This window comes from Scyliorhinus torazame, chromosome 9 (genome assembly GCF_047496885.1).
Source record: "Scyliorhinus torazame isolate Kashiwa2021f chromosome 9, sScyTor2.1, whole genome shotgun sequence".
NCBI classification, from domain to species: domain Eukaryota; kingdom Metazoa; phylum Chordata; class Chondrichthyes; order Carcharhiniformes; family Scyliorhinidae; genus Scyliorhinus; species Scyliorhinus torazame.
The window spans coordinates 185,518,596-185,590,275 of record NC_092715.1 but is presented as its reverse complement, the minus strand read 5'-3'; the positions used below and the strand labels follow the sequence as shown (position 1 = coordinate 185,590,275).

General features: G+C 47.9%; 2 protein-coding genes across 3 annotated transcripts in view; both read right to left on the bottom strand.

The window, feature by feature from the left end:
• Positions 1-2,077, bottom strand: part of kcnv2a (potassium channel, subfamily V, member 2a) — a 13,185-nt gene extending 11,108 nt beyond the window's left edge. Inside the window, exon 1 of the mRNA XM_072517595.1 lies at positions 746-2,077. Coding sequence (XP_072373696.1) covers positions 746-2,050 — 1,305 coding nt within the window. The 5' untranslated portion in view covers positions 2,051-2,077. The remainder of the gene's footprint in view (positions 1-745) is intronic.
• A 36,210-nt stretch (positions 2,078-38,287) lies between these two features.
• vldlr (very low density lipoprotein receptor) lies at positions 38,288-60,404 on the bottom strand. Of its 2 annotated transcripts, XM_072516888.1 has the most exons (19): positions 60,022-60,404; positions 56,153-56,272; positions 54,082-54,204; positions 53,491-53,613; positions 51,126-51,497; positions 45,703-45,825; positions 45,507-45,629; positions 44,812-44,931; positions 44,458-44,583; positions 44,056-44,227; positions 43,095-43,316; positions 42,877-42,995; positions 42,663-42,802; positions 42,438-42,579; positions 42,172-42,321; positions 40,247-40,315; positions 39,633-39,710; positions 39,119-39,288; positions 38,288-38,724 (listed from the first exon to the last, which is right to left on the bottom strand). In XM_072516888.1, the coding sequence occupies exons 1-19, from the start codon at positions 60,089-60,091 to the stop codon at positions 38,689-38,691; spliced, it is 2,598 nt and encodes an 865-aa protein (XP_072372989.1). In that variant the 5' UTR covers positions 60,092-60,404; the 3' UTR covers positions 38,288-38,688. The 2 variants fall into 2 exon arrangements, with proteins under 2 accessions (XP_072372989.1, XP_072372990.1); XM_072516889.1 differs by lacking the exon at positions 44,812-44,931 and having other exon boundaries at positions 60,022-60,212.
• Between the last annotated feature and the right edge of the window lie 11,276 nt (positions 60,405-71,680).

Below are 71,680 nucleotides of genomic sequence, written 5' to 3'. Positions count from 1 at the left end.
GAGGCTTAATTAGCTGAGTCTATTTATTTAAAGATTCACAGAATCTGGGGCAACTGATTAAAGTGTTTAAAATAGTGAAGGAAGTACACGGAGTTCATTTTGGCAGATTATTTAAATTAGATAGACCATCGGGTCATGTATATTTCATAAGGGCAGATTAGGTTAAAATCTAGGTGGTCTTATTTTCCTGGAGGAAAGGAATTCTACTGGTCTTCTCCTGTCCACCAGTTTTGTACATTCATAAAACCTTCACCTTAATTTTTCTTCTTAGCTGGTCACCCCCCACCGTCCCATTGTTTGCCCTCATGTCTCACGGACTGATGTCAGTTCAAACTCCCTATTATTCGTAAAGATATATTAAAATAACAATTTCAACAGCTCATACTTTTGCACACGTTGGCACTAAATTACCAATCAAAAGAGCTATAAGGATGTGCTGGGGAAAACTGTGGAAGTTTGCATTTGTATCAGCATGAGGTTCATATCAGAATATGCCTCAGATGCACAGCACTGTTTTTTGGAGCCCAATAAACAATTTATATCTTAATTTGACCCACACACCTAACAGAGAGGACGGATAATGCAAATTAATGACCCTGTTCCCTAGATTGACAGCCCTTAACATCAGCATAAAAATATATTTTGCGTACAGTTCCTCACACTCCACTTTAAGCCCGGAAGATAGTTAATTATCAAGCAAAGTAACACTTCCTCATTCATTCTGGAATGTTTAGGTGGTACTCACCGCAGCCCACCACCAGGCATGGGGTATGGAGGTAAAATTAGTACGTGGGACATCATGTTCAACGGAGAAGACCAGAGCAGAAAAGGAAAATATGCCCATCGCTATAAAAAGGAAAAGGCAGCCAACCTGCTGGTAACATTGCTTCAATGTGAAACCAAATGCCCTCAGTCCAGTGGAATGTCGGGCGAGCTTTAAAATCCGGAAAATTCTCATCAGTCTCATGATCCTCAGTACTTGGCCAACCTTGCCCACTCTGCCCACTTTCTCAATATCCTGATCATGCCTCCCATAATCGTCATCCTCAAAACATTCAAGGATGACCTGGAGATAAAAAGGGAAGATTGCGATAAGATCTACTGCATTTAGAACGCTTCGCACAAACTTCTTAATGTCTGGTGTGGACACTACTCTCAGCAGGTACTCTGCAGTGAAGAAAATGATGCAAATGGTTTCTACGAGCTCCATATAGGTATGTCCACTCAGTTGGCCAGCTGCACTTGTGTACTGCATTTCCTGAACTGTGTTCAGAGCCATGGCTACAATCGAGACTACCACAAACATACTGGAAGCCACTGCCATCATCTTCGCTATAACCGAAGAGAAAGGCTTTTCCACTAAGTTCCAGATTACTCTTCTTGGGCGACCACACATCAAGTCTTTGAAATGCTCCTCATCTTCTTCAACTTCAAGTTCAGCTTGTAGCTCTCGCTGGATCTTGAGTTGCTCATTCAATTCATCTTGTCTTTCTTCAAATGCGATTCTGCAGCACCTATTACTGTTTTTGATCCGTATACCCCAGTAGTGGATCTCTTCGAGAAAGTTTCTGGGACAGAGCTCAGTTTTGATCCACAAAACCCCTGTCCTGTAGAAGTTAAAGATATGGTGGAAGATTGCAGGATCTCGATCAAAAAAATATTCATTGTTTGCTACACTGTAGTCATCACAAAGATCCAATTTCCGTGTGGAATCAGTGTAAGTAGCCAATTTTCCAATTCTGCTCTTAGGAAACTGGGCAGCAGCATGGTAAGCGATCTGGAACAATCTGCCTCCAACATTAATATTCAACTTATAATTTTTTGAGGGAGAACTTGGGCTGTACAGGGGGACAGTTGGAAATTCGTCATCAGAATCTATTTCATCATAATTAATTTCATAGATATCAGAGGTGAGTTCTTGCATGGAGCTCCATTGTTTCAAGGAACATTCTTTTACAAATGCTAAGTCACTCCCTTGTTGCTGAGGTGCATTTAAAATTTCTCTTAGTTTGTAGTTCGGAAACAGACTCAGGCGTCTTAGCTTAAACATTTCTGTCTTTAAGAAACCTTACCCGTTCAGAAGCAAGTGGGTTGAACAGCATTGCGTTCACTGAAGAGTGTTAAAAACATGTTCGAGAATTGCTGCTGACCCCATTAATGTGCTGACAGAGAGGATCTAAGAGCTTAGGCGATGATTTAGCTATTATCCCATTTCAGCCGTATCCTCACAATTCCACTGACGTCTTTCATTTGTGCTTACTGATCAACCTATTAATTTTGTAGTATAGATTAGACAATGTATTTCCTGTGTTATCAGTCTTGGAAACTAGATAATTAATCCATAAATGATCAGTTATGCCAATAATTTATTCCAGGGCACCTCTTGCTACTAGGTTGATAGAAGCACTTTTACATTGTTATTTAATCACTGGGGACTTTACAGTGTAAAATAATGAAAACATTGTCTTGAATTATTAATGATTACAATCCATATTAAGACTGTGTATATAAAATAATGCCTTGCAACTATTTTCTATTTCCAAATAGGGTTATAGAGCAAGTGCGACTTCTTGTAAGAGTAATAATTCTATCTTCCCCCCCCCCTGCCCCCTCGAGCCCCTTTGCCTGTGCGGTTCACCCTTCACTCTCTCCTCTTGCCCCCTATGTCACCCCCCCCCCACCCCTTGTCTACCACCCCTGTTCCCTTGCCTCTTGCCCCCTATCCCCCTGGCTTGCTGCTCTACTCCCCTTGCTGCCTTTCAGGAGGTGCGCCGCGGCCTCACTCCCTATTTCTTCCCATGCACTAGTCCACTTGTAGTGTGGAGTCCCCCCCTGGAAAACTGTTCCTTCTGTTTACCACCCATCTGATTCTCCCACCCTCCCCATCCACCAGTGTAGTTACTGCCCTTCCTGTCGGTTTGTGTGGGTCCACATTCTCCTTGAACAAAGAACAAAGAACAAAGAAATGTACAGCACAGGAACAGGCCCTTCGGCCCTCCAAGCCCGTGCCGACCATACTGCCCGTCTAAACTACAATCTTCTACACTTCCTGGGTCCGTATCCTTCTATTCCCATCCTATTCATATATTTGTCAAGATGCCCCTTAAATGTCCCTATCGTCCCTGCTTCCACCACCTCCTCCGGTAGCGAGTTCCAGGTACCCACTACCCTCTGCGTAAAAAACTTGCCTCGTACATCTACTCTAAACCTTGCCCCTCTCACCTTAAACCTATGCCCCCTAGTAATTGACTCCTCTACCCTGGGGAAAAGCCTCTGACTATCCACTCTGTCTATGCCCCTCATAATTTTGTATACCTCTATCAGGTCGCCCCTCAACCTCCTTCGTTCCAGTGAGAACAAACCGAGTTTATTCAACCGCTCCTCATAGCTTATGCCCTCCATACCAGGCAACATTCTGGTAAATCTCTTCTGCACCCTCTTTAAAGCCTCCACATCCTTCTGGTAGTGTTGCGACAAGAATTGAACACTATACTCCAAGTGTGGCCTAACTAAGGTTCTATACAGCTGCAACATGACTTGCCAATTCTTATACTCAATGCCCCGGCCAATGAAGGCCAGCATGCCGTATGCCTTCTTGACTACCTTCTCCACCTGTGTTGCCCCTTTCAATGACCTGTGGACCTGTACTCCTAGATCTCTTTGACTTTCAATACTCTTGAGGGTTCTACCATTCACTGTATATTCCCTACCTGCATTAGACCTTCCAAAATGCATTGGTCTTCCTCACTGCTTCTTCCGGAGTCCATTCTGTTGAACAAGCTTGTTCGCTGCCTCTAGTATGTTGAAATAAGTGTCTTTGTTGTTAAATGTAACCCATAGTCTTGGCAGATACAACATTCCGAATTGCAGATTATAAAATATGGTCTGGTCTTGTCCCCATTAACTTCTGTACAACGCTTGATCAGGTTGGCTCCAATGTCCTGATATATGCAGGTTGTGTGTCCTTCCCGGAGAATCGGGGAACTGGCGCAGGTCCCGATTCCATGTGTGGAAATGGATTGTCCACCCCGACGCCGGCCGTGGTTTCGGCGTTGGGGTGTGGAGAATCCAGCCCGCGAAGTTTCTCAATTGTGGCCCTTGGTGGTTCTCCCGCATTGGACTTTTGTCAGAGCGACCTGTGGGCCCGGAGCGACCTGTGGGCCCGGAGCAACCTGTGGGCCCGGAGGGACCTGTGGGCCCGGTCTACTTCTGGGGGCTTGGCGAAGCCCTCCTACCCGACAAGTTGAGACAATTTCCATCTCTGTGCCCTCCAGTTGTCCAACGATCCGCAGCTTCTGCCGGTGGGACATGTTTTCTTGATCGTCCACCCTCCCCTTTAGTGCCTTCTTTGTCAACTCCAGCCTTGACTCCTCGACTTTGAGCAAGGTGATCCGCTCGTCCTGGTTGGTGACTGCCTCCTCCAGGTCCTGCACCGTCGTTTCTTGGGCCTCCAGTCTCCGCTCCAATCTGTTGGTTGCTCCCTTTTTGGGGCTAGCGTGGTCTCTATTGCCGACTTCATTGCTGACACAAGGTCTTTCATTGCTTGTCTTTTAGTAATTCAGCGGAGATGAACTGCATCAGCTTCTCTGTTGCTGACTGGGTCAGAGTGGTGATCCTGTTGAGTCAGTCATGCTTATTTCTGGATCGCAAGGTAGATCCTCCCGTTCTGGGATCAGGGTTTTTCTTTCTCTTTTGCTAGCTTTTCGGTTTGGCTGTGTGGTAGTCACCACTGATGTATTATACTGTATATATATATATATATATATATATATATATACACATGGGTTTTATGGTAAGGCCCCTGTACTACAGGTACGGGGGTAGATCCCTGCCTTCTGGCTCCGCCCAGTAGGTGGAGTATAAATATGTGTGTTCTCCGAACAGCAGCCATTTCGTCAGCTGCGGTAGGAGGCCACACATCTCTGTGTAATAAAGCCTCGATTACATTCTACTCGTCGTAATTGAAAGTGCATCAATTTATTACACAGAGATTTTCGGAGATGGACCTCCACAACAAGCCGGATCGCCTGCAGCAGCATCCTCAAGCAGACAACGCCAAAAAGGACTTTGGCTAGCCTGTTTTGAAGCGTACATCGGGTCTGCGCCAGACTCAATCCCAGAAGCACAGAAGCTCCAGATTCTGTACACGCGGCTGAGCTCCAACGTTTTTCCCCTCGCCCAGGACGCGCCGACCTACGCAGAAGCCATGGCGCTACTGAAGGAAAATTACGCTCAGCGGACCAACAAAATCTACGCCAGGCATCTCCTTTCCACGCACCAACTTCCCAGTGAGTCTGTGGAAGATTTCTGGTGTGCCCTGCTCGCCCTAGCGAGACTGTGACTGCCAGGCCGTTTCAGTCACTGAACACGCGAACCTGCTGATGAGAGACGCGTTCGTTACGGGGATAGGGTCTGATTACATTCACCAGCGCCTCTTAGAAGGGGCCACGCTGGACCTCGCAGCGACCAAAAAACTAGCGCTCTCACTCACGGTCGCATCACGCCATGTTCAGGCCTATGCCCCCCCGACAAAGCGGCCTACCCCCCCTTGTGCATTGTTGACTCCGTCGATGGCCACTCCATCATGGACCCCATCAGCGACAGCCCCCAGCCAACCCACGCCTGCGGCGCGCGGCAGCCAACCAAACACGGGGGACCCAAATGCTACTTCTGTGGACATTCAAAACACCCCCGGCAGCGCTGCCAGCGCGGAGCGCCCTCTGCAAGGCCTGTGGCGAGAAGGGACATTTTGCTGCAGTGTGCCAGGCCCGCTCAATCGCCGCTATTGTCCTGGCACCTCCCACGTGCAGCCAGTGGGCGCCGCCATCTTTCCCTCCTTGGACCACGTGCAGCCCGTGGGTGCCGCTCTACTCACAACACGTGCGGCCTGTGGGCGCCGCCATCTTGCCTGCCTCAGAACCAATGGGCGCCGCCATCTTGCCTCCCCCAGGCCAGGTGCGGCCCGTGGGCGCCGCCATCTTACCCGCCTCAGGACCCCTGGCCATCGGGCACCGCATCAGGCCACTCATCGCCTGCAACCGCCGACGACCAGCCGCGTCTCGCCTCGGTCACGATTGACCAGTCTTGACTGCACAACCTCACGACCGCTTCGACAAAGGTGAAGGTCGGCAGGCACGAGATCTCCTGCCTGCTAGACTCCGGGAGCACCAAGAGCTTCATCCACCCCGATACGGTAAGGCGCTGCTCCCTCCCGGTACACCCCGCTAACCAGAGAACCTCCCTGGCCTCCGGATCCCACTGCATGGCGATCCGGGGGGACTGCATCACCACCCTCACCGTCCAGGGCGTGGAGTTCAGCGGCTTCCGCCTCTACGTCCTCCCCAACCTCTGCGCTGCCTTGCTACTCAGCCTGAACTTCCAGTGCAACCTCCAGAGCCTAACCCTTAAATTTGGCGGGCCCCTACCACCCCTTACCGTTTGCGGCCTCGCGACCCTTAAGGTAGAACCCGCCTTCCCTTTTTGCAAACCTAACCCCGGATTGCAAACCCGTCGCCACCAGGAGCAGACGGTACAGCACCCAGGACAGGACCTTCATCAGGTCTGAGGGCCAGCTGCTGCTGCGGGAAGGTATCATAGAGGCCAGCAAAAGCCCCTGGAGAGCCCAAGTGGTAGTGGTGAAAACCGGGGAGAAAAACAGGATGGTCGTTGACTACAGTCAGACCATCAACCGGTACATGCAGCTCGACGCGTACCCCCTCCCACGCATATCTGATATGGTCAATCAGATTGCACAATACCGGGTCTTCTCGACAGTGTACCTCAAATCTACCTACAACCAGCTCCCCATCCGTAAGGCAGACCACCCATACACTGCGTTCGAAGCAGACGGCCGCCTTTACCATTTCCTTAGTGTTCCCTTCGGCGTCACCAACGGGGTTTCGGTTTTCCAACGGGAGATGGACCAAATGGTTGACCGGTACGGACTGCGGGCCTCCTTCCTGTACATGGACAACGTCACCATCTGTGGCCATGACCAGCAGGACCACGACGCTAACCTTTCCAAATTTCTGCACACCGTCACTCTCCTCAACCTCACGTATAACAAGGAGAAGTGCATGTTCAGCACAAACCGATTAGCCATCCTCGGCTATGTGTCCAGAACGGAGTTCTGGGGCCCGGCCCCGATCACATGCGCCCTCTCATGGAACTCCCCCTCCCCCACTGCCTCAAGGCTCTCAAACGACGCCTGGGTTTCTTTTCGTATTACGCCCAGTGGGTCCCAATCCACCGTTTTCCCACTGACGGCCGAGGCTCACCAGGCCTTCGACCGTATCAAGGCTGATATCGCCAAGGCTGCGATGCACGCGGTCGACGAGACGCTCCCCTTCCAAGTCAAGAGCAATGCATCAGACGTCGCTCTTTCCGCCACCCTCAACCAGGCAGGCAGGCCCGTGGCATTCTTTTCCCGCACCCTCCATGCCTCCGAAATTCGGCACTCCTCCGTCGAAAAGGAGGCCCAAGCCATAGTTGAAGCTGTGCGGCATTGGAGGCATTACCTGGCCGGCAGGCGATTCACTCTCCTCACTGACCAACGGTCGGTAGCCTTCATGTTTAATAACACACAGCGGGTAAAGATCAAAAACGTTAAAAACTTGAGGTGGAGGATCGAGCTCTCCACCTACAACTGCAAGATTTTGTATCGCCCCGGCAAACTCAACGAGCCCCCCGATGCCCTATCCCGAGGTACATGTGCCAGCGCACAAGTGGACAGACTCCGGACCCTGCACGACAATCTCTGTCACCCAGGAGTCACCCATTTTTACCACTTCATTAAGGCGCAATCTGCCCTACTCCATCGAGGAAGTCAGGGCTATCACCAGAGACAACCGTACTTCTACCGGCCAAACCGTGCTCGTCTGGTGAAGGCCTCCCGCCCCTTTGAATGCCTCAGCGTGAACTTCAAAGGGCCCCTCCCCTCCACCGACCGCAAGACGTACTTCCTCAGTGTGGTTGACAAATATTCCAGATTCCCCTTCACCATCCCATGCCCCGATATGACGTCTGCCACCGTCATCAAAGCCTTCAACACCATCTTCGCTCTGTTCGGTTTCCCCGCCTACGTCCACAGCGACCGGGGTTCCTCATTTATGAGCGATGAGCTGCGCAAGTTCCTGCTCAACAGGGGCATTGCCTCGAGCAGGACGACCAGCTACAACCCCAGGGGAAACGGGCAGGTGGAGTGGGAGAATGGGACGGCCTGGAGGGTCGTCCAGCTGGCCCTACGGTCCAGAGATCTCCCGGCCTCCCACTGGCAGGAGGTCCTCCCCGACGCACTTCACTCCATTCGGTCGCTCCTGTGCACCGCGACTACCGAAACCCCCCATGAACGTCTCTTTGCCTTCCCCAGGAAGTCCACCTCTGGGATTTCGCTCCCAACGTGGCTGGCAGCTCCAGGACCCGTCCTCCTCCGCAGACACGTGCGACTCCACAAGGCGGATCCGTTGGTTGAGAGGGTACAGCTACTCCACGTCAACCTGCAGTACGCTTACGTAGCGTACCCTGACAGCCACCAAGACACAGTCTCCCTCAGGGACCTGGCACCAGCTGGTTCCACCCCCCCGGCACCACCCTCCCTTCCCCCAGCGCACCCCACCGCAGCCTCCGCTCCAGGACAATCCGTCCTCCCATTGCTCCCACCCGGGGATGAAGAGGAGTTCGACACGCTCCCGGAGTCACCGAAAACCAAGCCGACGCCCGAGTCGCCACCAGCACTGCGGCGCTCTCGACGACAGATCAAGGCGCCGGACCGCCTAAATTTGTAATATTCTCTGCGCTCTTTAAAAGTAAATTGTCTGGACATAGTTCTCCACCATCCCCGCTGGACTCATTTTTAACAGGGGGGTGAATGTGGTAGTCACCACTGTTGTATTATATTGTATATATGGGTTTTACGGTAAGACCCCTGTACTACAGGTACGGGGGTAGATTCCTGCCTGCTGGCTCCGCCCAGTAGGCGCAGTATAAATATGTGTGCTCTCCGAACAGCAGCCATTTCGTAAGCTGCTGAAGGAGGCCACACATCTCTGTGTAATAAAGCCTCGATTACATTCTACTCTCGTCTCGTCGTAATTGATAGCTCATCAGGCTTCTGGTGCTCCAGCATCTCAGTTGGTTGAGTAGTAATTTGGGGGAACATTTTGGTACTTTTGGTGCCCCTTTGGCAGGTTAACAAGGTCTATTAGGAAGTTTAGTAGACAGCCATCTTTTGTGCGACTGCTTAGCTCATGGCCGCCAGCAGAAATCGGTTTAGGAAGGTTCTGCTTGGATTGTAAGCTCTATATGAATAGAAAGGGATTTAGCCTCGAAAAGGAGTTATATAAATAAACAAACTTCAGAAATAATACACAACCCAACTGATGTACCGTCAATTACCACGAGACGAGAATGGTGAAACAATCGAGGCTTTATTGCACAAGATGTTGTGCCTCCTGCAGCTGGAATCAGATTAGGAGCAGTGATGGAGAGCATACACCTTTATACGCCGCCTGCTGGGAGGAGCTAGCAGGCTGGGATTTATCATTGTACCTGTAATACAGTATCAGTACCGTAATACATGCAATGTGTTACTAGTGGTGTTTACCACATTCACCCCCTGTTTAATAAAAGAGTCCGTTGGGGGTGAAGAAGAACATTACAGATCGAGTCTGTCGGGGGCTCTGAACCTCCGCTGCAATCGCCTCCATCCTGGTGGTGATGTGGGCGCCTACGTGGTCACCTGCGACTCTGGGAGCGTGTTGTCCTCTTCTTCATCACCCCTTAGTGGACCCCGTGAGGAGACGGATTCTGCTGGGGTGGGGACTGCGGTGAGGTTCGCTGGTGGGAGGGTGGATGGCGCAGGGGTGAATGAGGCAACCGGGGGCAGGGGGGGGGGGGTAGCGGTAGCGGTATCAGGTCAGGGGTTGTGGGTGGGGACCCCGCGGGTGCCAGGTCCCAGAGGGAGACTGTGTCCTGTCACCCGTTAGGGTGTGCCACATAGACATACTGCGGGTTTGCATGGAGGAGGTGGACTTTCTCGACCAAGGGATCCGATTTATGACTCCGCACATGCTTCCGGAGGAGGACGGGTCCAGGAACTGTCAGCCATGTTGGGAGCGAGATCCCGGAGGTGGACTTCCTAGGGAAGGCAAACACACGTTCGTGAGGGGTCTCATTAGTCGCGGTGCGCAGGAGCGACCGGATGGAGTGGAGTGAGTCGGGGAGGACCTCCTGCCAGCGGGAGACCGGGAGATTTCTAGACTGAAGGGCCAGCAGGACGGCCCTCCAGACCGTCCCGTTCTCCCTCTCCACCTGCCCGGGTTTCCCCTGGGGTTGTAGCTGGTCAACCTGCTCGAGGCGATGCCCTTGCTGAGCAGGAACTGACACAGCTCATCGCTCATGAAGGAGGATTCCCGATCGCTGTGGATGTATGTGGGGAAACCGAGCAGGGTGAAGATGCTGTGCAGGGCCTTGATGACTGGGGCAGAAGTCATGTCGGGGCATGGGATGGCGAAAGGGAACCGGGAGTACTCATCAATTACGTTGAAGAAGTACACGTTGCGGTCGGTGGAGGGGAGGGGCCCTTTGAAGTCCATGTTGAGGCGCTCAAAGCGGCGGGATGCCTTCACCAGGTGCGTTCTATCTGGCCGGTAGAAGTGCGGCTGGTCACAGTCCTGAACTCCTCAATGGAGTAGGGCAGGTTGCGGGCCTTGACAAAATGGAAGAACCGGGTGACACCCTGGGTGACAGAGGTCATAGTGGAGAGCCCGGAGTCGGCTCACTTGTGCGCTGGCACATGGATAGGGCATCAGGGGGCTCATTGAGCTTCCCCGGGCGATACAAGTGGAGATATAGGTGGAGAGCTCGATCCTCCACCTCAAGATTTGCCATTTTTGATCTTGTCCCGTTGCGTATTGATAAACATGAAGGCAAGCGACCGTTGGTCAGTGAGGAGAGCGAATCTTCTGCCGGCCAGGTATTGCCTCCAATGTCGCACAGCTTCCACAATGGCTTGGGCCTCCTTTTCGACAGAGGAGTGCCGAATTTCGGAGGCATGGAGGGTGTGGGAAAAGAAAGCCACTGGTCTGCTTGCCTGGTTGAGGGTGACGGCCAGAGCTACGTCTGATGCCTCGCTCTCCACCTGAAAGGGGAGGGTCTCGTGCATCGTGGCCTTGGCGATGTCCCCCTTGATGTGGTTGAAGGCCTGGCGAGCCTCAGCCGTCAGGGGAAAAACTGTGGACTTGATGAGCGGGTGGGCCTTGTCCGCATAATTCGGGACCCACTGGGCGTAATATGAGAAAAACACTAGGCATTGTTTCAGGGCCTTGGGGCAGTGGGGGAGAGGGAGTTCCGGGAGGGGGGGCATGCGGTCAGGGTCGGGCCCGAGGACTCCATTTTCCACTGTGTAGCCAAGGATGGCTAAACGGCTGGTGCGGATCATGCATTTCTCCTTATTGTAGGGGAGGTTAAGGAGTTTGCTGGTATGGAGGAATTTTTGGAGGTTCATGTCATGGTCCTGCTGATCATGGCCGCAGATGGTGACGTTATCTAGGTACGGGAAGGTGGCCCGCAGCCCGCACTGGTCAACCATTCGGTCCATCTCTCGCTGGAAGACCGAGACCCCATTGGTGACGCCGAAGGGAACTCTAAGGAAGTGATAGAGGCAGCCATCTGCTTCGAACTAAGTGTATTGGCGGTCCTCCGGGCGGATGGGGAGCTGGTGGTAGGCGGACTTCAAATCAACTGTGGAGAAGACTCGATACTGCACAATCTGATTGACCATGTCAGATATGCATGGGAGGGGGTAAGCGTCGAGCTGCGTGTACCGGTTGATGGTCTGGCTGTAGTCAATGATCATCCTGTGCTTCTCCCCAGTCTTCACTACCACCACTTGAGCTCTCCAGGGGCTGTTGCTGGCCTCGATGATCCCCTCCCGCAGAAGCCGTTGGACCTCCGACCTGATGAAGGTCCTGTCCTGGGCACTGTACCGTCTGCTCCTGGTGGCGACGGGCTTGCAGTCCGGGGTGAGGTTTGCAAACAGTGAAGGTGGATCGACCTGAAGGGTCGTGAGGCCGCAGGCGGTGAGGGGTGGGGGGTGGGGGTGGGGGGGTGGGGGGGGGGGCAGGGGTCTGTGGAATTTCAAAGTAAGACTTTGGAGGTAGTTCTGAAAATCAAGACCTAGTAACAGGGCAGCACAGAGGCGGGGGAGGACGTACAGCCTGAAGTTGCTGAACTCTACGCCCTGAACAGTGAGGGTCGCGACACAGTACCCCTGGATTTCCACGGAATGGGATCCGGAGGTCAGGGAGATTTTCTGGGTGATGGGGAGTACTGTGAGGGAGCAGCTTACCATAGCAGGGTGGATGAAACTCTGTGCTCCTGGAGTCAAAAAGGCAGGTCATCTCGCGTCCGTTGATCTTCATCATTGTCGCAGCGGTCGAGGGGTTGCGGGGCAGAGACTGATTCAGGGTGATGGAGGCGAGCTGCGGAAGATGCTGGGAGGTCCCGGGCTGATCAGCGGTGGCGGAGGTTTCAGTGGGCAGCGAACGGCCAGACGAGCAGGGGTCCTGAGGCGCGATCAAAGATGGGGCACACATGGCGGGCGGCATCAAAGATGGCGGCACCCACGGGCCGCACGTGGCTTGTGGTGGAGAAGATGGCGGCGCCCCTGGATCACATGTGGGGGGTATAGCAATGCCGGGCCTGGAAACAGCGGCGACCAGCTGGGCCTGGCAAACGGAAACAGTGACCTGTTGCAGGTCACGCTCCGCCCTGGGCAGCGCTGCCTGGGGTGTTTACTCTGTCCACAAAAATAACACTTGGGCCCCCCGGAGTTGGCTGGCTGCCGCGCGGCGTAGGCTTGTGGTGAGCTCGAGTCGGCAGCTGGTGGGGCCCACAATGGTGCCGCGCGGTCGGAGGTGTCGGCCTCCAGATTACGGGAGGCCACTTCTAGTGAATTAGCAAGCTGCCTAGTCTCTGCAAGATAGAGCGTACCCCCTTCCAATAGTCTCTGGCGAACATACGTAGCCGTTCGGGGGAGGAGGAGCAGTCTCTGACAGGGAGAGAACCTGAGAACATCTAAGACCCTCAGAAGGTAAGAAGGTAAGTAAGTGATTTTTACTTATACCTTTTTCAAATTGTGTGTGTGGGGGGCTGGGAAACTGAAGTGACATCACAGAAAAGCTGTGACCTGAGTGGCTGGTTGGGAATCTACACTAAATTAAAAAATTAAGCATTGGTAACTAATTAAACATAATTACTTAATTATAATTTAGAGGGCTATCTAAGCCAGAGATCGGAGAGTACAATATTTAGCTTTCACATTTATATTAGAAATCTAGTGCTAGGAAAGAGATAGTTAACAGTAACTTTAAAAAAAATTTTTTAATTTTTTTTTTTTTTTTTTAAACTTTTTATTTTAATTTACTAATTAATTGATGCAATGTCAGTTAGAGGGGTGCAGTGCTCTGACTGTGAGATGTGGCAGGTCCGGGAGGCTTCCAGCGTCCCGGATGGCTTCATCTGCAGAAAGTGCACCCAATTGGAGCTCCTCACAGACCTCATGGTTCGGTTGGAGCAGCAATTGGATGCACATAGGAGCATGCAGGTGGCGGAAAGCGTCATAGATCGCAGTTATATAAATGTGGTCACACCCAAGGTGCATGCAGAGAAATGGGTGACCACCAGAAAGGGCAGGCAGTCAGTGCATGAATCCCCTGTGGTTGTCCCCCTCTCGAACAGGTATACCCCTTTGGATACTGTCGGGGGGATAGCCTATCAGGGGAAAACAGCAGCAGCCAGAGCAGTGGCACCACGGCTGGCTCAGATGTTCAGAAGTGAGGGTCAAAGCGCAGAAGAGCAATAGTAATAAGGGACTCTATAGTCAGGGGCACAGTCAGGCGCTTCTGTGGATGTGAAAGAGACTCCAGGATGGTATGTTGCCTCCCTGGTGCCAGAGTCCAGGATGTCTCCGAACGGGTAGAGGGCACCCTGAAGGGGGAGGGCAAACAGGCAGAGGTCGTTGTACATATTGGTACTAACGACATAGGCAGGAAGGGGCATGAGGTCCTGCAGCAGGAGTTCAGGGAGCTAGGCAGAAAGTTAAAAGACAGGACCACTAGGGTTGTAATCTCGGGATTACTCCCTCTGCCACGTGCCAGTGAGGCTAGAAATAGGAAGATAGAGCAGCTAAACACGTGGCTAAACAGCTGGTGTAGGAAGGAGGGTTTCCGTTATCTGGACCACTGGGAGCTCTTCCGGGGCAGGTGTGACCTATATAAGAAGGACGAGTTGCATCTAAACTGGAGAGGCATAAATATCCTGTCCGCGAGGTTTGCTAGTGTCACACGGGAGGGTTTAAACTAGTATGGCAGGGGGGTGGGCACGGGAGCAATAGGTCAGAAGGTGAGAGCATTGAGGGAGAACTAGGGAATAGGGACAGTGTGGCTCTGAGGCAGAGCAGACAGGGAGAAGTTGCTGAACACAGCGGGTCTGGTGGCCTGAAGTGCATATGTTTTAATGCAAGAAGTATTACGGGTAAGGCAGATGAACTTAGAGCTTGGATTAGTACTTGGAACTATGATGTTGTTGCCATGACAGAGACCTGGTTGAGGGAAGGGCAGGATTGGCAGCTACACGTTCCAGGATTTAGATGTTTCAGGCGGGATAGAGGGGGATGTAAAAGGGGTGGCGGAGTTGCGCTACTGATTAGGGAGAATATCACAGCTGTACTACGGGAGGACACCTCAGAGGGCAGTGAGGCTGTATGGGTAGAGATCAGGAATAAGAAGGGTGCAGTCACAATGTTGGGGGTTTACTACAGGCCTCCCAACAGCCAGTGGGAGATAGAGGAGCAGATAGGTAGACAGATTTTGGAAAAGAGTAAAAACAACAGGGTTGTGGTGATGGGAGACTTCAACTTCCCCAATATTGACTGGGACTCACTTAGTGCCAGGGGCTTAGACGGGGCGGAGTTTGTAAGGAGCATCCAGGAGGGCTTCTTAAAACAATATGTAGACAGTCCAACTAGGGAAGGGGCGGTATTGGACCTGGTTTTGGGGAATGAGCCCGGCCAGGTGGTCGAGGTTTCAGTCGGGGAGCATTTCGGGAACAGTGACCACAATTCAGTAAGTTTTAAAGTGCTGGTGGACAAGGATAAGAGTGGTCCTAGGATGAATGTGCTAAATTGGGGGAAGGCTAATTATAACAATATTAGGCGGGAACTGAAGAACATAGATTGGGGGCGGATGTTTGAGGGCAAATCAACATTTGACATGTGGGAGGCTTTCAAGTGTCAGTTGAAAGGAATTCAGGACCGGCATGTTCCTGTCAGGAAGAAGGATAAATACGGCAATTTTCGGGAACCTTGGATAACGAGAGATATTGTAGGCCTCATCAAAAAGAAAAAGGAGGCATTTGGCAGGGCTAGAAGGCTGGGAACAGATGAAGCCTGTGTGGAATATAAGGAAAGTAGGAAGGAACTTAAGCAAGGAGTCAGGAGGGCTAGAAGGGGGTCACGAAACGTCATTGGCAAATAGGGTTAAGGAAAATCCCAAGGCTTTTTACACGTACATAAAAAGCAAGAGGGTAGCCAGGGAAAGGGTTGGCCCACCGAAGGATAAGCAAGGGAATCTATGTGTGGAGCCAGAGGAAATGGGCGAGGTACTAAATGAATACTTTGCATCAGTATTCACCAAAGAGAAGGAATTGGTGGATGTTGAGTCTGGAGAAGGGTGTGTAGGTAGCCTGGGTCACATCGAGATCCAAAAAAACGAGGTGTTGGGTGTCTTAAAAAATATTAAAGTAGATAAGTCCCCAGGGCCTGATGGGATCTACCCCAGAATACTGAAGGAGGCTGGAGAGGAAATTGCTGAGGCCTTGACAGAAATCTTTGGATCCTCACGGTCTTCAGGTGATGTCCCGGAGGACTGGAGAATAGCCAATGTTGTTCCTCTGTTTAAGAAGGGTAGCAAGGATAATCCAGGGAACTACAGGCCGGTGAGCCTTACTTCAGTGGTAGGGAAATTATTGGAGAGAATTCTTCGAGACAGGATCTACTCCCATTTGGAAGCAAATGGACGTATTAGTGAGAGGCAGAATGGTTTTGTGAAGGGGAGGTCGTGTCTCACTAACTTGATAGAGTTTTTCGAGGAGGTCACAAAGATGATTGATGCAGGTAGGGCAGTGGATGTTGTCTATATGGACTTCAGTAAGGCCTTTGACAAGGTCCCTCATGGTAGACTAGTACAAAAGGTGAAGTCACACGGGATCAGGGGTGAGCTGGCAAGGTGGATACAGAACTGGCTAGGTCATAGAAGGCAGAGAGTAGCAATGGAAGGATGCTTTTCTAATTGGAGGGCTGTGACCAGTGGTGTTCCACAGGGATCAGTGCTGGGACCTTTGCAGTTTGTAGTATATATAAATGATTTGGAGGAAAATGTAACTGGTCTGATTAGTAAGTTTGCAGATGACACAAAGGTTGGTGGAATTGCGGATAGCGCTGAGGACTGTCAGAGGATACAGCAGGATTTAGATTGTTTGGAGACTTGGGCGGAGAGATGGCAGATGGAGTTTAATCCGGACAAATGTGAGGTAATGCATTTTGGAAGGTCTAATGCAGGTAGGGAATATACAGTGAATGGTAGAACCCTCAAGAGTATTGAAAGTCAGAGAGATCTAGGAGTACAGGTCCACAGGTCACTGAAAGGGTCAACACAGGTGGAGAAGGTAGTCAATAAGGCATACGGCATGCTTGCCTTCATTGGCATGGACATTGAGTATAAGAATTGGCAAGTCATGTTGCAGCTGTATAGAACCTTAGTTAGGCCACACTTGGAGTATATTTCAATTCTGGTCGCCACACTACCAGAAGGATGTGAAGGCTTTAGAGAGGGTGCAGAAGAGATTTACCAGAATGTTGTCTTGTATGGAGGGCATTAGCTATGAGAAGCGGTTGAATAAACTCGGTTTGTTCTCACTGGAACGAAGGAGGTTGAGGGGCGACCTGATAGAGGTCTACAAAATTATGAGGGGCATAGACAGAGTGGATAGTCAGAGGCTTTTCCCCGGGGTAGAGGGGTCAATTACTAGGGGGCATAGGTTTAAGGTGAGAGGGGCAAGGTTTAGAGTAGGTGTACGCGGCAAGTTTTTTTACGCAGAGGGTAGTGGGAGCCTGGAACTCGCTACCAGAGGAGGTGGTGGAAGCAGGGACGATAGTGACATTTAAGGGGCATCTTGACAAATACATGAATAGGATGAGAATAGAGGGATACGGACCCAGGAAGTGTAGAAGATTGTAGTTTAATCGGGCAGCATGGTCGGCATGGGCTTGGAGGGCCGAAGGGCCTGTTCCTGTGCTGTACATTTCTTTGTTCTTTGTTCTTGTTGTTCATGCCCGTGACATAAGCGTCTCTGATCAAAAGTTCGGTGTGTTGGACTGCCGAAACTGCCTGGCAGTCACAGTTCCTCCCGAGAATCTGTAGGGCCCGCAAGAAATCGTCCAGAGTCCCCCCGGGAGTTGCCGTCTCGTGGCCAGGAGGTGCCTGGCGTACACTTGATTCACCGACTTAATGTAATGTCCCTTTAGTAGCGTCATCACTTCTGTGTAGGTAGGCGCATCCCGGATGAGGGGAAAGATTTCAGGGCTCACCGCTTCTGTGGGTCCGAGAGTTCTTCAGTGGCTGCTCGGAGGTAGCCTTCGAAGCAGGCTAGCCAGTGGTCGAAGGTGGACGTGGCATTGGCTGCGTGAGGGCTCAGCTCCAGGCGACCAGGCTTGATTAAGATGTTCACCTTTTAAAATCTTGTGCAATAAATTGATGTACCGTCTATTATCACGAGACGAGAATGGTGAAACAATCGAGGCTTCATTGCACAAGATGTTGTGCCTCCTGCAGTTGGAACCAGAATGGGAGCAGCGCAGGAGAGCTTACACTTTTATATGCCGCCTGCTGGGAGGAGCCAGCAGGCTGGGATTTACCGTTGTACCTGTAATACAGTATCAGCACCGTAATACATGCAATGTGTTACTAGTGGTGTTTACCACACCAACAAATCTGCAAATCTCTCAGCCACTCACCCCAATTATTCATTCAACACATTTGGCAGCATCTGCTCATTCGAAAGATCATCAGCCAGAAACATTGGCTGGAATTCTCCAACCTCGCCTGTGGCTGGGATTCTCCAATCCTGCTGGGGTGAATGGAGTTTTGGTTTAGTGAAGAATCCTGGCTGTTAACCCTGTTCTTCTCGGCACACTTGCTTTGAAAAAGAAAATCTTGGATGTGGGCCTACTGGCAAGCAAAGGGCAGCACGGTAGCACTGTTGCTTCACAGTTCTAGGGCCCCAGGCTCGATTCCTGGCTTGGGTCACTGTGTGCAGAGTCTGCACATCCTCCGTGTCGGTGTGGGTTTCCTCTGGGTGCTCCGGTTTCCTCCCACAGTCCAAAGACGTGCGGGTTAGGTGGTTTGGCCATGATAAATTGTCCTAAGTGTCCAAAAAAACGTTGGGTGGGGTTACTGGGTTAGGATGGAGCCGTGGGTTTAAGTGGGGTGCTATTTCCAAAGGCAGACCCGATGGGCCCAATGGCCTTCTCCTGCACTGTAAATGCTATGACACCTTCTGTTTGCTGCCCATCCCTAACTGTCCCTGAACAGTTTAGCTTGCTTGGCCATTTCAGAAGGCAAAGGATCTGGAATTACATATAGGCCAGTCCACGTAAGGAAAACAGATTTCCTTGCCGAAAGGACATTTGTGAACCAGATGGGTTTCTACGACAATCAATGCTAGTTGTTATGGTCACCATCACGGAGACTGGCAGTCAATTCAAAATTTTATTCATTGAATTTTATTCCACCAGATGCCAAGACTCCAGAGTATGAATCTGGGCATCAGGATTAGTAGACCAGTGAAATTATCACTATGCTATCATCTGCCTGACTTACCAAATATTTCTAGTATTTTCTGCTTTTATTTAAGTTTCCTGCATCCACAGTTTGAACTCATTCAGCATTACCGATTCAGCAATTGAACGTAAAAATACGACTTCCGGTTGCGTCTATGCCTAGGTAGGTCGCAGGTTCGGCAGCTCCCGCCGAGAACGGACTTTTGGGCTCTCTAGAGGAGCCCCAACAGCAATTGTTCGACGGCTTCCAGTGTGGGAAGGTGACAGCAAGGTCCCCCCCGGCAGTATATGGATTGGACCAGGAATGGAGCGGTGAAAAAAGTGATCTTGGAGCAGCGAAAAGTGAGAGGGAGGAAAAACAAGATGGCGACGGGTGGAGACCAAGCAGCATGGGCGCAGTGGTCACAGGAGCAGCAGGGGTTTCTTAGACGCTGCTTTGAGGAGCTGAATACCAAAATGCTGCCGCCAATGAAGGTGGCGATTGAGAAGCTAGTGTAGACCCAGAAGGCCCAAGGGGCGGCAAAAAGCCTCGGAGAACAAGGACGAGATCTTGGGCCTGGCAGTGAAGGTGGAGGCGCAGCACAAGAGGTGGGCAGAAAGATTTGAGGACCTGGAGAATAGGTAGAGGAGGAAGAATCTTCGGATTCTGGGTCTCCCTGAGGGAGTGGAGGGGCCCGATGTCGGGGCATATGTGAGCACGATGCTCAATTCACTGATGGGCGTGGGAGCCTTCCCAAGGCCTCTGGAGCTAGATGGGGCTCACTGGGTCCTAGCAAGGGGACCCTAGGCCAACGAGCCGCCAAGGGCTGTAGTGGTGAGGTTTCTTCGCTTTATGGACAGAGTGTGTCCTGAGATGGGCCAAGAAAGAGCAGAGCAGTAGGTGGGAGAATACGGAGATCCGAATCTACCAGGACTGGAGTGCAGAGGTGGCTAAGAAAAGAATTGGTTTTAATCGGGCTAAGGCGGTGCTCCATCGAAAGGGGGTGAAGTTCGGTATGCTGCAGCCAGCGCGACTGGGGGTCACGTTCCAGGATCGACACCAGTACTTCGAAACGCCTGATGAGGCATGGAGCTTCATACGGACTGAAAAGTTGGAATCAGATTGAGGGTTTGTTGTGGGGGGATGTTTGCTGTGTTTGCGACGTTTGGGGAATGTTCTTTTTGTTAGGGTGCTGGGTGAAGGGACTTGATGGGGAGACTGTGGGAGAGTGTGTGCGTCGGTAGGGGCAGACCCCCATGAGGGAAGAGGGTGAGTGGAGGCCCGGGGAGGGGAATTGGGGTAAGGCCGCAAAAGGAGCTGCGTCAGAGGGGGCAGGGCCGGCTCAGGAAAGCACAGGTTTTTTCCCCGCGCTAGAGAAGGACGGGGGTGGGGGGGGCGCACACTGACTGCCAGGGAGGGGAAGGGGGGATTCTCACACTGGAGGGGGTCGATGAATGGCAGGAGAGGCCGGGGTCAGCAGGAGTCAGCTGACTTACGGGAGTGTTATGGGGGGAGCAAAAAGGGCTAGATGTGGATCTGGGGGGGGGGGGGGGGGGGGGGGGGGGCGGGGGTGGAAGAGAGAAATAGGATTTCTGCTGCATTGGCCAAAGGGGAGCTGGAAGTAGGAGAGGTGGTTGGGGTGGGGATCCACCGTCTGGGGGACTGGAAGGTGCGGGCACGTGACTGGCCTAGAAAAGGAGATGGTTAGTTGGCAGGGGGGGGGGGGGGGGGGGGAGCAGCCCCCCAATCCGGCTGATAACTTGGAATGTGAGGGGCCTGAACAGGCCGGTCAAGAGGGCCCGGGTGTTCGCGCACTTAAAGGGACTGAAGGCAGATGTGGTTATGCTTCAGGAGACGCATTTGAAGGTGGCAGATCAGGTTAGGCTGAGAAAGGGATGGGTAGGACAGGTGTACCATTCGGGACTGGATGCGAAGAACAGAAGGGTTGCAACACTAGTGGGGAAGTGGGTGTCGTTTGAGGCAATGAATATTGTAGTGGATAGTGGAGGTCGATATGTGATGGTGAGCGGTAGGCTGCAGGTGGTACTGGTAAATGTATATGCTCCGAATTGGGATGATGCCGGATTTATGAAGCGCATGCTGGGTCGGATTCCGGATCTGGAGGTAGGAAGCTTGATAATGGGGGGGGGGGGGGGGGGGGGATTTCAACACGGTGCTGGACCCAGCATTGGATCGCTCTAGGTCCAGGACGGTTAAGAGGCCGGCTGCAGCCAAGGTGCTGAGGGGATTTATGGACCAGGTGGAAGGAGTGGACCCATGGAGGTTTGTCAGGCCCCAGAATTTTCATTCTTTTCCCACGTCCATCGAGCCTACTCCCGGATAGATTTTTGTTCTGAGCAGGGCGCTAATCCCGAAAGCGGAGGGAACGGAGTACTCGGCCATAGCCATCTCAGACCACGCCCCGCACTGGGTGGAGCTGGAGTTGGGGGAGGAGAGGGACCAGCGCCCGTTGTGGCGCCTGGATGTGGGATTGTTGGTGGATGAGGAAGAGTGTGGGCAGGTGCAGGGGTGCATTGAAAGATATTTGGAGGCCAACGACAATGGGGAGGTGCAGGTGGGGGTAGTCTGGGAGGCGCTGAAGGCAGTGGTTAGGGGAGAGCTAATCTCCATCAGGGCCCACAGGGAGACGTTGGTGGGGGAGACTTTAAGGGTGGATAGGAGATATGCAGAGGCCCCCGAGGAGGGGCTACTCAGGGAGCAACGGAATCTCCAGACGGAGTTCGTCCTGTTGACCACAGGGAAAGCAGAGGCACACTGGAGGAAAGCGCAGGGGGCGATGTACGAGTATGGGGAGAAGGCGTGTCGGATGCTGGCACACCAGCTTCGTAAGAGGGAGGCAGCGAGGGAGATAGGTGGAATTAAGGATAGAGGGGGAGGGAATACGGTGCGGAGTGCGGTGAGAATAAATGAGGTATTTAGGGACTTTTATGGGGATTTGTACCGATCTGAGCCCCCAGCGGGGGAAGAGGGGATGCGATGATTCTTGGATCAGCTGAGGTTCCAGAGGGTGGAGGAGCAGGAGGTGGCTGGTTTAGGGGCGCCATGGGTGGAGGAGCTGGTTAAAGGATTGGGAAGCAGGCGGGGAAGGCCCCGGGCCGGACGGGTTTTATAGGAAGTACGTGGATCTGCTAGGCCCGTTGCTAGTGAGGACTTTTAATAAGGCTAGGGGGGGGGACCTTGCCCCCGGCAATGTCCGGGGCGCTGATCTCTCTGATCCTGAAGCGGGACAAGGACCCACTGCAGTGTGGGTGGTATAGACCGATCTCGCTCCTTAATGTGGATGCTAAGTTGCTGGCAAAAGTGCTGGCTACGAGAATCGAGGACCGTGTCCCGGGGGTGATTCATGAGGACCAGACAGGGTTCGTAAAGGGCAGGCAGCTAAATACTAACGTACGGAGGCTCCTCAACGTGATTATGATGCCCTCGGTGGCGGGAGAAGCGGAGGTAGTAGCAGCTATGGACACGGAGAAGGCTTTCGACCGGGTGGAGTGGGAGTAACTTTGGGAAGTGTTGCGGAGGGGTTTATCAGCTGGGTCAGATTGTTATATAGAGCCCCAGTGGCAAGCGTGACTACGAATCGGCGGAGGTCGGAGTACGTTCGGCTGTACCGAGGGATGAGGCAGGGGTGCCCCCTGTCCCCCTTGCTGTTTGCACTGGCAATTGAGCCCTTGGCCATGGCAATAAGGGAGTTCAGGAAATGGAAGGGACTGGTCCGTGTGGGAGAGGAACATCTGGTGTCACTATATGCGGACAACCTGTTGCTGTATGTGGCAGACCCAGTGGAGGGGATGGCGGAGGTCATGCGGATCCTAAGGGAGTTCGGGGACTTCGCGGGCTATAAGTTGAATGTAGGGAAAAGTGAGCTTTTTGGTGCATCCAGGGGACCAGAGAAGGGGGATAGACGACCTGCCGCTGAAAAGGGTGGCAAGGAGCTTTCGGTACTTAGGGTGGCAGGGAGTTGGGGAGCCCTGCACAAACTCAATTTGACGCGGTTGGTGGCGCAGATGGAGGAGGATTTCAAAAGATGGGATGTGCTGCCACTCTCGCTGGCTGGCAGGTTGCAGTCGGTTAAAATGGTGGTCCTCCCGAGGTTTCTATTTGTGTTACCATTTTTATTTGTGCCTTCCCATTATGATTCCCAAGGCCTTTTTCAAACGGGTAGGCAGGAGCATCATGGGTTTAGTGTGGGCAAATAAGATCCAGAGAGTAAAGAGGGTGTTCCTGGAGCGGGGTAGGGACAGGGAGGGGCTGGCTCTGCCGAATTTGTGCGACTATTATTGGGCAGCCAATGTGGCGATGATCCGTAAGTGGGTAATGGAGGGAGAGGGGGCGGCGTGGAAGAGGTTGGAGATGGCGTCCTGTGTGGGCACGAGCCGGGAGGGCGCTGGCCACGGCACCACTGCCACTCTCGCCGACAAGGTACACTACGAGTCTGGTGGTGGCGGCAACGCTGAAGATCTGGGGGCAGTGGAGGCGATACAGGGGCGAGGTGGGAGCCTCTGTTGGATCCCCGATTCGGGAGAATCATCGGTTCGTCCCGGGAAGGATGGATGGGGGATTCGGAGCGGGCATCGGGCAGGGATTAGGAGAATAGGGGACCAGTTCATAGATGTGACGTTTGCGAGCCTAGGGGCGCTGGAGGAGAAGTTTGGGTTACCCCCAGGGAATGCTTTTAGGTATATACAAGTGAGGGCGTTTGAGAGACGGCAGGTGAAGGAATTCCCGCTGCTCCCGGCACAGGGGACTCAGGACAGGGTGATTTTGGGTGTATGGGTTGGAGAGAGCTGGGTCTCGGCGATCTACCAGGAGCTGAAAGATGAGGAGGCCGAGGAAGAGGAGCTAAAGGGCAAGTGGGAGGAGGAGCTTGGGGAGGAGATAGATGAGGGTCTGTGGGCTGATGCCCTGAGTAGGGTTAATTCTTCCTCCTCTTGCACCAGGCTCAGCCTAATACAATTCAAGGTTGTTCACAGAGCACATATGACAGGGGCGAGGATGAGTAGGTTCTTTGGGGTGGAGGACAGGTGCTGAGGGAGTCCGGCAAATCACATCCACATATTCTGGTCATGCCCAGCACTGGAGGGGTCTTGCGGGGACTATGTCCAAGGTGGTGAAAGTTCAGGTCAAGCAGAGTTGGAGGGTTGGCATTATTTGGGGTAATGGACGAGCCGGGAGTGCAGGAGGCGAAAGAGGCCAGTAGCCCGGCAGAGGGCTTGTTATTATGGAAGGACGCGAAGCCCCCCAGTGTGGAGGCCTGGATAAATGACATGGCAGAGTTCATTAAGCTGGAGAGGATAAAGTTTGCCTTACGAGGGTCTGTGCAGGAGTTCTTCAGGCGGTGGCAACCGTTCCTAGACTATCACGCGGAGTGTTAGACGGTCAGCAGCAGCAACCCTAGGGTAGGGAAGGGGGGGGGGGGGGGCTTCCCTACGAGTACCTTTAAATGTCATATGAGGAGGGGGGGGCTATTGTACATGGGGAAACCCAATGTAAATGTTTTGTACAATGTACAATTGTTGTGTTTGCGTTTCTTTCATCTTCCGTTATTTGGGGGGGGGGGGGGGGGGGTTTGTCAAATTGTTGGAAAACTTGAATAAACAGAGTAAAAATGGAAATTCTTGCACATAAGCTTGTGACGGGGATAAACCTCCTACTTGTCACACTTACTTTAAGGATAATGATATTTTATGACCGCTGGGTGTAATACTTTAAAACTGTAAGGTGTGTATAGTTGCGTCTTTGCGCCCTCAGTGAAAGTAAGCAACCAGAATTGGTCCACTAGATGGTGCTACAGCTAAGTTCACATTAACATTTAAGTTTTTGTTTTTATCATTTTGCTTGTTTTTTTTTATTATCTGACATTCAGACCTCTGCCCTCTCATTCCCACCTTCCTCTTCTTCCCTTAGGCTTGCCTCCATTTTGTCCTCAGTAGTATATTTCCTATATTGTGCATCTGGTTACCGTCCCTTGCCTTTCTAAACGCTGGCCCTCTTGAGAAAGGGAACTACCTATTCAGCTCACGCAGGAGTGAGAAAGGGATGTGTATTTGAAACGAAACATACTTTTCATTATGCAGCAAAACAGTATTCATTTCCATAGCTGGCTCGGACAAAGGAATCCACCAGTATTTGTAGACAGAACGTTTGACAGGGACAGCAATAGAATCATGAACTTTGTTGTGACCTTTGCAAGAGCACGACCCATGATAATAGTCGAAGGTAAAATACCTAAATTATCGATTTTTTTTGCGCGGCAAAATCGCCTTGTAATGATTATAAGTAACTGACTTTCCCAAAACATAATGAAATACTCTGGGCCCTTCTTAGCTCAACAAGCTTTCGAATTTAACCAAGGCAACAACATCCTTTCAGTACTTAAGTTATCGTACATTCAAACGATCCCGTCAGCAATGACCACATTGAAATTTATACATTAGTCTAGGGGCACCCAACCATAGCTTGGCATCAGATCTGTATAAGCAAACAAAATGTACTGTGCCCTGATTTTTACAATATACTCAGTGGAACATGCTGTACAGTATTCTGAACATCTATTGGATGTATAAAGGCACCCAGACCATACTTTTCCTTTGTCTATGAACTATGCATCACTTCTGGTTGTTTAAGTCTCTGCAAGTATTATTCTTATGGCTACAGGAAAACAGTTCTTGGCAACTGATTATTTGCTTGTCTAACCTCGGGACTAGCTGCTCAAAATAGCATTTTGTAATTAGAAACCCATTGTTGTGAATGTTAGTCCATTAATACAACTGCAGCCTCAAGTCTCATAATTTGGAGGCTGCATGGTGTTTAGCACTGCTGCCTCACAGCGCCAGGGACCTGGGTTCAATTCCAGCCTTTGTTGACGGTGGAATTTTCACATTCTCCCAGTGTCTACATGGGTTTCTTCCAGGTGCTCTGGTTTCCTCCCACAGTCCAAAGATGTGTTGAGATGGTGAGGGTAGACAGAAGGTATGCGGAAGAGCCTGAGGAAGGATTGTTGAGGAAGAGGCGCAGCCTCCAGGCCGAATTCGACCTGGTGACTACCAGGAAGGTGGCGGTGCAGTGGAGGAAGGCCCAGGGGGCAGTCTAAGAGTATGGGGAAAAGGCAAGCCGGATGCTGGCGCATCAGCTTCGGAAGCGGGACGCAGCTAGGGAGATCGGGAGAGTTAAGGACAGGGGAGGGAGCATGTTGGTGAGTGGGGTTGGCATCAATGGGGTCTTCAGGGACTTCTACGAGGAATTGTACCGATCAGAGCCCCCACGGGAGGGATTGGCCATTTCCTGGACCAATTGAGGTTTCCAAAGGTGGAAGAGGGACTGGTGGCAGGACTGGGGGCCCCAATTGGGCTGGAGGAGCTGATCAAAGGGATAGGAAGCAGACAGGCGGGGAAGGCACCAGGGCCGGACGGTTTCCTAGTCAAGTTCTATAAAAAAAAAATATATGGACCTGTTGGGCCCGCTGTTACTTAGGACCTTTAAATGAGGCAAGGGGGGGGTGTGGGGGGTTTACCCCCGACGATGTCCCGGGCACCGATCTCCTTGATCCTGAAGCGGGACAAGGATCCCCTGCAATGTGGGTCTTGCAGACCGATTTCCTTGCTAAATGTAGATGCCAAGGTGCTGGCAAAGGTCTTAGCCACGAGGATTGAGGATTGTGTGCCACAGATCATCCATGAAGGCCAGACGGGGTTTGTGAAGGGGAGACAGTTGAACGCAAATGTGCGGAGGCTTTTGAACGTTATGATGCCGGCGAGGGAGGGGGAGGCAGAGATAGTGGTGGCGATGGATGCTGTGAAAGCCTTCGATAGGGTAGAGTGAGGGTACCTGTGGAAGGTGCTGAAGAGGTTCAGGTTTGGGGAGGGGTTTGTCAGGTGGGTTAGGCTGTTGTATGAGGTCCCGATGGCCAAGTGTGGCCACAGATAGGAGGAGGTCCAAATACTTTCGGTTGCACCGAGGGACGAGACAGGGGTGTCCCCTCTCCCCCGGCTATGGCACAGAGTCGAGGAACTGGAGGGGGTTGGTGCGGGGTGGGGAGGAGCATAGGGTGTCGCTTTATGCAGACGATCTGCTGCTGTAAGTGGCGGACCCGGTTTGGGGGGGGGGGGGGGGGGGATGCCAGAGGTAATGAGGATCCTTAGAGAATTTTCAGGGAGCTCCCACTAAAAAAGGGCAGAGTGGAGCTTCAGGTACTTGGGGGGTCCAGGTGGCCAGGAGCTGGGGGACCCTGCATAGGCTTAACTTCTACGGCTGGTGGAGCAAATGGAGGAGTTCAAGAGGTGGGACGCGTTGCCGCTGTCCTTGGCGGATAGGGTGCAGTCAATCAAAATAACGGTGCTCCCAAGGTTTTTGTTCCTGTGCCTCCGTGTTTATCCCGAAGGCTTAGATGGCGTCCTGTGTGGGTGCGAGTCTGGGGGCGCTGGCAACAGCGCCGCTCCCTCCAAGGAGGTATACCACGGGTCCGGTGGTGATGGCGGCCCTCAGAATTTGGGGCAGTGGAGTTGAGGCCTCGGCATGGACCCCATTATGGGGGAACTACCGGTTCGCCCCAGGAAGAACAGGTGGAGGGTTTTCAGGGACCGGTTTGTGAACAGGAAGTTCGCGAGCTTGGGTGAGCTGGAGGAGAAGTATGGGCTCCCCCCGGGGAACACCTTCAGGTACTTTGCCAGACAGCAGGTGGTGGAATTCCCGGGGGGGGGGGGGGGGGGAAGAAAGCGAGACGGACAGGTGTGCACTCAGGGAGCCCAGCAAATCACACCCCATATGTTCTGGGCATGCCCAGCGCTGGAGGAATTTCGGAAGGGTGTAAACTGGGCTGGGGGCTCTCAATATTTGGGGTGGCAGAGGAGCCGGGCGTGCAGGAGGCAAAAGAGGCCGGAATTCTGGCCTTTGCATCCCTGGTAGCCTGGCAAAGGATTCTCGTTCAGTGGAAAGATGAGGCCCCCCAAGCGTGGAATCCTAGATCAGCAATATGGCAGGGTTCATTAAATTGGAGGGTGAAATTAGGTGGTGGCAACTGTTCTTAGACTTTCTGGCAGACATTGGTCAATGGCAGCAGCAGCTCAGTGGGGGGGGGGGGGGGGGGGGTTTACTTTATTTTTGTTTATGTTATTTACACGGGAGGGTCTGAGGGGGTGTATACACCTGGTGTTGTCGGGGTGTGCCTGTTAAATACAGGGGGCGGTTTGGGGAGTTCCTTTTTGTACTAACCCTGTTGGGTTCTCTCATTTTGTTATTGATTTTTATGAAAACCTTTAATAAAAATTTTATTTTTTAAGGGAAATTGGCATTCATCATGCTGACTGCTGCCCAGAGTTTGAGCAGCGACTTATTGCCATTGGACATCTAATTCAGCACATAGTAGTACATACTACTCAGTGCAGCACTTTAAACAAATAATCTGCCAGAGAATCCTCAAAACAGGCAGATGATTTAAATCATGTACAAAAAGGTAAAACAGAAAGGGAAAGAAATTTGACATCACCAATGGAATTAAATTGAAGGAATGGGATGTAACAATTGTAAAATTAAAATTCAGTGGATGACATGTTGGAGCAACTTGGATTAACAGAATAACTTCTGGGTTTGTCGAGAACCCAGTTGTTACATTTGCACTCCATAGCCAACTTTTGTTTCAAAAAGACTCACTACAGAATACCATGAAAGCTCACAAATAGAGGCAATTAAGAATAATATTGCCATGCTGATTAAATCAGATTTATGGGGTGGGGGGGGGGGGGGGGCAATAAAATAGTTCAAAACCAAAAACAACCTATTGACCCAACTTTGCTGGATCTATAGGGGGCACCTCAAGTGCTTGCCCCCAGTCTTACTCCACAGCAGAGTACTGTGCACCTATTTGACAAAGGCCATTGTGTACACCTTGACTGACAGAATGCAACTGTTGAACATCCCTCCCAAAAAAGAAACCCATGAGTTAGCTGATGTTGCTCCTCAATTACCATGTGGAGCTGTTCACCCCACCTACAGAGCACCCTTGGAGCAAGATCAAACATTCTTTGGATCAGGAATGGAGCATGGGCTCAGAGGCCCTGACCGTAGGGCTGCTGGTAGAGGAAAAAGCTGCAAATGCACTTCTAGGAAAGCAGTGTACCAACTCCGCCAGACATGGGGGACCTTCTACAAACAAACACGGAGACAAAGCTGGCCACCTATTGGCTCACCAGCTGAGAAAGCAGGCAGCCACAAGGGAAATAGTGCAGGTTAAGGATAGCAAAAGCAGACTAGTAACAGAGCCAGAAGGAGGTCAAGCGGGCATTTGAGACCTTCTACTGGGGACTGTACACCTCCGAGCCCCCCGACAAGGATGCAGGAATGAAGTTCCTGACAGACTGGAACTACCAGTGGTGGGTGGGTGGAAGCACCAATAGATCTGGGAGAAATCATGGGCAAGCATTAGCTCCATGCAGGCGGGGAAGGCACTGGGATCTAACAGGTTCCCGGCAGACTGCGACAACAAAATACACAGTTCTGGCCCCACACCCAAGGGACATTTCGCAGGCTCACTGCCATGGGCACACTGCCCCCAATGAAAGCGGAGGCCACAATCTCACTAATACCCAAAAAAGATAGACCTGACGGAATGTGGATCATAGACCCATTTCACTGCTGAATGTGGATGCAAAATACTTACAAGGTCCTGGCCCAAAGGCTGGAGGGTTGCGTACCAGAGGTGGTTGCAGAGGACCAAAATGTGCTTTGTCAAGGTTAGGCAGCTCACAGCAAACATCAGATGGCTGCTGTGATAATGACCCTCTCCAGGCAGAGGTGTCGCCCTGGATGCAGAAAAGGCCTTTGACAGAGTCGAAGTGGAGCTACCTCGGAGGTACTGGAATGGTTTGGGCTAGGAGCGGGTTTCAACACTTGGTGAGGCTCTTGTACAATGCTCCCAAAGAAAGTGTCCGAAACAACACCACCAGCTACAGAGGGGAACAAGACAGGGCAGCCCCCTGTCCCCACTTGTTTGCACTATCGATCGAACCCCTGGCGATAGCCCTGCAGGACACAAAGCTGGAAGGGTATCTGGAGAGGAGACAGAGCACAGGAGCCTCACAACGCAGATGACCTGCTCCTCCATGTCTCAAAGCCACAAGAGGGACTGAAGGCAATACTGCAAATACTGAAGAGTTTGGAACCTTCTTGGGCAAAAGAGATGAGACATTACCAGCAAACCCAAAAGTGGGAGGGACAGAGCTGAAGGGGCTCCTGTTCAAAATGGACCAGAACAGATTCTGTTACCTGGAGCTCCAAATAGCCAGAGACTGGACACAGAGCCACAAGTGGAACCTGACCAGCCTGGTGGAGGAAGAACGAAAAGTGGAGGAAGAAAGAAAAGACCAACAGTGGGGCTCTGGCAGGAAGAGTGCAGCTGATCAAGATGAACGTACTGCCAAGGTTCCTCTTCCGGTTTAGATCCATCCCGATCTTCATCCAAGGCCTTTTTCCAAAACACAAGACTGGCTAATATGGTGTTTGTGTGAGGGTGGGGCAAGGGGGGCAAGAACCTGAGAATGACCAAACAGCCACTACAAGAGGGAAAATCAGAGGGCCTGGCTCTACCAAACCTACAATACTACTGGGCAGCAACAGCAGATAAAGGAGGGGATGGGTACAAGAACCTGACAGATTGGGGAAATGGAGGGGAGGCATCCTGTAAAGGAACAACCCTCTGGGCCTTGTCCACAGCAGCACTCCCATCCTCCTCAACAAGGTACACACTAGCCCAGTGGTAGCAGCCACGCTGAGAACGTTGACTCTGTTGAGACAGCACTGGAGAACAAAAATGTCCCTGATGGCCCCCATCTGCAGCAATCACAGATTCCCCCCAGCCATGCCAAATACCACCTTCAAAAGATGGAGGCGGGATGGGGGCACACTGAGTCAGGGACTTCTACGTAGGGTGCAGACTGGCGACACTGGACACTTCCTCTGCAAGACAGTAGGGTACCTCGGGGTCCCTGAAAGCACACACTAGAGGACCTGATGGGGGCTGCTTGTGCCTATGTGGGAAAATATACAGCAGCTACTGGACAGAGCCTGAACGGGACCAGACAAAAATGGAAGGACAAACAGGAGACAGAAGTAGGATGGAGACTCTGGAGAAAGCACCGAGCAGGGAGAGCTCCACCTCCTCCTGCACAAGGCCAAGTCCAATGCAGCTCAAAGTGGTGCACAGAGTACACCTGACCAGAACCCAAGTGAGCAGGTTCTTCCTGGAGGTGGAGGGCAAATGTGAGCAGTGCCAGAGGAGCCTGGCCAACCACACCCACATGTGGGCTTGCCCCAAGCTTGCTGGGTTCAGGACAGCCTTCTCCAAGGTTGTGGGGGTGAGGGCGAAGCCATGCCCAATAGTGGCAATCTTTGGGGTATCGGAGGAGCCAGAGCTACACATGGGGAAGGGGCTAATGCAGTGGAGAATCCTGCTCGACTGGCGATCAGCAACACCACGCAAAGCTGCAGACTGCCTCGCTGACCTAGAATTTCGCCACCTGGAGAAGATTAAGTACACCATCAGAGGGTCAGAGGAAGGCTTCCTGGATACTTGGGGGCAGTTTGGCCTGTTAGAGGCCAGCAACGGGGAAAAAAAAAAAAACACCAAGGGACTGTGCAACCTGGGGGGTGGGGAGAAAGATATCATAGACCAATCCAGAGGGCAGCAAAATGTACATAGGCAGTCAAATGAAGGCCAAAACAAACCTCTAAGCAAATCAACACAGGCAAGATAAAAAGTAATGTATATAAGCAACAACTGTTTATAAATGAGTAAAGCCAATAAAAAAAAATTAAAAAAAAGGTTAAAAAGGAATGGAGCATGGGAAAGTCAGCCAAGTGGCAGCTTTTACAACTACCTATTAACTACCACAAAAGGGTCCTCACAGGCCAAGACTCCTGGAGCCTCCGTATACAAATCGCTCACACACTGCTGCATGTATAGAGGAGTGGAGTGTTCTAGTGGTTGGATCATTGGGCTCGCCAATAAGGGGCTGCATTTGCTCAATGCATTACTACATTTAAAGGCAAAGGATGGGCTTAAATGCTATCCCCTCCCCCAGATGTGGAGTCAGGGGCAAAATGACCAAGGTTAGCTACAGTTTGCAAAAAGGAGGTGGTGTGGGGTCTAACTTGTATATGGAGGTCAGGCACACGTGATTGATTGTGATATTGGTGACCAGAGATGGTGGTGGGGTGAGTTTTGAGATTTAGAGGAAAAGGGACTCAAGTGCAATGTAGGTATAGCAGATGACAAAACTATCATTCTTTGGGTAGATGACCAGAAGAATACCGGCTCGTTGGTCTAGGGGCAAGATTCTTGCTTTGGGGAGTTGTGCTGCACGAAAAAAAAAAAAGAGAAAGATCCAGCGTTCAAATCCCGGAGTAGCCCCTGGATATTATTTTCTGGGCAGCACGGTAGCATTGTGGATACTACAATTGCTTCACAGCTCCAGGTTCCCAGGTTAGATTCCAGCTTGGGTCACTGTCTGTGGAGTCTGCACATCCTCAGTGTGCGCGTGGGTTTCCTCTGGGTGCTCCGGTTTCCTCCCACAGTCCAAAGATGTGCAGGTTATGTGGATTGGCCATGATAAATTGTCCATAGTGTCCAAAATTGCCCTTTAGTGTTGGGTTACTGGGTTATGGGGATAGGGTGGAGGTGTTGATCTTGGGTGGGGTGCTCTTTCCAAGAGCCGGTGCAGACTCGATGGGCCGAATGGCCTCCTTCGGCACTGTAAATTCTATGATAATCTATGAATACAACTGCACCAGGAAGGGACAGTAAATGGTGCTGAATGAGCTGTCTCCCCAACTACAAAGGCCAACATACAGGAAGCACTCAGCCTGCTCCACAGTTCAAGAATGAACATGCAGTACAGGCCATTGGCCCTCAATGTTGCGCCGACCTGTGAAACCACTAAAGCCCATCTACACTATTCCCTTATCGTCCATATGTCTATCCAATGACCATTTGAATGCCCTTCGTGTTGGCAAGTCCACTACTGTTGCAGACAGGGCATTCCACGCCCTTACTACTCTGAGTAAAGAACCTACCTCTGACATCTGTCCTATATCTATCTCCCCTCAATTTAAAGCTATGTCCCCTCGTGCTAGACATCACCATCCTATGAAAAAGGCTCTCACTGTCCACCCTATCCAATCCTCTGATCACCTTGTATGCCTCAATTAAGTCACCTCTTAACCTTCTTCTCTCTAACGAAAACATCCTCAAGTCCCTCAGCCTTTCCTCATAAGATCTTCCCTCCATACCAGGCAACATTCTGGTAAATCTCCTCCGCACCCTTACCAATGCTTCCACATCCTTCCTATAATGCGGCGACAAGAATTGCACGCAATACTCCAAATGCGGCCGCACCAGAGTTTTGTACAGCTTGCAACATGACCGCATGGCTCCGAAACTCAATCCCTCTAACACCGTACGCCTTAACCACCCTCAACCTTGGTGGGAACTTTCAGGGATCCATGTAAATGGACACAGATCTCTGCTGATCCACATTGCCAAGAATCTTACCATTAGCCCAGTACTCTGTCTTCCTGTTATTCCTTCCAAAATGAATCACCTCACTTCTGCATTAAACTCCATTTGCCACCTCAGCCCAGCACTGCAGGTTGTCTATGTCCCTCTGTAACTTGTAACATCCTTCCGCACTGTCCACAACTCCACCGACTTTAGTGTCATCTGCAAATTTACTCACCCATCCTTCTACGCCCTCCTCCAGGTCACTTATAAAAATGACAAACAGCAATGGCCCCAAAACAGATCCTTGCAGTACACCACTAGTAACTGGACTCCAGTCTGAACATTTCCCATCAACCACCACCCTTTGTCTTCTTCCAGCTAGCCAATTTCTGATCCAAACTGCTAAATCACCGAATCCCATGCCTCTATTTTCTGCATTAGCCTACCGTGGGGAACCTTAACAAACGCTTTACGGAAATCCATATACACCACATCAACTGCTTTACCCTCATCCGCCTGTTTGGTCACCTTCTCAAAGAACTCAATAAGGTTTGTGAGGCACGACCTACCCTTCACAAAACCATGTTGACTATCTCTAATCAAAGTATTCCTTTCCAGATGATTATACACCCTATCTCTTATAAACCTTTGCCCACAACAGAAATAAGGCTCACTGGGTCTACAGTTACCTGGGTTGTCTACTCCTTGAACAAGGGGCAATATTTGCTATCCTCCAGTCTTCTGGCACTATTCCTGTAGACAAAGAGGACTTAAAGATCAAAGCCAAAGGCTCAGAAATCTCCTCCCTAGCTTCCCAGAGAAGCCTAGGATAAATCCCATCCGGCCCAGGAGGCTTATCTATTTTCAGACTTCCCAGAATTGCTAACACCTCCTCCTTAGGAACCTCAAGCCGTTCTACTCTAGTCGCCCGAATCTCAATATTCTCCTCGACAACATTAGTCTTTTTCCCAATATTCATTTAGCACCTCTCCTATCTCCTCGGACTCCAAGCACAACTTCCCACTACTGTCCTTGACTGGCCCTACTCTTACCCTAGTCATTTGTTTATTCCTGACATATCTATAGAAAGCATTAGGGTTATCCTTGATCCTACCTGCCAAAGCCTTCTCATGTCCCCTTCGGAGCTCTCTTTAGGTCCTCCCTAGCTAACTTATAACTCTCGAGCACCCTGACTGAACCTTCATGTCTCATCTTTACACAAGCCTCCTGCCTCTCGACAAGTGTTTCAACTGCTTTAGTAAATTACGGTTCCCTCGCTCGACCACTTCTTGCCTGGCAGGTACATACTCAAGGACACAGTAGCTGTTCCTTGAACAAGCTCCACATTTCCATTATGCCCATCCCCTGCAGTTTTTCTTTCCAGCCGATGCATCCCAAGTCTTGCCTCATGCATCATAATTGCCTTTCCCCCAGATATAACTCGTGCCCTGCGGTATATACCTATCCCTTTCCATCACTAAAGTAAACGTAATCGAATTGTGGTCACTATCACCAAAGTGCTCAGCTACCTCCAAATCTAACACCTGTCCTGGTTCATTACCCAGTACCAAATCCAATACGGCCTCTCCTCCTGTTGGCCTATCTACATACTGTGTCAGGAAACCCTCCTGCAAACATTGGACAAAAATGGACCCATCTAAAGTACTCAAACTGTAGTGTGTCCAGTCAATATTTGGAACGTTGAAGTCCCCCATAACTACCCTGTTGCTTTCGCTCCTATCCAGAATCATCTTTGAAATCCTTTCCTCTACATCTCTGGAACTTTTTGGAGGCCTATTAGAAAACCCCAACAGGGTGACCTCTCCTTTCCTGTTTCTAACCTCAGCCCATACTACCTCAGTAGACGAGTCCTCATCAAACGTCCTTTCTGCCACCGTAATACTGTCCTTGACTTACAATGCCACCCCTCTCACTCTTTTACTACCTTCCCTGAGCTTACTGAAATATCTAAACCCCAGTACCTGCAACAACCATTCCTGTCCCTACTCTATCCAGGTCTCCGAAATGGCCACAACAGCGAAGTCCCAGGTACCAACCCATGCTGCACATTCACCCACCTTATTCCGGATATACCCAGCATAGAATTTAAATATATTTATTAAAGTTTAACACAATTTCTCCCTTACAAACAATTCCTCCCCCCCCCCCCCCCCCCCCCCGCCGTGACAAACAAAACGAGAAATCGCATGAAGCAAGATAGCTTTGTACACTGGCCGTCTCCCAGTACACTGGCTGTCTCCCATATGTGCCAGTTTCCCCGACTCATGTGCTCTTGCTCATCTACAACCCCCCCCCCGGTTGCTGATGCTGACCAACCCTCCTCTAACGCTCCACGAGAGGTCTAGGAACAGTTGCCACCGCCTGTTAGACCCTCAAGGCGAACTTAATCCTCTCCAACTTTATGAACCCAGCCATAGTTTATCCGGGCCTCCACACTGGGGGGATTCGCCTCCTTCCACATTAGCAAGATCCTTCGCCAGGCTACTAGGGACGCAAAGGCCAGAATGCCAGCCTCTTTCGCCTCCTGCACTCCCGGTTCGTCCACTACTCCGAATATTGCTAGCCCCCAGCTTGGCTTGACCCGGAATTTCACCACCTGAGATATTGATCCCGCCACTCCCCTCCAGAGCCAGGCATGACCAAAACATATGGACATGGTTCGCCAGGCTCCCCGAGCACCTTCCATATCTGTCCTCCACCCCAACGAACCTGCTCAACCTCAACCCCCGTCAAGTGAGCTCTGTGAACCACCTTAAATTGTATCAGGCAGAGCCTGGCACATGAGGGAGGAGGAATTAATCCTACCTAGGGTATCCGCCCACAGCCCTTCCTCGATCTCCTCCCCAGCTCCTCCTCCCATTTACCCTTCAACTCTTCTACCAGCACTTCCTTCTTTCATCTCCTGGTGTATTTCCGACACCCTGCCCTCCCTGACCCATGAGCCAGAGATCATACTCCCGGCATTGAAGACACTTTAAACCACCTTCCTGCAACTTTGAAACCTTACTCATGACCTCACTACTCTCAACCTCCTGTATACTGGAGCTACAATTCAGGTTCCCAATCCCCTGCTGATCTAGTTTAAACCCTCCTGAAGAGCATTAGCAAATTTTCCCCCCAGGATATTGGTACCCCTCTGGTCCCAGTGTAGACCATCCAGTTTGTAGAGGTCCCACAACCCCAGAATGATCCCCAATTATCCAGAAATCTGAAACCCTCCCTCCTGCACCATCCCTGTAGCCATGTGTTCAACTCCTCTCTCTCCCTATTCCTCATCTTGCAATCATGTGGCACGGGTAACAACCCAGAGATACTGTTTCCACCCTAGCTCCCCGAATTCCTGCCTTACATCCCTAACCCTTTTCCTACCTAGGTCGTTGGTACCCATGTGGACCACAGTTGGGGCTGCTCCCCCTCACCCTTAAGGATCCCAAAAACACGATCCAAGGCATCACGCACCCCGGCAGGCAACACACAAACCACGAGTCTCTCGTTCCAACAGAATCTCCTATCTATCCCCCGAACTATGGAGTCTCCAATGACTAATGCTCTACTCCTCTCCCCCCCTTCCCTTGAGCAACAGGGACAGACTGTGCCCGAGACCTGTACCCAATGGCTTACCCCTGGTAAGTAGTCCCCACAACAGCATCCAAAGCGGTATACTTGTTACCAAGGGGAACAACCGCAGGGGATCCCTGTACAGACTACTTCCTCCCAGCCCCTCAGTCACCCATCTATCTTTATTCTGCGGAGTAACTACATCCCTGAAGCTTCTATCTATGACTAACTCTGCCTCCCGAATGATCAGAGTTCATCCAGCTCCCCAACGCGGTTTCTGAGGAGCTGGCAATGGGTGCATTTCCCACAGATGAAATCAGCAGGGACACTGACAGCATCCCTCACCTCAAACGTTCCGCAGGAGGAACATTGCTATCTTCCCTGCCATCCCCTCTAGATTAAAAAATAAATAAAAATTAAAATTACCCGTTATTCACTCCTTCTCAGCAAGCACTCCCAGCAACCTCTGCCCTGCACAATAACACCCGAGGGAAAATAAAACTACTTACCAGTCACCAGCCAATCCCTTACCTGCAGGCTGTGACATCACGGCTCAACTTCTTTTTACTTCTATCTGCCCTCGGGACTTCCTCTTGATCTGTACAGCAGTTGTTTTTTTGGTTAGTGGAGGGGGAAGCGAGGGAAACACTGAAGAAGTGTTTAAGTGTCACTTGAGAACAGCTCCTCCACAAACCACCTTCAAGTTAGGGTGAGCACATGGATGTATGCAAATTTCCCCCACAACAGCCAACTCAGCAGCTTCACTCTACTGCCCTCTGCTGGAGGATCCTGGCTGATTCTGCCAGCTGCCCCCCCCCCCCATGGATGGAGAATCTTCCACAAAGCATGACCCAGCACTATTCCAGAGTTCTTATAATACTTATTGTACTTCCTAGTTATGGATTCACATATCCCTCAATTGTATGACTGTTCAATCGCACTTAAGCCCAACCTTCCCCAAGGCAATACCGAAAGTTCTGACTGTCTCCAATGTAACTATCAAGATGTACATATTGAAAGTCTCCTGTACATCCATTTATTGTAATAAAGTGGGATATACTGGTGGACTGCAGAATACAAAGTTAGAATGCAGGTTCTTGGGCTGTCCTTCACACAGTCACTCATTAAGTATTTTGCTTTTATTCTTCCATTTCTCATGGCAAACCCCCCCCCCCCCCCCCCTCAGGTTATTAACTTGCCCAACCTGCCTGTAGCTTGTCTTTACCTACTGGTCCCCTTTTACAATTTGTCAAAATGAATCGATTGAGGGCAGATGTCTGGGTATAGTTTTCGGTTCTGAGAAAAGGGCTAAATTTCAACCATGTGCAATTATTCATTTTATTTAATAGTATTGCTTTTAAATCATGGCGTTTGTTACAGAAATTTGTCGGTCATATAAAAATTCTTACAAACCCTTGGCAGTTTGGCATCAGTTCTGTCCCATTTTACCCCAACCATTGCAAAAGGTTATTTACAGAGTATTCAAAATGCTCAATACTATTTACAAGTTTTTACACAACAGTATCCAAGTTGCATTTCATCACTTACGCACAAAGTGCTTGCAAAAGTCAAGTTAAATACTGCAAGATTGAGGAATAGTACCAGTGACACTTTAAATAAATGTAGTAGGAAATACTGTCCACAAACCACACTACATTGTGTCTTGGTGATGTGTCACTGTGCTGAATATCAAACTGGGTCGATGAAAAGACTCCAGGAGAAAGATCAAGCAGAATCATCTTCGGTGTTGACAATGGAGATCTAAAAATTAAAAAAGCTAGGTTATTTTATATACACGGAGCAAAAAATATGGTAAAACGATGATAGAGACCAGCATTGAACCACAAATTATGAGACATGTCAGAGGCCCCAAGCTAAAAATTCTGGAGACACGGGTCCATGTTGCACACCAAGTCAGTTTGCAACCAAGGTTTAAAATGTTAGTGTATGGTTTTGTCCAATCCCAATAATAAGTGCTGAAAGGTTCAGGTCCTGCACCATGGAAGGGATCTTCCACAAAATTAGCAAGCTGTTACCAGACTGGTGTTGTGAACATGACTGGTGAAATTTGGTTTGGGTGACATTGGGTAGGCCTCCAGTTAAAATGGAGGTAAAGCATCAATGAAGAATCTTTCCCACAAGCTACATTACTTACTGCAGGATAGGTATGGCCTACTGCTTGGCTTGGTCTGTTGAGATCAATGTTTAAATCGTCTTCAGTAGTTTTCAAGTAGACAGGATTATCAAAGTTCATACTCTTGGTGTTCTTGTTTTGCCAGTTGCGCCATGAAACATAACCAGCCACACAGGCTATTACCAGTAGCACTGAAATTAGAGAAAAAAAAAAAAAGTGGTATTGAAGCAACAAACTTATCGGAATTTCAGACCACCAATTGTCCCCATTAAGGAACTGCAGGTCAGTCATTAGTGACAGGATAAGGGTGGTCATAGACATCTTGCCATCAAGCCCCTCAATGCCCATCCAGAATTTTACAATTGGTGAGTCAGGGAGATGCTGACCTTGGCAGTTGTACTGAGGCAACTGTACCCTGAGCCAGCACCAATAAAGCTATGGTTACTAATACTTGTTAAAAGGTGCCACATCAGGCCAACAAGGCAATATTTGGTTGGCAATTCAGAACAGAAATTAAAAATGGTGCTCTACTTACAAACAGGAAGTATAATCCAGACAGCTGTTGATCCTTTCCCAAACTGGCTCACTTGAAGTGGAGTACTCGAATTTACATCTGCAATAGTACACATTAATGCAATAGTACACATATTAATGCAGATGTACAAGGTTGGAAAATAATTTGATTTCAAGCAAGGTGCTTAAAACACCGATGACCAAACTATTCAGATCACTTGCCAACCCATTCCCCAATCATCTTGGGAGTCCCAAATGGAGGCTGGTGTATTATTGAACAGGCAGCCCACGTTTGGCTGAGTGTAGTGGATCTGCTCTGAAGCAACAGGATGGATTCCTGCAAATGGGGTTGCTTCTTATTAAAAAGACACTTGGCTTTGGCTCTTTTCCAAATAGCAGTAGGGCCACACAGGAGCACTTGGGGTGATTTAGACAAGACAAGGTGCTCCCTTTCTAATCCTGCTTCATGACAACTAGTTAGTGCAGTTTCTCTCCTTTATGGGACATTGTGACATGCATCACCCACATTAGATACAGCATTTGCGATCCTCAACCAGAGCAAGTTAGGACTAGTTAATTTCCCCCACCCCCAAATCAATGCACTAGTATGGTTAGATACTATTAGAATAAAGTCACCTCTAGAGCCAGCCAGGACAGTTGGGGGAGCTGAAGAGAGAATTAGTGTACGTCCAGTGCCTGCAGTTCCTGGGAAGAAAAAAAACAAAAAAAACAAATAGGGCATGATAAGTTCCAACTTACTGAATGTATCTACTGTATTGGTGATCATTTCACATCCATGCCCAGTCTTCAAAGAGGGAATCCTTCTACTATCCAGCTGCTAGATCTCTTGAGCCATGCCAGAAACATGATAGCCTCACCTCAGGTACCAAAAGCAGTGTAGGCACCAAGGTTCACACTGGACAATACCAAATGAAGCCCTGCAATCTTGCCACAGTTTTAATTGGACAAACAGTTCTCAAAACACCAATCTGGTGTGAACCCCCCCAATGTGATGTGAACCCATCAGTGCAAAGAACTCTTCAGCTAGAATTTGGCCTCCCAACACGGATGTCAATTGGCTGAAGGTGTTGGAAACAAGGCTGGGCCCTGGCTACAACCTCATCTAAATGTCCTGTTCACAAGGCAGAACAAATCCCAAATTACTATTCAAATGAAAATCAGAGGGGTTGTTCAGAGCTAAGTGGCACCTTTCCACAAGGACAATAAGCCCAACCATGTCAGCTCCCTTCACCACTAAGTGCTTAAGTTGTGCTGTGTTGACATGGAAGCAGGAGGTGCATAATATCCAGGAATGATTTACCGTGGAGATTACTACTGACCAGAAATTAAAGTGACCTGAGCAGAGATCAAGGCGGGAGGGAGAGCAGAGCAATGCTTGGAACACTGTCACATGAGCACATGAGACTTCTGCAGCAGAGGAAGTCCAGAAGATCCTGAACCTCTGCTCATGTCTGGAGAACTTAAGACAGCAAAATTTACATGTGTATGAAAGCCAGTGAATGGGGCAATTTAAGTAAAGGAATTAGGCAAGAAGAAGAGGGATAATAAAGGGCTCTCAACACAAGAAACCACACCATCCATTTATTGTGCACAAAGATAGTCCCAAGACAAGAAAAATTAGTAAGAAAGCTACCTACCTATAAGAGAGAAGAGCTTCTAAAGATACCAATTGGTTAAGCAAGTAGAGGTAATTAGAGCAAAGGATATGCAGATGAACTGGTATTTTGCTTTGGTTTTCCAAATGGAATGGGACAGTTCCACTCATGTAACACCCATTTTAAAGACAAGACAAATCAGGAAACAGCAAGGCAGGCAAGTCAACATGGGTATTGGAGTGGAGGAAAACCTGACATTGGACAAGGTTGTTTGTCCAATGTCATACCGTGGCAACATATTGACATGATTGACCAACAGAAGAACCATAGTATCGATTAATTTTCTGATGACAAGTGCCACAGGGATCAATGCTGGTGCCTCAGGAATGGTTGCTAAATTAAGAGGACACGGAGGTGACAAGGATATAGGTTAAGCAAGTGGGCGATGGGGTAGAATGAAGAAGACAGAGCTTGAGATGGAGAAATCTGGGTGTCACAAGAAGTTTGTGCAGGTACATCAAGTTATCAAAGCTTGCTCATCATGTTGAAAGGTAGAGATGCTTCAGTTACACTGGGCATTGAGACTCCATGTGTACCATGTATAGTATGGTACCCTTAAGGATGTAAAATACATTGGAAACTAGCATCCTAAACCAATACCTGGATTGAGTGAAGGTTTTGGTATAGACTAGGCAGGTGACAGTGATGAGAATTACAACTAGGGGTCATTGGTTTAGGATATGGAACAATAAGAGTGTGGGCCTTCTGAACTGGGGGGGGGTCCAAGGCATTTAGAGATTCTGGGTAAAATTCATAACCTCATCAGGGATAGGTACTAATGGAGTAGAGGTTGCAAATTTCAGGCTAGAGGGACTCAATTCATTTTAATAGCTGCATATGAACAAAGTCAATTACTCAGTAAATTTGAAGAAAATTCTTGCATACCCATTGTACATTGTTGACCGTCATTTGCTAGCTCCATTCCAGATGGGCATACACAGGTGTACTTTGGTGAATGGTTGTTAATTTGAGGAGCAGGTAGACACATGTGGTCACAACCTCCATTCTTCATTCTCTCATTACACCAGTTTTTCCCTGCAAAGAATCACATTAAATATGCTTGATTTTATGGTCTGGAGATGGAATCAGCAGATGCTGCCAGACCAGTCTTCCCAGCATCTGCAATAGAAAATACCTAGAAAGATTCATACCTGATGGCTGTACAAGTTCATGATAAACTATGATATCTTGAGGTTCATTAAGGTTTGAAGCAAGAAGGGCCACATCTAACCCGGTGAACTTGTTGGCTCCATAAATAGCTTCATTTTCTCCATCAGTCCAGAATACACGGTCCTAAAAACCAGGAGTTATAGATGGCTAAGTTAAGCCCATTGCACTTGGACAAAGGAAATATGCTACAGGAGACAAATGCTTACTTCAAATACAGTAACAGCAAAAGGATGAGCAAGGAAGTCTGGTGACAAAAGAACCCTTCTTCTATCTTGTCCACTTAGGTTCACACTGGACAAGGTGTGCATTTTTGAGTCAACCCAATAGAGACGGTTTTTCACAAGATCTGTGAACAAAGATAAGCATTAGCTTTAGGACAGTGGTGGGGGACCAAATTCAGACCTAAACCAAGAAACTTACCAAGTGTAATGCCATTTGGCCATTGAATATTTCTGGTAACAAGGAGTTGTCGATCCACACCATTCATTCCTGCTTTTTCTATCTTTGCTGGCTCACCCCAATCTGACCAGTAAACAAATCTGCAAGGAGAAATTACAGGGCCAGTGAATTTGGAAAGTTAATTGCCTTGCGAAGGAGGTATTCTAGCATTATAAAAAAAGTTAAATTTCAAAGTGTACCCAGTTAGCGGATCCACAGCTATGGAAGCTGGTTCCCTTAGATCAGTGTCAAAGAGAGTCTTCTTTTTGGTTCCATCAAAGGTAGCCACAGATAGAGTTTTAAAACCCAGATCGGTCCAGTAGACATTCTTGTAAATCCAGTCAACAGCAATACCCACAGGGATTCGCACATCACTAACAATTCTGGAGTGGCCATCTGAACTCCGTTGGTCCACAGAAGTGCTAAAAGAATAAAAAAGGTGGTTCAGTTCATAACACCACATCAAGTTGCATTGTAGGGCTCCCTAGGTTAGCAAAATTGAGAATGCTCATGGGGAGAGAAATTGCACAACAAAGTGTGCAATTTGTGCAAGTGTCGGGGCAACACGGTAGCATAGTGGATAGCAAATTGCTTCACAGCTCCAGGGTCCTAGGTTAGATTCCAGATTGGGTCACTGTTGGAGACTACACATTCTCCCAGTGTGCGTGTGGGTTTCCTCTGGGTGCTCTGGTTTCCTCCCACAGTCCAAAGATGTGCGGGTTAGGTGGATTGGCCATGATAAAGTGCCCTTAGTGTCCAAAATTGCTGGGTGGGGTTACTGGGATCAGGTGGAGGACCTTGGGTAGGGTGCTCTTTCCAAGAGCCGGTGCAGTCTCGATGGGTCGAATGGCCTTCTTCTGCACTGTAAATTCTATGTTAATCTAAAGTCAGGTAGTGGTGAGATTGGGTTTAGATCAGTTGGCTGGACAGCTGGTTCGTGCTGCAGAAGAGCAACCCATGGTCATCTAGGACTATACTATGGCGATTTTACTTGTGGGATAGACTGGAACAACCAAACATTTTAGGGGATATTGCAAATTGCAAACTGAAAATAGGCTCAGGCACTGCCAGAAGTATGCCAATCACTTTGGTACATTGTTTGCCAAGATAGGGAGTTTGTTTTGAAGTCTATACTCACATCCAGAAACACCCTTCAATTACCTGAAAATTGCCCGTTGCCCCAAGTCAGCCCAGAAGATTCTTTGTGCTGCAATATCTGCATCCAGTGCTACAGTATTTCTCAACTGCTCAACTACTCCAGTATACTCCTTGTGCTCAAGTCCTATTTTCCTGATGTCACGACGGTTAGTGAACATTAAGTAGGGTTCTTTACCTGTGTTTTAAAGAGAGTTTGTAATCAGTTTGAAGCCAGTCACTCGAAGACGCGTCAAATTCGATTGTGAATTTCCCAAGTTAATTTGGGTTCACTCAATTTAGTGCTACAAGGCTTAAATTTCCAGCCTGTACTGGAGAACCTGGCAATTTTGTATAACTAAGTTAGAGAAATTTGTGCAAACTTTGATTTTAGAGATATTTGCATGCTTTGAAAGCTACGTTTCTTACCTATTGCCTTACAAACTCCATTGGCTGGGTCCATCTGATATCCTTCATAACATTCACATTTATAGCCTCCTTTCAAATTGATACAAATCTGACTGCAAACCCCAGGATTTTGACATTCGTCGACATCTGCAGATCAAGTGCAACAAGTTCTTTAAGATTAAAAAAATATATAGTATGACAGTAGCACTGCTGCCTCACGGTGCCAAAGTCCCAGGTTCGATCCTGTCTCTGGGTCACTGTCTTGTGGGGCACATTCTGTGTTTGCATGGGTTTTACCCCCACAACCCAAAGATGTGCAGGGTAGGTGGATTGGCCATGCCAAATTGCCCCGCTAGAAAAAATGAAGTTATTTACCTCCACATGTTTTTCTGTCAACTAGTTGGAAGCCAGCAGGGCAATCACATTCATAACCAATGACAAGATCTCTGCAGATGTGAGAGCATTCTCCATTGTTCTCTAAGCATTCATTCAAATCTGGTCAGAAGAAAACAGATACTAATCAGTTATCAATGTTAGCTTAGCAGGCAAGACTGAAGTCCATGGGCTGGTTGGAAGCTTGGGAATGGGGATTAACAAATGGCTCATCTACTGATGTTAGTTATATGGTCAAGTCTTATCCCGATTTGTGTACATCAGAATGCTGCAAGCCAGTTTGAGATTAAAGTCAGAGATTCGAGATTCAAGCAGTGTTCCAAATGTTAGCAATGTCATTTGAAAAAGAAAGTTATTCTCTGCCCTGGCAAAGTGAAGCTATTTGCAGCTAGAAGCCATTTGTTGCTCCCAAAAAACAATTAACATGGGTTTCATGTTTGATCCACCATGACCAATACAAAGCTGACTACTGGGATCCATGTCAGTTTGCATGATTGATGGTTACTTTTACAATCAGTGAAACTATTAGGCCAGTACACCATTCATCAGATAGCAGCCAAAAACAAAAATGGTACCAAGTCTTGCCATAGGAAGTTATGGAAAGAAAGGCTAATGAAAGTTGCTCCAAAGTGCAAGAAGAATAGTTGTTAATTCAAATTTAAGTCAGAGCCACTTACTACATTCTTTAAGTGGTTCATCACTCCAGTCCTGGCAATCCTGCTGTTGATTGCACACTTCAGTCATGTCAATACATTCTCCACTATGACACTTGAAGTTTGTTGGACCAGTACACTCTGAAACTGAAGAATACCAATGTTAAACAATCAGCTCTAGATAGACTTTATCATCATCAAATAATTAATAGAGACTTACTGTTTCTGCAGTTAAGCTCATCAGTGCCATCAGTACAGTCTCGGAATCCATTACATTGCCTGCTTCCATGGATGCAGCCACCATCACCACATCTAAAGTTGTCTGGTCTGCAAGTTTGAGGAGCTGAAGAAAGAATGAAGCCCATTGAGATGTGCAAGTAATGACATTTTTGCACAGTTGCAAAGTTGATTTTGTTGGCTTGTGTAGCGAGAGGCATGCTAGCAGGTTGGATTACAGAGTTTAAATTCAGGATGTGGGCACTGATGATGAAACTGTCCAGCCAAGTAATGTGTTGTCTTTTGGAATACTGCAGTGGAGATAAGCCAGCTTCCAAGGAACTGGTGGATTTGACTTGGCAAAATGGATTAATGTTGGGAATCAAATTGAAGTGTTTGCTACTCAGTCTTTGGACTAAAATAGTTACAGGTTTTAAAGATGCTGTCAGAAGCTTGGAGAGTTGCTGCTGCAAGTCACTTTGAAAGACAAGTCACTGGACCAGGGTTTAGAGAACCCCAAAGTGTATCATGGAGAACTACTAGATTGTGGTATGGGGAGCACACGGCCCACTCTACAGGTGTGGTAAAGCAGAAATTGAAAAGAACAATGTTTTCTAGGAATTAAAGTTGTTTATTCTAGGAATTCAAGTTAACCTTTGAAACAGTGAACATCTTAGCAACCAACCATCAATTCAAATACAACCCTCTACAACACTCAAGTAATCCTTTTAAGCTTTCCTTTTAACATCCATACGACTTAAACAAACCTTTATCAGCCATCTCTTTAAAAGTCAGATTCTTAGTTCAATCTGATCAGAGTCCCTGGTAATTCTCCAACACCGGAGCATTGGTCATCAACGCTGGTTGAAACTCTGCGGTCCACTGAAATTTGACGTTTCTTCGGCACGTCCATCAGTGGAACAATCATGCAACAAACTTTTGCACACATGTTCAATCAAATCCACTCATGCCAAGAAATCGCATTATTTCCCTTGGTCTTGAGGGTATTGAAAACTCCTCAATAATTGTGGTTTCACATCCAGTGTGACCATTGTCTGATTGTATGGCCAAGGAAAGTGACTTGGGCTTGTCCAAATTCATTTCTGGCTAGGTTTCACCAAACCCACCTCCTGAAGTCAATCAAATAACTCGAGGTTTTAAATGTTCTTTCCATGTCTGGCTGGAAATTACCAGATTGTTGATGTATACTGCACAATTGGGTAATCCTGAAACGACTTGGTTAGTTAACTGTTGAAATGTGGCTGGGGCATTACTAGAGTCACAAAGTGGAAATCTCCTTTGCCCTTTTCGGATAAAAAAGGTACCTGCCAGTAACCTTTAAGTAAATCCAGTTTGGATTTCTCAATGCAATTGTCCCACTTTCTCAATGCAATCCTCCAAATGTGGGATAGGATACAGTCCGTTCTGGTAACTGCATTAACCCTTCTATAGTCCCCACAATCCGTTGGGTACTGTCTGGTTTTGGTACCATCACTATGGGTGAGCTCCATTGGCTGCAACCCACTTCAATTATGTCATTCTTCAGCATACTCAATCTGTTAACCTGTGCCAATTTTAAAGGATTAAGTCTATATGGATGTTGTTTGATAGGGACAGCATTTCCCACATCTACATCATGTAGAGACATTGGAGTACTTCCCAATTTATCTCCACAAACTTGCCCATATCTTCAGGTCAGTTTGTTTTTCCTCTAACAATTTATCCCAATTTAAGAACATCCTTGTTTTCCAATTTAATTTGAGGCATGTCAAATTCAGTCATCTGGATTTGGTTCGTTACTTTGAGTTAGAATAATTAAAGCCTCCTTTTTCTCTCCTTCCCTTTCAAAGTACCTTTAAGCATATTCACATGAGACAGTGAGTCTTCCTTATCTGGTATTTGTACCACAATTCACCTCACTTAATTGCCTTTCAATTTGATAAGGTCCACAAAACCTTGCTTTTAAAAGGTTGACTACCATTGGTAACACCATCTCCACTGGCAAATCTACGAACTTTGGATTTCTCGTCCGCTACCCGTTTCATCACATTAACCTCGAATGTTGTCTAGCCAATTCACCTGCTCTATTTAATCGTTGCCTAAAATTTGAAACATATCCAAATGCGGTTGCGATTTCTCACTCAATTTTTCCCTAAAATCAATTTCTCTCATGACTAAATTAGTTAAAAGGATTGAATTGGGTTGCCTAATTGCAAACAGTACGAATGGAATTCCTTTATCGCAATCTTCTGGATAATCTTGACAATAAGCCCTCAACATTATGTCTGATGCCACCTTTCCAACACTCCCTGCAATTCTGGATGGTACGCAGTTGATCTAAACTATCCATAACTTTGAAAAACCTAGAGGTAAAATTGGATCCTTGATCATATTGTATTTCTATGGGTAGTCCATGTCTAGTAAAGAATTTAAGTAACTCCTCCACAATCTTTAGCTGTAATACTACATACTGGAATGGCCTCTGGAAGCCTCAGACATCAGAGATAGTCAAAAGATATTGATTCCTACTCGTTTTAGAATCAATTAGGACCCTTGTAAAAAAGGTTCCTCAACTGCTAGAAAGGGTGCTGGTTTTATCACTACTCGAGGTTTCCCGATCACTTGACGTGTGACATGATTGACAAAGTTTAACTACATCTTTATGTAGTCCAGGCCAATAAAAATGTTTCTGGATTTTAGCTCAAGATTCTTATTCCCAAATGACCTCCCACTGGTACCTAATGTGCAACTCGCAACACCTCCTTTCTATACCCTACTGGCAGTACTACGTGATGAACCTTCTTCCCACTTTGCATCTGCCTGCATATGTAAAGGTCTCCCATTTTCTCACCAAGACATCACTTTTATAGTAATAACACTCTGGTATACATGCAGATTCCTCTTCCGTGTATGCCTTCAGCGTTTTATTGCTACATCTTTCCATTGTAACACTGCCAATTTTCTGAACTAAAAATATCCACCTCATCAAAAATAGTTTGATATGCACTTAACATCTTCCTTTGATTTCTCCTCGTGACTGTGACAGTTACTAAATCTGGAAAAATTCCAGGATATTTGTCCTTCACCACTTCAGTGATCTGATTTTCTACTGGCTTATCAACCACAGTAGGCATCACTCCCACCTGCGATCCAGCTATATCATTACCCAAATTTAAACTGTATTTGTGGACAAGATCGCCTACTACCACTTCACCACTCCTCCCACCCCAAATTCCACAAGGTTTTCTGGCAACATTCTTCCCAAACTACATAATTCCTCATCTCTTACCATTAAAGATTGACTAGCTCCTGTATCTCTTAAAATTGTAACTTCTTTACCTGCTCCTCCTGATACACATGAGTAAACTTTACCCACGCAAGTAAATTCTTTAAAGAGATCTGGCACCTTCTTAACAGTTACTTCTTGAACAGGTGGTTATAATCTTTTGCACCTGGGCTTTCCTTTACCACTTACCCTGCTGTCTTACCTCAGCCTTCCCAGTGCTTTTCTTCAACCACCAACACTGACTTTACATGGGCCTAGTTTATAAACCAAACTTTGATTTATGAACCAATTCATAATCACCTGCCATTTCTGCTGCTAATCTCAGTTTTAACTCCATTCTTCCACACTACATCAGGAATTGATTCCACACTACATCAGGAATTGAATTTTTAAACTAAAGTATAATTTCTCCGAGAGCTTCATACGTTGTCTATTTTCAAATCCCTTATCCACCTATCAAAATTACTGTTTGATATTTTCAAACTCAGTGTAGGTTTGACCAAATTATTCCCTTTTAAACCTGGTCTGTAGGTGTCAGGCACAGTTCATATGCAGCTAGATGGATTTTCTCACCTCATATGACCCAGATACCTCCTCTGGTAGTGATGCAAACACTTCACTAGCCCAGTTTTGTTTGAATCAGTAATATCCACATGTTCTGTGGCCATTTTATTTGTTTAACCCCCTTCAAGTGAAATGGAAAAAGGCTACCTCCTGCGTCAAACCTTGGGACATATTTAAATAGATCCCACCAAGCCTTCCGACTAGGACGCTCTATCACTAACATCCAACTGTAAGTTTCCCTATATGCCTGCCAATTTTAACTGACTGTCATGTTTCATGGCAATTTTCTACAGTTCAAATATCTCTTTCCCTGATCTGTCTCTGCCCCTTTTGTTCTGCTAGGGCTATTCTGTTTTTCTCTCTTCTGTATTCAAGTTGTTTTGATTCTCATTGTTGCATTTGCATAATTTGCAAGTGAATTTTTGCTATTTCCAATGAGTCAAACTGGATCTCAGGCAACTTTAAATGCTTAGCCACTGCACTGTCAGGTAATGTTATTGCCAAATCTAACAGTCTGCTTTTTGTCTCTGCCCATAAGGTACTGCATGTGACTGTCTCCACCCCCAAAAATGTCAGAGCCTCTGAAAGAGCCATTGTCCACAACACTCCCTACTTAAAATTAGAATACCACACCTGAAAAGCAACCACAATATGCTCACCCCTCACTGTCCAAGTTGACCAAGCCAATCCAAAAAGCCTGTTATGGACCAGGGTTTAGCGAACCCCAAAGTGTGTCAAGAGTTCACCTGACCCACAACTTTTACTAGATTGTGGTGTGGGAGCACACAGCCCACTCTTACAGGTTTGGTACAGCAGAAATGGAAAAGTATTAAAAATGTTTATATAAAGCTAAACAAGGTTTATTCTAAGAACTAAAGTTAAATTTTTGAAACATAGTGAACACCTTAGCAACCAGTAATTCAAATACAACCCCCTACAACTGGTAATCCTAAGCTTTCCTTTTAACATCCACATGACTTTAAAAAAATGAAACCTTTATCAGAAGCACATCAGGCTAAAGTCACTACTGAAAACATTTATAATTCTAAATTCACCAAATGATCAAGAGATAGTCTTTTGATGGCAGAGAGAACAGCAGTACACCTGCTTGGTCTGGCTTCAGCTCCCACACTGAAAACTAAACTAAAACACACCCTGCAGCTTGCTCAAAAATGAAAGTAAAAAGCTGACAGACAGCCCAGCTCACCCACTCAGACATCACTGCAGTAGTACACACCCATTTCTTAAAAGGTACTCATGACATTTGAAAGATATCAGATTTGCACTGAGGGCTGGTCCAATTTAGAATTCTGGGAAATTTATTTGGTCACTTCACAGAACACACTTTGGGCTAAACAATACTCAAGAGGGGTTGGAACTGTGGACTTGGTTAAAAGTGATGTGCTACCAACCAAGCTCTTCCCCTGTTCACAGAATTCTAAAGAAGCACTCGAGTCATCTAGACTGGGTGTGTTTTTTGTTTGAATCCAGTGTTATTTCATGGATACTGGCTTCAATTCCCAAATCATGAGAATTAATGACAATTATGCTACTTCACTGTTAGAACTCAAACTTACGGCAATTTGCTTCATCACTTTCATCTTTGCAGTCAGGATCACCATCACAGTACCATCGGCGATGGATACATTCACCAGACTCACATCGCATCTCAGCAGCAGAGCATTTGATGAGTGGAGGAAGGGTGCGCCCACAGTGTTCTGGAGATTCATCAGAGTGGTCAATGCAGTCAATATCACGGTCACACACCCATTGCAGAGGGATACATTCGGAACTATTGCACTGAAATTCATGTGGGCCACAGGTTGGTGGTGCACAACCTTTTTCATCACTTCCATCCCCACAGTCATCTTCACCATTGCAGACAAATGTCTTGGAAATGCATCTGCCACTAGCACATGTAAATTCTAGTGCACTGCAAGTAAGAGCACCTGAAAAAAACAAAACACAATTTTAAACTAGGGATCTTTGTTCATGGGATGCCCCAAGGCTGAAATAGCTAGGACTGCATATGCCCATTATTTATGTATGGGAATGACGACATATCCACCTAGAGTTTGGGAATGCTAACTGATCAGGCAAGAGTTAGTCAGCAAATTGTATGACATTATTTATCCTATTGAAGTTAAGGATAGAACAGGGATCAAATAACTAAAATTGCATCAGGGTTAATGACCTTCTGTCGATCTAGGGTTCAGTTGCTGGGCTCAATTTGCTCTGCAGGGATGACCAACTTGGGTCAAAGGTGGTTTTGGAAGATATGGAGGAGTCAAACCTCCAGTGTTCTGTTACTAGAAACTCCCTGTATGGGAATCCTGGTGCTGTCAAGCATCTTACTCATTAGACAGCAAATGCAGAAAGGGTGCAGGGGTGGCTGGGAGAACCAAGGGCAAAATGGTTGCAGATAGAGGAGACCTCCTGTATTGGGACATCCCTTTGATCAGTGGCCACAGCCCCCCCCCCCCCCCCCCCCCCCCCCCAGCCAAATGCTCAAGAAGCCTGGGGGTTGACCACACCAAAGGACCTGGAATCAGCTCAGATAATATTTCAAACTTGGTGACATGTCTGCTGCTGCCCCCACATGCCAATCTGGCAAAACTGATGTGGAGACAGGGCAAAGGGGCAGACAGAGTAGCAACCTTGGGAGGGGGGGGGGGGGGGGGGCAACAGAAGCTCCAGAAAGGGAACAAGCTCCCAATACCCACAACATTCTCCCAGCTACACCAAATTAAAATTAGAGGGACAGTAAATGGTGCCACTGGATGAGAAAGGTGGGAGGAAGAGTGTTGGGGGTAGACTGGATTGAAGCACTGCATAGGGTGAACTGCACCTCCTTGTGCAGGTTTAAGCCTATTGCAGCCAACAGCAGTGCACCTGACCAGGTTCTTCCTGGAGGTAGAGGTCAAATGTGAATAGTGCCAGAGAGGTCTGGCCAACAACAGCCACATGTCTGGTGCTGCCCCAAGCTGGTTGGGTACTTACCACCTTTAGATGCCATATCCAGGTTCATGTGGGTGAGGGCACAGACATGCCCTTGGCAGTCTGGGATGTTGGAACAGACAATTTATTAAGGAGGGGCAGACACACTAGCCTCCCTAAGAGACTCCAGCTCAGGGTGGAGATCAGCAGTGTCACCCAAGGCTACAGACTGGCTGTTTGACACAAAAAAAAAAAAAAAATTGGCACAAGGGATTGGAAGGTGGCTTCCACATGGGAGGCAATTGAGCCTCTTCAGGACCCTTGTGACTAGCAGCTGGGGGTGGGGGGGGGGGGGGGGGGGGGAAGAGAAACAGAGTGGGGTCTCTACTTAGTGACCCAAGATTATAGACCACACTGGAAAAATGTACAGTACAGATACAGCTTAACTGCAAGTGGTTAGAGGGAGTCCAAGGAAGGAAAACATTTGTTTTAATTACCAAGGCTATTTCGGCATCATGTCTCAGGTACTTTGATCATATTGTGATTATATGACCATTGTAAGTTTGTTAGTGTATTAGGATTATACTGTTAATATGCTGGTTTCTTCTGTACAAGTCAAATTGCAGCTATGAGGTTGGATGGGCCATGGTTGTTATAGTGACTGAGTCAATTACCAGTGGGCATATATTGAAGGGGGTTGGTAGAAGGATGAGGGAACATGAGGAAATTTTTTCAGATGGTGATAGGTGTCTGGAATTCACTGCCCAAGTTGTTGGTCAAGGCTCAAATACGAACACTCAAGGTACCTGAATCTGCATCCAAGTGCTGTGATCTGTAGGGCTATGGATCAGGTGGTGGAACATGAGTGAGCAGCTAGTTCGCTTTTTGGACAGTGCAGATGTTATGGCTGATTAACCTATGGAAAGCTATTCCTACCATAGCAATTGCTGAACGTCAAATATAGTGGCACATCCAATAGGGCACATCAATCTGAGAATTACTTACCACAATTTTCTTCATCTCCACCATCATCACAATCTCTTTCACCATCACATCTCCAGGGTATGGGAATGCATTGGGTAGATCTAGGGCTACAGTTGACTTCATTGACTTGACAAGTTCTCGTGTCTGAAAGTTTAAAAAAAAAAAGCCTCAAGTGCACTGCAAGTGGCCAAAGTATTTGGGCTGATTTATTAAAATGTTTTCAGGACAGGGCCATTGCTTCCATGCCTGGATTATATATTGGGAGGTAAATTTTATTGAGATGCATTCAAGACTTCTATGGAAGATGACAGATACCAATATTTGATGTCACTAGTCTGGAAAGATACCAGCCAATTCAGTGGATATGTTGCTGTTAAGTGTCAAAAATGTGACCATGTAGAGTTATTGACAAACTAGCTCTTTATGTATGCATGATTTTGGTTTGCAACAATTCTCACTAGGGTCCCCAAATTGAGAATATGAAGCAACATCAGGGCTGGAGTCAGGGCCCCAATCTGAAGCAGGACTTTGTATAGAATCCCAAGGTGCTGGGGTGCAGACTGTTCGCTTCATACAGACTGAAAATACACATGGAAAGTTAATAACACTCACGACAGACTTCTGGACTTTCATCTGATCCATCTTCACAATCAGCATCACCATCACACTGCCACCTATTAGGCACACAATGTCCATCATGGCAGACAAAGTCAGAGCTACCACAGGTCTTCTTAGCTGAAAAATAATGTACACAAGTATTAGCTTCATCCAAACTTTAGATGGGACCTCCAAGTGCTTAAGGTATTGGATGCCCCCCCTCCCCATTGTTGAAACAATTCAGTGGACAGAGAGAGTACTGGGAGTGTAATGAGCAGAGAAAAGTTGTCGTAGGGGGAATATATAATCCAAGGAGAATATTGAGCCTTGATTGGCCTGAAAGACATGTCACAGATCATGCAAATGTGATTAGCAGAGGTAAAGTTAAAAGGCAACTGATAAATTACAAATCTACAATTCAAAGAGGGGCTAGTCTGTGCTAGGTTGTTCCCCCAGAAGTAGGAAATAAATCCATGGCACCATTAGCAGATCTGGTTAACAGCTCGTCAGTTCAGTATGCAGTTGACAAAATGACCAAATGTGGTGTTAATATTTTATTCCCCAAGGTGCTTTTAGAAGAGCAGGGACACTATTAGATCAGATGACCAAAGGCTTGGTCAAAAAACCAAGTGTCAAAGTGAAAAGCAAGCTAGAAAGGAAATTCTGCAGCAATTCTGCAGCTTAGGATAGAGGGAAGACCAGTAACAAGGATGCTAAAGATCAGAAATTGGAATTGGAGGGTTTGTGATGTTGCCAAGGGACAACATGCAGAAAGAGCAAGTGATTCTGATTAATAGCCTGCAACATGTTGATGTAGTGTAAAGTTATCCTCTTGAGGATTTCTATTGTGAAAAGTCTGGTAAAGTTAAGCCCCCAATTTCAGACAAGGATGGCAGGTACTATATACACAAGCATTAAGTTAATAAAATGAGGGCAGCATGCAGCAGTGGTTAGCACTGGGACTATGGCACTGAGGACCCAGGTTTGAATCCCAGCCCTGGGTCACTGTGGAGCTTACATATTCTCCCCATGTCAGCGTGGGTTTTACCACCACAACCCAAAAGGTGTGCAGCTTAAGTGGATTGGCCATGTGAAAGAAAATATTGGGTATTCTAAAAGTTCAAAATGGGGAACCTACCCCTCCAAAGCAGCATAGTAGGACAGATCAGAGCACTGGGACAGACAGTACAAATTGACGGTTCCATGAATAAGACTCCTTTACTGGATATCCACACAATGTGGTGATAAATTCAGTTCATCTATGGCGATGCAGGTAGCGCCTTGATGCAGGTAATAAACCCATTATGCTATAGGCTTGGCCAAGTTGAATTTCATCAGCTTTACATCTGGGATTGAATCAAGATTGGTCCTTGCTATATATCCCAAGACCAGAGAGATAGTATATCCCAAGACCAGTATATCCCAAGACCAGAGAGAGATTTATCACCCAATCTGATCTGCCTTTTCCAACAGATTTTCCCAGTTCACCACTGCATTGAGGTTACTGCGCCAGTGTCTTTGCAACCTCCTCAGGACATTTATGATGCACATGAATTAATTAGAATATTGCTCAATGCAAGTCAGGTTTTCTGTAATATATATTCAGCACCTACTGCTGCAAGCATCAACCATGCCGAAACCAGGATTCCACAATATCCATGGTTGACTGCTTGACAGACCAGTAGTCAAACATGCAGAGACATATCTATATCACCAAATATGGTTGAAGTATTAACATTTTGCAAGGAGTATTAAAATATTTAACTTGCAAAATTCATTGGTGATTAGTGGCAAACAGTTCATGCTGTGCCACAATGCCAGGAAAAACGGTCCACCTCTTCTTGCAAATATAAGCGGTATGCAGGGCTAGCATCAGAAGAAGAGTTGGCCAACAGCTAGAAGCATTAGAGAAATGGAATTCTGCTGTTGATATTATTAGCACATTATAGTCTCAAAAGGTCAAATTAGGGCACTATGACCAGTACTGGATCGACAGTTTACCCTTAAAGCATGGAGAATAGAACTGTTACAGTCAGTAAACAAAAAAAAAAAAAAATTGTGCAAGTGAATCTGTTTAGTTGCTTACCACATGAACTTTCATCACTACCATCAGAGCAATCATCATCTCCGTCACATTTCCACACAGAGGGAATACAACGTCCATTTTTGCACTGAAATTGTGACACTTCACAAGATGCTCTTGAACCTCCAGGGAAAAACATTGGACAGTGTTACACTTCAAACAACTTTTTACATTTTAAACATAAAGAACAATATTTAGCATTGGATCCAGTCGATGTCTCAAACCCGAATACTGAAAGTTCTATTAAACATTGCATATTCAGCATGTGAAGCTAATAATATTAGACACCATACTGTGACAAAAACAGGTATGGTCTATAGAATTAGTTGACAATCAACCGACCCAGGTTTTGTATACATAGGTGCCAAACAGGCTTCCCACAGTTAGCTGCTGTCCCCACCCAATTCTTCATTTACAAAAAGGAGCAGCTCCCACTAATTACACCCAAGCACAGATGGATTTCCAGTGATATTTCCATACTTGGTTCCTCTAGAATGCTGGCGCTAGGGCACTGTCAAGCCACCTTCCAGAAACATCAATTCTGCAAAAGCTAAACTGGGCCACAAGTACTTTAAGTATGTTGTTCAGATCTTGGCCACCAGGAAGCTTTTCCCTTCCAATTAAAAAAATTACAGGATGTTGGTGTAGCTACTTCAGCATTGCCCATTCCTAGTTGTCCTCAAGGTGGTGCTGAACTGCCATCTTGAACCAATGCAGTGTGGAGTTGTCAGTACACCCAAAGTGCTGTTAGGGAGGACATTCCAGGACTTTGACTGACAGCAAAACTTCCAATACAGGCTGTGACTGACTGGAGGCAAATCTCCAGGTGGTCCCACATCTGCCCTGGACCTTCTAGATGGCAGTGGGTTTGCAAAGTGCTGCCAAAGGAACCTTAGGAGAGTTCTTGCAGTGCATTTTGTAGATGGTACAGACAGCTGTCATTTGGTGAAGGAATAGGTTTGCATTAAGGGTATCAATCAAGTGAACTGCTTTGTCCTAGATGGTGTCAAGCTTTGTAGCCATTCAATTAAAACATGACTGATATGATATTCTTAAACTAACTCCACTCACCTCAACCTTGGATCCCCTTACTGAGGAAACATTTCTCCCATCAGTCTGTAGTAAAGAACAGATCCATCTTAAATAGGCACCCTCTTTGGTCCTAGATTCAAATGATCTCAGCATCTACCCCCCCACCCCCCCGGAATCCTACATGCCTCAAAATTGCCTCGATGAGTACAGGTCCAATCTACTAACCATTCCTCAATCACTCCACACAGCTTTCTACAGTCTATTTAAATAATATTCAGCTCCTTTTGCCTCAGCAAGAGGGTTCAATTCCAGCCTTGGCCAACTGGAGGGCTAATGCAGACTCGATGGCCTCCTTTTACATTACACTTCTCTTCCAGGTTTTTGCCCACTCAAATCTGTCCATAACCATCTGTAGACACGTCATCCTCACTACTCACCTTCCTACCCATTTATTTCTCCACAAACCCCCTCATCCAAATGGCCCCAGCAACACTAAATGCTCCCTTATTAGCTAATCCACTATCTCTCTCCTTCTCCTCTCTTTCTCCCCCCCCCCCCCCCCCCCCCCAAGCACCCATGGGCAGAGTGTTGGAGCTGCAGTCATCCAAGCAAGTGGAGTGTATTCATCACTCCACACTTGTGCCTTGCAGATGGTAGACGAGAGTCAGAAGACGAGCTACTTACCACAGCACCTCTAGATCTACTCCTGTAGCCACCAGCATTTGTATGGCTAGTCCAATTTCAGGTCAATCATTAACCTCAACCAACCAAGGGTTGATAATGCCATGAATACCCAAGGGACACTGGTTATATCCTCAGAGTGCCTGGCAATGTTTCATGCTGCTGGTCAGCCCAAGCATGGATAGTGTGACCTTATGATGGAGGAAGGTCATTGATGAAGCAGTTAAAGATGGTTGGACATAGGGTACTGCCCTGCTGTGAAAAACTCCTGCAGTGATGCCATGGAAGGGAGAATGGACCTCCAACCACCACCATCTACGTTCCCGGTATGACTCCAACCAGCTAATGCTAGATACCAAAGACAGAACGGCAGCCCTGTAACCAGTATTAAAGTCAGAGGAAGCACAATAAAGACTCGCCATCTACATGGAGGTGGTGTATTGGAAAAAACGAGTACAGTAAAGTCTTACAACACCAGGTTAAAGTCCAACCGGTTTGTTTCAAATCACTAGCTTGCGGAGGGCTGCTCCTACCTCAGGTGATTCACCAGAGGAAGGAGCTGTGCTCCGAAAGCTAGTGATTCGAAACAAACCGGTTGGACTTTAACCTGGTGTTGCAAGACTTCTTACTGTACTCACCCCAGTCCAACGCCGGCATCTCCACATCATGGAAAAACAAGTGTCTCCGCTTCACTAAAAGCAGGAAGAACGTGTTGACAATTCAAGTTCAAACATATCAAGTCCGCCCGAATTCTATTTCACATTACGAAACTACATGGGAGGGGTGGGCAAGCTTCAGGAAGCGTTAACAAACTGGTCTGGATTGGTTACTGGACTAAACCAGTCCAATCATGTTCAGGAGGTGGATCTTGTGGTTCGAGGGCATCAAATAACAGTGAAGTAAAATAAGCACGTCCAGCACAGCAGTGTAACCTTAACCTCAACAGCAAGGGGGGGGTTAGCAACGATTATAGCTCCAGACAATTGGGGGTCCACATGGAACAGTTGCGGGTGAATAGCGACAGATTTTGTAGAGTTTGACCCAGTCTAAGTGAAGCGGGCCAATAAATCCGCCAAAGTAGACACCCGATTATGTTTAACCCAGTTCCCAACCAAGGTCAAATATAAAAGATAAGCTGGGAAGACAGGGTAAACAGCCACAAAGTTTAATGTTCGAATTGAATCACCCCCCCCCCCCCCCCCACCGTTGAGAGTTGTTTTGAAACTAAAGTATCGGATGCTTAGCAATTTGAATTTACATGTGGGGTTGTGACTGGAACGTATTCAATTACAGGTTAAAAACCGACAGAAGCTGGGAAAGTGCTTTTACAGTCTTACTCCCAACTACTTTTATCCGATTCCCACGCCCCTCCTGATTTGGGAACTGCAGATTGTAAGGTAGACCAATAAGTGTATATACCTGCTATTGGTCAAAGTTAAACCATTCAATCACGCAACGCTAGCAGGGACTTGCATCACACTCACCAAATCCTGGGCCAGGCACACCTCAAGTCTAGAATCTAATGGACTTTCAGTATATGATATTTTTAAAAGTTTCGCTGAAATGTCAGCTCTCTAGAGCAAACTGGTGAGACCTACCAAGCTGTATTTACTTTCCAACCAGAACCCTCCCCCCACCCCGAGAAAGTGTGCACTCTTGAAGAAGAATCTAACGCCCAAAAGGTTAGTTTCTAGCATGCCCCCAGGGGGCTGCTGACTCCCTCCATCTAATCCCAAGACATCTCCATGCAATAACGTTTTAAAGGTTACCGTTGCCCTTTTAAGAGAGTGTTCCATTTTATTCAGATGTAGGTCTGGCTATTCCCAAAGCTATTTCCTACTCCACTGGTGTGGGTTTTTAAAAAAAAAAAAACAATCAACCCGACTGCTAACCAGGAGCAAACGGATGGTACAGGAAATGTGTAAAGCCCCTCAAGGTTGTTGCAACAATAAGAGCCCATTTGAGATTTGTAGCCGTCAACATGGTGGGTGGAGGGACAAAATGTAGCTCGGTTGTGGCTAAAAAGCAACTCAGTGCTAGATTTCCACACATTCCTCCCCCAAAACCACACACACACATCTCTGGGTGTCGTACTGCCACCTGCTTCTTTCGCCAGCAACCACCGGTTCAGCTTATATAATGGAGTCATATATACTTACCAGTCACATATCTACACTGATAGGAGCACACTGCTAGCAGCAGCGGCAACACCACACGGAAGGGAATCATCTCACCGTCAGCCACAAGCTACTGTATCTTCCTAACTAGTAACTGGTTATAATGAGAGGTTTTTTTTCCTTCTCAGCGAACTGAGGATAGACGGACACGCCAGAATGACGCAGGGACGTGCTTTTATATCAGTCTCTGGAACAACTGGTTGGTCGGTGTGTGCCTCCTAACCCAATTACCTTGTTAAATAACTGCATGGCAAATCCATATCTGTCGCTACTTGCTTGGTGACGGGATGATGATGATTGATTCAATAAATGTAACACCACCAGCACGTTTGCTGAGTTTTCACTGTCAATTGCAATATCTGCTGACGGGTTCTCACAAAGACTTTTGATATATTTCTTTCCCATGCTTGCGCTTCTGATTTGCCAGAACTGGAAGATGGGCCATGCACGCGCACATATGGGGTAAAAGTGGAAAGGTCGTGTGCTCATTTATATTCATATATTCCCAGGTCAAACTGAGGGGATCTTCATAATAAGTTCACAGTCGTGTTGAAAGATTGCAAGATCGTATTTAGTAAAATATTTGGTTAGTTTGACACTGAATAGGTTGGCTTATTGCTTTGAATCCTACAAAACACTGACAACTTGTTGTGAAAGGCACTGATTATCAGATCAATATTGTATCTAGGGGACAAACTCCAAAAGTTAATGCAATTTTGCAAACCAAAGGATATTAGGTGGAAAAGACAGAGAGAGAGACATCGTTTTCGTTTTCTATTGCTGTTCTAATAAAAAATGATGTTTTATTTAAGAAACATATTTGCAGCCCAAAGGAAGAATTGCAGCATAACGTTCATCAAAATATTCATATATAGAAAGTAATCAAGTTAAAAACATGGAAAGTGACAATCATGCAATAATAAGAATATACCGACAAATTCAGCAAGTCACTGGCAAGTGGTGGACAGGATATTAAATGAAGGAATATTGAATTAAAGTTATGTTAAAATGACAAACTAGTACACCGTTCATTCATTACTGGCACCTCAGAATAGATTTCCTCATTTAAATACCGAACTGAGGACCCTAACCATGTAAGGAATAGGGCTACTTCAATATCTTTCCACCCTACATTTAGCCAAGCGTTTGAGTTGCCTTGATTGCCCTGGGCGTGGTGCTGGTAAGCAGTTCTGACATTGGTTGGATTGCATAAGGCAGTCTCCAACCAAGTACAAATATTGATCTTCTTGTTAGTAGAATTTCGAATTTTGTGACACGAAGAGCATTGTTGTATGACTGATACTGAGGGCCTACGATCAATCTCAGCACTTGCTTCTCTATTCTGTCAATCTGGGTAGTATGCACATGTGTGATGCACAGCATATTCAATCAAGGGCCAGATATGGCCAGTGTAGAACAATAACTGAAATGAAATGAAAATGAAATGAAAATGAAAATGAATGAAAAAAAAATGAAATGAAACTGACAGTGCACAGGAGGTCTGAAAGGGGTGAGGAGTTTGAGAATAAACATCTGTTTTTTTTTTAGCATCCTGTCCACTTGGCCATCCCACTTCAAGTCAGCTTGAATGTATCCCCAAGACTTTCATATTGCTCAGATCACAACAAAAACTTTTTTGAATAAAGATGTCGAGAGATGTGCAGGTTAGGTGGATTGGCCATGCTAAAATTTCCCCTTAGTGTCCAAAGATGAATAGGTTAGGTAGGGTTACAGGGTTTTGGGGATAGGGCGGGGGAGCGGACCGAGATAGGATTCTCTTTCAGAAAGTCAGTGCAGACTCTATGGGCTGAATGACCGCTTGCTGCACTGTAGGGATTCTGTGGATTCAATGGATTCTATAGATATTGAGCACAAATGCAATTTCCATATAAGTAAGATCCATTTTGAAAACCGTGATTTCTCTACAGGTGGAAAGATAACAATTTAGTATTGATCAATTTTGAAGAGTAATTTTGAGGGCAGAACGGTGTCGAGGACCCGGGTTTGTTAATGGCCCCGGGCCACTCTCCGTGTGGAATTTGCACATTCTCCCCATGTCTGCGTGGGCCTCACCCCCACAACACCCCAAAAATGTGCAGGGTAGGTGAATTGGCCGTGCTAAATTGACTACTTAATTGGATAAAAAGAATTGGGTACTCTAAATTTAATTTATAAAAGAGTACTTTATGTACGCTATATTACAACAATATATCGGCTTAATATTTAATATTTTAATCAGCGCTAAAACATCTGTTTGATGCATTGATCACTGATCATGTGAATAAGATTTTCCCAACAAGCCTAAATTTATCTTTCACTGGTGGCTTCTATGTCCTATTGTCCCTCATCTTAATGTTTAAACTGAAATAATATTCCAGATTTGCTTTGCCCATTCCCTTAACAATTTGATGAACCTTTAGAATTTCAGACACCTCCTTTCTTAGATGAAAAAAAAATGGTTTCACCAAGCTTTCTTCATAATTCAGATCTTTGATCAGTATTGTGGCTCTTCTCTGCCTTGTCTCCTGTACTTTAATGTTCTCTTTATGTCTTGGTGAGCATAACTGGACACAATACTCATGATATAGTCTAACCAATACATTGTATAACTCCATGTTAAAAAAGGGAACAAAAAAATTCGCTGCTAACTTCCTCTGACTTGTAATCTCCTGTTATTGACTATTTGTTCAACATTTTCTTTGTTAATGGTTGAATATTTTAAATGTTGACCCTGTTAAAACTCTTAGGTCTGTTTTGGCTTTATCAAGTCACTTACTTTTTTCTTGCTTTGTGCAATATTTTACATTTGTCTTCATTAAGTTGCTCATAGGGTGGTATGTGGTGCAGTGGATAGCACTGGGACTGCGGTGCTGAGGACCCGGGTTCGAATCCCGGCTCTGGGTCATTATCCGTGTGGAGTTTGTACATTCTCCCCATGTCTGTGTGGGTTTCACCCCCACAACCCAAAGATGTGCTGGTTAGGTGGATTAGCCATGCTAAATTGACCCTTAATTGGAAAAGAAAAACAATTAACTACTCTAAATTTATTTTTAAAAAATTAAGTTGCTCATACTATTCTCGGTCCACTTACATACTTTATCCAACTCATTCTGTAATTTTCAAGCTGTCTTTTTTGATTCCAGTGTCCCATCTGGATTGAGGTCATCTGTAAATTTTATTGCTTTGTATTGAAACTCTGAATCCAGGTCATTTATATAAGTAAGATACGTTGGTGCTGTCCTCTAGTATGTACTTCTGTTTTTTATCCTTAGATGATTTAAGAACGTAAGGACATATCCAAAGTTGTTCAGGTTAGGTAAGGAAGCCATGTTAAGTTTCCCCTTAGTGTCCAAAAGTGTGCAGATTAGATGGTTCCGGATCGGGTGGGGGAGCAGGCCTAGGTGGGCTGATATTTCAGAGGGTCGATGCAGACTCGATGGGCTGAATGGCTTCTTTCTGCATTGTATGGGTTTGATGGAAATAGGAGCAGGAATAGATCGTTCGACCACTCTGCTAATCAGTGTGACCGTGGCTGAGCTTCTATCTCAATTCCACATTCCTGCCCACTCCCCAAATCCCCTGATTCCCTGAGACATCAAACGTGAAATAACCAAAGTCTCAAATGTATTAAATGATGGAGCATCCATAACCTTCTCAGGTAGTCAATTCCAAAGGTTCACAAGACTCTGAGAGAGGAAATCTCTCCTCATCTCAGTCCTATATCATCGACCCTTTATCCTGAAGCTTTGTCCTCGTGTTTTGGATTACCCTGTCTGGGGAATCGTTGTCTACCCTGTCAAACCCTTTCAGAATTTTTCAATGAGATCACCTTCTTTCAATGAGATTCCTCTAACATTCAGAGCATACAGCTGCAAATTACACATCCCCTCATCATGGGATAACCAGTGCATCCCAGAAATGAATCTAATGAAACTACTGTACCACCTCTGAGGGAATTATATATCATCCCCTAGACATAAAGACTGTGGTGTTGTGTGCTCTGAGGTACAGACGAACCAACACGGTTGCGATTGGTACAACGCAGTTTTATTCCAACTAGTTATTTACACATCTGTCTTGGTACTCAGCGCATGGAGACTGTGTGAGTGTCTTGTTAATGAGGTCCTGGCCTTGTCCTGTCTCCAGATGGACTGGCCAGCAGGTGTCGTGTTTCTTGTCTTATACTGTGTCTGCTCTTGTCTGTGATTGGCTGTCGTGTTATGTGTGCTAATTGGTCTGTTGGTCTGTCTATCATGATGTGTGTGTTGTGATGTGTGTTTGAATATCATGACATCCCCCCTTTTTTACAAGATTATGTGCCTACGTGGTTATAAATATGAATGTGTCCTGAGTGCAGCTAAAGGTGTGTGTGCGTGATATTTACAGCATGTACATGTGGCGTAACTATATACAAGGGGCGATGTCAGGTGTGGCATGCTAACGAGGTTGTACCATAACAAAAGAAGAAGAACGTCGAAATGTGGTCCGATCAAACGAGACCTGGAACGATAAAACAGTGACATGTTACAATACAGTAGTTGCTAAAACTTGACGTGTGAACAGTCTCATAAGTCCAGTCTAGTAGGTGGGCGACGAATTCGGGTTGACCGCCTCAAGGGTGGGTCGAGAACCACCAGCTGAGGTGCGAGCCTGGCCACGGGTGGCGACAGAAGGCATGGTATATGGCAGCTCCACGAAGTCGCTATCAGGAACCAGTGGAGGACACGGCGTCTGTGTATGGTTCCGTTGCGAGCGTGGAAGTAGGCGAAGGGCTCGCCGATTGCGCCTACGCACGGATCCATCCGGCATGCGTACCAGGAACGAGCGGGGAGCACGCGTCGGAGAACTTTGGCAGGTGCTGACCAGCCACCATCTGGTAGATGAATGCAGACGTTGTCTCCCGGGGCCAGGGAGGGAAGATCAGTTGCCCTTGTGTCGTACGATCTCTTCTGGCGATCGCGCTGCAGTTGCATCCTATGCAGTACCGGAGCATGGTCTATTGTTGGTGCCAGGATGGAAGGCACAGTGGTTCTGAGGGCGTGACCCATCAGCAGCTGTGCTGGCGAGAGACCCGTGGCTAGTGGGGCCGAGCGATAGGCCTGCAGGGTGAGGTGAAAGTCCGATCCGGCAGCAGCAGCCTTGCAGAGGAGCCGCTTGGCAATGTGAACGCCCTTCTCCGCCTTTCCATTGGACTGGGGATGCAGAGGGCTGGACGTCACGTGTGTGAAGCCATACGAGGCGGCAAAGGATGACCATTCATGGCTGGCAAAACAGGGCCCATTGTCCGACATGACAGTCATCGTAATGCCGTGGCGAGCAAAGGTGTCTTTGCAGGCCCTGATGACAGCAGACGACGTCAGATCGTGCAGGCGTATGACTTCTGGGTAATTGGAGAAGTAGTTCATGATGATAACATAGTCCATGCCAAGCGCGTGAAATAGGTCGACACCCACCTTCGCCCAGGGGGATGTCACCAGCTCATGGGGCAGAAGCGTCTCAGGAGGTTGCGCCGGCTGAAACCTTTGGCAGGTTGTACAGTTGATCACCATGTTGGCAATATCGTCACTGATGCCCGGCCAGTATACCGCCTCTCGGGCCCTCCGTCTGCACTTCTCGACCCCCCAAGTGGCCTTTGTGTATTTGATCGAGAACCAGCTGGCGCATACTGTGCGGAATGACAATCCTGTCCAGCTTCAGAAGGATTCCATCAATGATGGCTAGGTCGTCTCGTACATTATAGAACTGCGGGCACTGCCCTATGAGCCATCCTCCCGTCATGTGGCGTATCACTCGCTGTAAAAGGGGGTCGGCCGCTATCTCTCGGCGTATGCGGGCCAGACTGGAGTCGTCAGCCGGCAGATTTGCCGCTGTCAAGGCCACCTGTGCCTCGACCTGACATACGAACCCCTCCGCATCTGGCGGCGTGCTCACTGCTCTGGATAGGGCATCCGTCACGATGAGGTCCTTCCCTGGAGTGTAGACCAGTTGGAAGTCATACCTCCTGAGTTTAAGTAGGATGCGCTGGAGGCGAGGGGTCATCTCATTCAGGTCCTTGTTTATTATGCTGACCAGGGGGCGGTGGTCAGTTTCGACCGTGAACCGTGGAAGACCATAGACATAATCATGGAACTTGTCTAAACCGGTTAGCAAGCCCTGGCATTCTTTTTCGATTTGCGCGTAGCGCTGCTCTGTGGGGGTCATAGCCCACAAGCATGCATAGGCAACCGGGGCCCATGACGACGTGTCATCCCTCTGCAGGAGCACTGCTCCAATGCCGGATTGGCTGGCATCAGTTGAGATTTTGGTGGGACGAGACGTGTCGAAGAACGCCAATACTGGTGCCGTGGCCAGTTTGTGTTTGAGCTCCTCCCATTCCAGCTGGTGTGTGTGTTGCCACTGGAACTCTGTAGAGTTTTTGACGAGGTGGCGCAGAGTCGTTGTGCGGGAGGCAAGGTTGGGAATGAATTTCCCTAGGAAGTTGACCATGCCAAGGAAGCGTAGGACAGCCTTCTTGTCGGCCGGCTGCGGCATGGCTGTGATGGCGCTCACCTTGTCTGCATCTGGACGGACCCCTGACCGGGAGATGTGGCCCCCCAGGAACTTCAATTCGGTCTGGCCAAAGGCGCACTTGGCTCGGTTGAGGCGCAGGCCGTTTTCCCGTATGCGGGCAAAAACGCGTTGGAGACGATGTATGTGCTCCTGCGGTGTGGTGGACCAGATGATGACATCGTCCACATATACGCGCACCCCTTCGATGCCTTCCATCATCTGCTCCATGATTCTGTGGAAGACCTCGGATGCCAAGATGATGCCAAATGGCATCCGGTTGTAGCAGAATCTGCCGAAAGGGGTGTTGAAGGTGCATAGCTTTCGGCTGGAGGGATCGCGTTGGATCTGCCAAAACCCCTTAGAAGCATCCAGTTTCGTAAATATTTTCGCCTGGGCTATTTCACTGGTGATCTCCTCCCGTTTGGGTATGGGATAATGTTCCCTCATGATATTATTATTGAGGTCTTTGGGGTCAATACAGATGCGGAGCTCGCCGGAGGGCTTCTTGACACACACCGTGGAGCTGACACACGGCGTGGGCTCCGTGACCCTGGATAGGACCCCTTGGTCCTGGAGATCCTACAGCTGCAGCTTGAGGCGGTCTTTAAGTGACGCAGGAACCCTGCGAGGTGCGTGAACGACCGGGATGGCGTCCAGTTTGAGGCGAATTCGGTATGTGTATGGCAGTGTTCCCATGCCTTCGAATGCCTCCTGGTGTGGGCGAGGAGCGATTGGAGATTTGCGTTGAACTCAGCATCCGGGAAGTCAGACGTGCCGTCTGGAGTGAGAGAAAGAATTTTTTGCACAAGGTGCCTTACATGCCTGTGCGCCCAGCAGGGAGTCCTTCGATGAGCCAACTATCTCGAACGAGAGGGTGGCCGTGTATGTTTTGTGTGTCACCTGGAGCTGGCAGGATCCCATGGCCGGGATAACGTTCCCGTTGTAGTCAACCATCTTGCACCGGGATGGCTGGATTGGTGGTCTGACCTTTATGGCATAGAATGCTGACCATGCTATGAGGTTGGCGGATGCGCCAGTGTCCAGGCGGAAAGTGATCGGCGATCGGTTGACCGTTAGGGTGGCACTCCATTCATCGGCCGGATTGATGGTGTTGACCCGGTTCACATCAATGACCACAACCCGGAAGGCGTCTTGGTCATCTGTGTCGTCGGTTTGGATGTCCTGATGTGGAGGCTGGATGGTCCGCACGTGCCTGCGAGGTTGTCGGAGATGTGGAAGATCCACAGGTTGAGCCGCTCGACAGTAGGCAGCGTAGTGGCTGACCTTGCCACAGCGTAGGCATTGTCGGGTTTTTGCAGGACATTGCCCTTTTAAATGTGCAGCTCCACAGTTGCCGCACGTCATGACGTCATGGCGTTCGTTACGTCACTGCGCATGCGCAGTTCGGTCTTGTGTCGGGCGCGCCTGCGCAGTGCGTCACTCAATGTTGCCGTTGGTTTTGGCGCGCACAAACGCGGGAGGCCTCAAAAAGCGCGCGAAACGGCCGCCCTCGTCCGGGCCGTGGGCCGGGAGATACTCGATTGCCTGGATGCGTTCGGCCTCGTGGGCGGCCTGGCTTGCCGATTCGATCTCTTGGGACCCCCTCCGTGCCGATTCAGTCGCCTGAAATTGGGCATAGCGGCTGGTCGCATTTTCATGCAGGACACAGGCTTCCACTGCAGATGCTATGGTCAAGCCTTTAATTTTTAGAAGCTGCTGACGTAGGCCACTGGAGGCAACGCCAAAAATGATCTGGTCCCGGATCATGGACTCTGAGGTGGTGCCGTAACCGCAGGACTGCGCGAGTATGCGGAGGTGCATCAGGAAGGGCTGAAAGAGCTCATCCTTACCTTGTAGGCGCTGCTGAAAGATATACCTCTCAAAGCTTTCATTGACCTCAACGTTGAAGTGCTGGTCGAGCTTGAGGAGGACCGTGTCATATTTGGATTTGTTCTCGCCTTCCGCGAACACCAAGGAGTTGTATACATCGATGGCGTGCTGACCTGCGGTAGTGAGGAGCATGGCAATCTTTGTTTCGTCCGAGGTGCCCTGTTTTTCGTTGGCTCGCATGAACAGTTCGAATCGCTGCTTGAAGAGCTTCCAGTTGGTGCCCAGGTTCCCAGCGACTTGCAACGGCTGCGGTTTCTTGTGGGTGTCCGTGGCTCAGGATGGCAGATTTGCTGGTAAGTATCGATTTACTCACTGGTACCATGTGGTGTTGGGTGCTCTGAGGTACAGACGAACCAACACGGTTGCAATTGGTACAACGCAGTTTTATTCCAACTAGTTATTTCCACATCTGTCTTGGTACTCAGCACGTGGAGACTGTGTGAGTGTCTTGTTAATGAGGTCCTGGCCTTGTCCTGTCTCCAGATGGACTGACCAGCAGGTGTCGTGTTTCTTGTCTTATACTGTGTCTGCGCTTGTCTGTGATTGGCTGTCGTGTTATGTGTGCTAATTGGTCTGTTGGTCTGTCTATCATGATGTGTGTGTTGTGATGTGTGTTTGAATATCATGACAAAGCCAAAACTGGCACAGTATTCCAAGTTTGTTCTCACTAAAGCTTAATAAGACCTATTTATACTTGTACTCCAATCCTCTTGCAGTAAAGGCCAATGTGCCACTCATCTTCCTAATTACTTGTTGTCCCTGCATGTCCACTTGCTGTGTTTCTTCTATGACTACATCCAAGTCTCTCTGAGCGTCAATATTTTAAGTCTCACACCTTTAAAAAATATTCTGGTCTGAACTTTTCGACCAATGATTACACATGCTTGGCTGGCCCAGAAACATGTTCCTCCTGCGATTTTACACTGGTCGGCCGATTAACGGGCAGCCAGCGTGAAACACACTGGGAAAGGCTCAGTGCTGCCAGGAAGTGTGGGAAGAGAAAAGGGAAGGTGCCGGCTGGCGCTTCTAATGTGCTCCCTCAGGGGGACAGCTGATGTGGAGCTGCCTCAGGGAGCTCCAGACCTGAAAAAAACGAATTGCGATGGAAGAACACTGCTAAGAGTGTCTAGGCAGCACATGCACACACCAACCTTAGTCCCCAGACACCTTTAAAAAATGTATTTCAGCCCTGACATTTCATCCTGCTCTGGATCGAGGTTGCAGCTAAAGTGTGAAAGACCACCTGACCAATCAGCCCACCTGCCAACCACAAAAGCAGATGGGCTGCGTAAAATTGGGCCCTGAATGGGATAAATTTCCTGCTTGAGTGTCAGCAGCTGTACTTCTAACTCTCATGCCCTCACAAACTGGAATATTGTGTGAGTGCTTGATGATATCGGGACGTACACCTGACATCTTCTTGCGCAATTTCACACACTTGTGGGTCAGGCACACGCGCTGACAATATAAAATTCTGGCCTCTGTTTTTCTATTCTTGCTACCCAAGCCTTACTCGCCCCACATTATACTCCATCTGCCACCTTGTTACCCACTCACTTAACCTATCTATATTTCTTTGCAGTCTCTTGGTGTCCTCCTCACAGCCTGCATTCCCATCTATGTTTGTATCTTCAGCCAAGTTAGATACATTACTCTTGGTTGTAAGACTTCTTACTCTTCATTTAAGTCATTAATATAGATCGTAAATATCCGAGGCCCTAAATTAATCCTTGTGACGCTCCACTAAGTATAGCCTGCCAATTTGAAAATGCCCTGTTTATCTCTATTATCTGCTTCCTGTCTATAAAACAATCCACATCCATGCTAAATAATACATTACCCCCAAAATCATGAGCCTTTAGCTTGTGTATTAGCCTTTTGTGCAGAACCGAGTCAAATGTCTTATCGATTCTGATGCATTACATTGAATCCCACAAATCCCTGTTAACTAATAAACGTTAATGTGGAACATTGCCAGATATCCTTTGGAAGTATAGATACATCATGGTGCAAGGTTTTGCACAGTTCATATAGATACCTGTTTCCTCTGACTGTTTTGTCCCTGTTTTTGAATATGGCTGCTTCCAGTTTAATAGTGGTACATCACCTGTGCATCCAAAATCTTCATCTCCCACAGCACTCAAGAATAAGGACCTTCATGAAGATTTTTGTTCTAAGTCATTTTGGCTAGTCTGAGGGCGGGATTTAACTAAATGGGAACAAGCTCCCATAGCGAGTGCGTTTAGCCACGTGTTTCATGGTGCATGCTGCGCGGTGAAGCACAATGCTATAAAACAACACTCGCGTTAGATAGGGGACCTCAGTGGACAATGCACAGCCGTGGCCGCACATAACCCCGTTTTGTGCACTGAGGAGTTCTGCTCGCCGGGAACCTTTCAGTGTAGTGAGAGATCGGGACGCCCCAATCCCCAAGCCCCAATGGATTATGGGAGGGTATCTCAGCTCCCACACACCCCAACACCCACGCAGGACACACCCAGCGGATTGCCACCATGCAAAAAAATGCCAGCTTGGCAGTGTCAACCTGGCAGTGCACCTAGCCATGGTGCCAGGCTGGCACCAGCAGTGCCAAAGTACCACCCTGCCCAAAGGGTATGCACTTTGGGGCCTCCGATCCCTTGGGAGACCATTCCGTCTGGTCCCTGTTTTTTTTTTATTCAAAAAAATATACTTTATTCATAAAATTTATCATAAGCATTACAGAACATTTCGAATTGTCTTGACTGTACATTTCCGTCAGAGTTACACACTGCCTTGACTTTCTTCCATTCAATTTTGATAATATTATCCACATATCACTCTTTACATTATAATTCCTTCTTAAATATTTACATTGTCATGTTTGTTTTATACATTGGAGTGTTGGTGGCCCAGACCGAGGGGGGTTTACACTGTTACCCACCCCTCGGTGTACATTTGCTGGAAAGAGCTTACACAGTGGTCTTTCCCCATTGCGCCTTGGCGGCCGCTGCCCCAAGCTTGAGTGCGTCCCTCAGCACGTAGTCCTGGACCTTGGAATGTGCCAGTCTGCAACACTCGGTCGAGGACAATTCTTTGCACTGGAAGATCAGCACGTTTTGGGCAGACCAAAGAGCGTCTTTCACCGAGTTGATGACCTTCCAGCAGCAGTTGATATTCGTCTCGGTGTGTGTCCCTGGAAACAGTCCGTAGAGCACAGCGC

What these genes read in the sequence shown, in the direction of transcription:
- vldlr (XM_072516888.1), bottom strand. Translation starts at nt 60,091, where the DNA reads ATGATTCCCTTCCGTGTGGTGTTGCCGCTGCTGCTAGCAGTGTGCTCC. An exon ending in TGGAGATGAAGAAAATTGTG is followed by an intron (nt 51,498 to 53,490) that starts GTAAGTAATTCT and finishes TGTTTTTTTCAG; the next exon opens with GTGCTCTTACTTGCAGTGCA. An exon ending in TGTCCTGGCTGGCTCTAGAG is followed by an intron (nt 39,711 to 40,246) that starts GTGACTTTATTC and finishes GTACTATTGCAG; the next exon opens with ATGTAAATTCGAGTACTCCA.